At 35.2% G+C, this 72089-nt stretch overlaps 2 protein-coding genes, 2 long non-coding RNA genes and 2 other non-coding genes across 9 annotated transcripts; 4 read left to right on the plus strand and 2 right to left on the minus strand.

Annotated features, from left to right (window-relative positions):
- Positions 1-4384: 4384 nt before the first annotated feature.
- On the minus strand, positions 4385-9318 carry LOC145097637 (putative disease resistance protein At5g66900). 3 transcript variants are annotated; one of them, XM_079035250.1, is made up of 6 exons: positions 9223-9318; positions 7200-7833; positions 6724-7124; positions 6272-6633; positions 5986-6197; positions 4385-5530 (listed from the first exon to the last, which is right to left on the minus strand). In XM_079035250.1, the coding sequence occupies exons 1-6, from the start codon at positions 9244-9246 to the stop codon at positions 4698-4700; spliced, it is 2466 nt and encodes an 821-aa protein (XP_078891376.1). In that variant the 5' UTR covers positions 9247-9318; the 3' UTR covers positions 4385-4697. The 3 variants fall into 3 exon arrangements, with proteins under 3 accessions (XP_078891376.1, XP_078891378.1, XP_078891377.1); XM_079035252.1 differs by lacking the exon at positions 9223-9318 and adding an exon at positions 8057-8251; XM_079035251.1 differs by lacking the exon at positions 9223-9318 and adding an exon at positions 7960-8251.
- An 18588-nt stretch (positions 9319-27906) lies between these two features.
- Positions 27907-32967, minus strand: LOC145097639 (putative disease resistance protein At5g66900). Of its 2 annotated transcripts, none has more exons than XM_079035253.1 (6): positions 32768-32967; positions 30760-31393; positions 30291-30691; positions 29840-30201; positions 29538-29749; positions 27907-29067 (listed from the first exon to the last, which is right to left on the minus strand). In XM_079035253.1, the coding sequence occupies exons 1-6, from the start codon at positions 32789-32791 to the stop codon at positions 28235-28237; spliced, it is 2466 nt and encodes an 821-aa protein (XP_078891379.1). In that variant the 5' UTR covers positions 32792-32967; the 3' UTR covers positions 27907-28234. The 2 variants fall into 2 exon arrangements, with proteins under 2 accessions (XP_078891379.1, XP_078891380.1); XM_079035254.1 differs by lacking the exon at positions 32768-32967 and adding an exon at positions 31606-31818.
- Positions 32968-36885: 3918 nt separating this feature from the next.
- LOC145100747 (uncharacterized) lies at positions 36886-37895 on the plus strand. Its single transcript, XR_013705234.1, has 2 exons — positions 36886-37056; positions 37232-37895. It is a non-coding gene; the product is annotated as an uncharacterized LOC145100747 (long non-coding RNA).
- A 10048-nt stretch (positions 37896-47943) lies between these two features.
- Positions 47944-48980, plus strand: LOC145100748 (uncharacterized). Its single transcript, XR_013705235.1, has 2 exons — positions 47944-48680; positions 48772-48980. It is a non-coding gene; the product is annotated as an uncharacterized LOC145100748 (long non-coding RNA).
- A 4601-nt stretch (positions 48981-53581) lies between these two features.
- LOC145103450 (small nucleolar RNA R71) lies at positions 53582-53688 on the plus strand. Its single transcript, XR_013706542.1, has one exon. It is a non-coding gene; the product is annotated as a small nucleolar RNA R71 (small nucleolar RNA).
- Positions 53689-62790: 9102 nt separating this feature from the next.
- Positions 62791-62897, plus strand: LOC145103435 (small nucleolar RNA R71). Its single transcript, XR_013706528.1, has one exon. It is a non-coding gene; the product is annotated as a small nucleolar RNA R71 (small nucleolar RNA).
- The last annotated feature ends 9192 nt before the right edge of the window (positions 62898-72089 follow it).

Below are 72089 nucleotides of genomic sequence, written 5' to 3' on the forward strand. Positions count from 1 at the left end.
GTGGGTAGAATTATACAATTTAGACGATGAAGGAATGTATACCATTGAATACCTTCTTGAACTCTCTTCAAGAAACCTTTCTAATCTTGTTCTCACAAGGTAAATTTTGTTACATCAAATAGTCATAATAGTATATATAAAGATTAATTTTGCTATTTCTTGAGTTATTAACCGATTTTTGTTTGATTTTTTTCAGGAAAGATGCTAGTGAACTCGAAGGGTATTGTAATGATCATTAGGTCACAAAACATGATTTGTTAAAATCCTTTTCGAAAAAAAAACTTGATTTGTTAAGAGAATTAGCCATCCATCTAAGCAGCCAAGAACTGATAGCAGCAAGATAAACAATTGTTGATTGACATTTACAAGCATCAAATACCTATTCTCTTTTTCTTTACGTGCAAGGAATAACAACATACTTTCCTTTATTTGTGTATCACAACATCCTACATACATTTCTCTCTATTATGACAGTTTATTTCCATCTATTTTCTTTATTCCCAAAACCCACCCAATTGTAGCATTATACTTTTGGTTTTTTTTTCTTACTAGGATATCATACTTTGAAAAATGTAGTCAAAATTGCAAAGTATTTTGATGACATTGCTATAATGAGGTAGATTTTTCAAAGTACATTGTTACATTAGGAACAAATAGAAGTAAAAAAAGAGTAAATTACACGAATGGTTTGTATGGTTTGGGGTAATTTGCGCGCTTGGTCCCTAACTTATTTTTTTAACTCGGAAGGTCCATATGGTTTGTTTTTGTTACGCGCTTGGTCCCTGTCCTACCTAAAAAGTTAGGGACCAAGCGACACTAACTGTGAGCATTCCTTTAGCAACTGTGCACCTTGACAACTAGATTCCAATTCTAGTACATTATCACCCTTTCCGTCACATTACATATACAAAACTTTATGGAAGAAAAATAAAGAAATGACCCCTCCAATGTAATAAATTTTATGAAGAGTGATGAAACATTTAGACATCTTAATGTATTAAACTATAGATTTTAATGGATTTATACATCATCATTCTATTTTTTTTTTAAACTTAACAATTTTCGTTGTTGGTATTATTGACCAATGAATTTGCATACTATTTCAGATAGAAAACTATATTGCATTAATAAACAAGACGTTTGATAAAAAAAAAAAGCCCTTAAGAACATGTGTATTCCAATTGAACTTCTCAACAAATTGTAATATTTTATAACTATTTGTACGTACGAAATTTGAATCCACGTGTTAACACATTTAACGTGCAACATACATTTTATGCACATTATCACTTTAAACAAAAGCGTCGATATTCTATACGTCTTATTGTCATTGCAACGAAATTAACGACAACGAAATACCTGATGGCTGATACCATCTTAAAATAAATGTTGAAAAGATGCGAGGGCTACTCTTGTATTTGATAGTCATACATAATTATTATTTTTTTAAAAATTAGAAATCATGGAAATGTTAGGATATTAAAATATTATTTTATCGGTTTGAAATAATGAAAATGAGAATAAATTTCTATGACAATATTAGAAAAGAACTAGTCTCATAAATAAATAAAGGTATTTTCTATCATAGTATAAATCGATATAACTTAATAGCAATGTTGTAAAAATCCCGATTAATCTGCGATTAATCTATATGCGCTACTCGACCGACTGGAGGACGCTAACGATTAATTCATGTATACACGATGAGAGAAACAGTAGAAAATGATGAAATTTTAACACTTTGAAGAAAATATAACTCAATAAAAAAAACTATTTGATGAATGATTAGTTTTGTATTAATCATACTAATCTATTTTGTTATGAGATTAATAGTATTTATGAACTTTGTTATGATATTAGTTATATATTTTTTTAAATTCAACAAATTAGCAATTAATGGTCCCCGATTAATCCCTACCTAGTCGATTAATCATTTAACTTCAGTTCACCGAATATAAATGTTTTTTACAACTTTGTTTAATAGTAATTCAATCTTGTATTTCTTTTTTTTTCACTGTTGTTTCTTGTCTCTTGTATGTGGTAGCACCACAATTATGGCCTTTTAGATTTTAGCTTGTTTGAACTTATTTTAATGAAATTAATTTTATTATGATTACTTAGACGCCATGTTACTTGATCTCGCATTTAGGTATGCACAAATCCTAATTACTAATGATTTATGTAACAATTTCAACATATCACTATAAATTAGTTCAAATGTATTTATTAGAAAACAACATTCTAAACCCCTTTAAAATTTTAATTATATTCTAAAATAATTGCTTTATTACAATTTTTTTTTTTTGAGATCTTATGCAATCGGTTGACAGTTGACTTGTCCATTTGACAATGATCAAATGACAACGTCTAAACATAACACGCAATTAACAGAAAAGATTATGGAGATTTAGATTTCTCATTGATCATGTAAGTACATGCAATGTGAATAGGCATCATGAAGGTAATAAATGATTTATGTTCGGTAATTCCCACATAAAAAAGTCCACATAAATTAGTGTGGTATTACTTGCCCTTTATGCAACAAGGAGAATGAATCAACAGATCATTTGCTCATTACTTGTGATTATACTCGGGAGGTACAATATTGGATCCTTAAATGGTGGGGAGTATAAAGGAGAAGATTCTTGAATGTTAAAGGATTCATTAATTATGCAACTATTTGGGGAAACTAACCTAGAAAAAAAAAAGATTTTAAACTTGGTGTCCTATTGTCTTCTGTGGAATATTTGATTGGCCAGGAATGACAAAAATGTTAAGAAAATTGTTGCACCACCGACAAGAACTGCGGACAACATTATTTCCTCACCTATGTCTCGTATAAGTATAGAAGCAATTGTGGATGTGGAGCATGGACCGATTGGTGTATTTCACATTTCTTTCATTTTTTTCGTAGTTATGTTCCTTTGTCAGATACTTATTATCTTTACTTTTCTATTTGCATTTGTATTCATACCTCGTTTTAGCTTCTTGCTTGCGAGTGCTTGTTTTATTTTTTATTTTTTTCTTGTTTTAATATATTTGTCGTTTAAAAAAAATCATTTTTTTATAGATACATTTAACACACGTCTCAAAATCTGACAAATCAAGAGTTGGTAAGGCTGCATCTCTCACGAGCGTTAACATTCGGTCCCATGATATATTACCTAAACATTAATGTCATAACATTGACATGTTTCAAAATCTCGATTTCATTTATTAAAATTTCATTCACATCATATGAAAACAATAATTTTGAGAAATGAATATTTAAGTAAAATTTATAGAGATTTCCCTTCAAGTACCATAACCAATAATGTTTGAATTAAGCTAATAGTTACTTTACCATCACCAAATGTTACCTCGTATACATAATTGTCTAACTTTTTACAAAACTAGATTCTGAGTCATGATAGGTACATAAAAAGGATCATATGAGTTAATACAATATCCACCTTCCATAACTAATTATAACATCAACATTTAGTTTGTAATCATTTTGAACATTTAGTTTGTAATCATTTCTACAGATATCAAAGTAGGTATTCATATTTTTTTGTTATCGATATGGAGTTCTTAATGATCATGAGTGACATACGAAACTTCTCATTCAATTAATTCACAGATCATACACGTATAAATGCAAGGTGTTGAATCACATTCACACCCACATATCACAATCTTTCTCCACTAAATAAGGAGTAAAGTAAAATACAAGAGACTAGGAAAAATGAAACAAACGTTGGCTAATTCAAATTGATAAGGTTTATGAATATAAACATTATCACCCCTTCAGCCACTTTACACGTACATTATTACCTTTTCCTTCACTTTACCTATATAAGGCCTTATGGACGAAAAATAAACAAACAACTCCTAGATGTAATAACTCATACGAAGAGTGTTGAAAACATTTAGGCATCTCGATTTTAATGGATGTGCACATTATCACTCTACTTTTCATAAAACTTGACAAAAAAAAGTTTCCTACATTACACTGAACTCTACAAGATTTCAATGAAACAATACTTTTATAATAATGATTTATCTATAATAATTTTATATCAAAAAGTTTCATTTTTCTCATTGAATAATTCAATGGTCACTAAACTCCAAATTCATTTAACGCCAACGTGTCAATATAGTACACTATGATTGAGTTTAACCAATAGAATGCCAACCAAAAACTCTATACCGTTCAACTATTCCATTAAACTATGCATTATGTATACTCTTAGTGTTTGTTTGTATCAAAGTGAACTTGTTTTGGATGATCAAACATTAGACGACCATCAAAAGTTTCCATGAATATTTTATATGTTCTGTATCACTATATGTCATACACGATTTACTATTTATAACAACCCAAACTTCATTAACACCAAAATAAAAGTAAAACATGTCTTATTGGTATATAAACATAAAACATTACAACTTACATAATATACAATACATTTATTGATACAAATTTATTATTTATAAAGCATATAGTAGAATTATACTCAAAAGGGATTTTAAAACCATCATGTTTTGATTAATTGGGCTTGGGCTCGAGAGGCTTTGCGGCCTAGAGTCACCATGCTTGGTACTCTGGTTGAACACTCAACCAGAGACGAGGCTAGGCTAGCCCAGGCACAAGGTCTGCTCCAAATAAGAGCACACCAACTCCAACCAAGAGCGGGCCATCAGCCAACCACCCATTAATGTGCAACTATTTTCATGAAGTTTGCAAAACGGTCATCTTCAACTGTATTTATCTTTAAATCACAAAGATCATCTTCATAATAGCTCCATAAATATGAAGTCTCTTCGTCACAAATCACATCTTCCAACAAACTCAAATCAATCACCGAATCGGGTAACTCTTCTAATCCCCGACAACCACTCATCTTAATCACTCTAAGACCATTCAACTCCCCAAGCTCATAAGGCAACATATTTATACTCAAACAATCCGATATATCAAGGAACACCAAATTACCAAGGAACCTAATCGAATCCGGCAATCGAACTAACCTCGTACAAGAATGAATCCTTAAAATCTCCAAATTCGACAAACTCCCCAATCCCTTAGGAAGAGAGTGAAGCTCATGGCAATTTGTAATGCTTAGTTTCTTGACATTTTTAAGACTACAAAATTCTAAGGGTATTTCCGTCAAATCATAACAACGATCGATTTCAAGCTCTAAGAGATTCGGAAGCGTAACATTTGTACAACTCGCTAATGCACTACCGATCTCACACATGATAAGTGAAAGTTTCTTTAATTCGTACAACTCCAAAATGGATTGGATTGAGTGAGAAAGCGTGAGATGTTCGAGTCTTATTCGTTTTAGATTTGATAGCGAACTAACGAATTGAAGTTCATGTAACTCGCAAGGACACGTCCCATAACTTGTGATGATTAAAACTTTTAATTTATTCATTTTTTTGATGAATGAGGGGATTTCGTATTTTCGGCTTCGAATGTTTAATACCAAAACCTCAACGTTTGGCGCGTTTAGATCGTACCAAATCGACGCGAATGATTCGTCTGCAGAAAGAAAATGGACATTTTACATTTGGTTTTGTTAAAGAAATGGTTAATTACAAGAAATAGCAACATAATTTTGTTGCTTTGTTTATTATTGCATCATACTTGAATTACAGTTGGAGCCTAGTGGTTGATGTGCACAGTTCCAAAAGGAAGACCCACGGTTTTTGAACATGGTGCTCCGCAATTTACCCACATGATGGATCCATCGATAGGGCACAAATTTTTTATGCATTCCCATTATAACAATTTACTTTGAAAATTCTACCCATTTAAGAAAAATAATCAAAAGTATAATGGTATGATTGGGTTGGTTTTTTGGGATAAAGAAAATGGAAAAGAGTACAGTGTCATAATAGAAAGAAATGAAAGTAGGATGTTGTGATACAAAAATATACAAAAGTAAGTTGTGCTATTTTTTGCACATAAAAAAGTTGAATGGGAAGAAATGAAACCTGTTGTGATAGACAAGAGACGTGCAGTGATTGGTTCTTGCTTTTGTTGAATCCACCAAGTGGGTATTTGATTCTTGTAAATTTCAACCATCAATCTTGTTCTTTGAGATATTGGATCTTGGCTACTCAAATGGATGCCTAAATCTCTTAACAAATCATGTTGTGTGACATAATGCTCGTTGCAATACCCTTCAAGTTCACTACCATCTTTCCTGAAAAAACCAAACAAAAATCGATTAATCACTGGAGAAATAACAAAATTAATCTTTATGTAACAAATTTTTACCTAGTGAGAACAAGATTGAGAAGGTTTCTTGAAGAGAGTTCAAGAAGATATTCACTTGTATACATTCCTTCATCATCTAAATTGTATGATTCTACCCACATGTCCATTAAAGCAGAGGCTGTGATTTTTTCATCTTCTGGAAACAAACCCAAATCTAGAAAACAGTCTCTCAGTATTGGCAAATCTTCAAGTGCATCAACACTTGACTGAAGACTAAGCAACAATCGGCTGCTTGAATGAAAGATAGATTGACCTTCTGACCATTTCTTCAAAGTTGACCTCCATTTGACTAAATTTTGACCACTTAATGATGCACCAATCACAGTAAGTGCCAATGGAAATCCCTTGCAGTATTTAACCATCTAGATCAAAAACCAAAACAAAAAAGTTCAATTCCAGTGTAATCATATGTAAAAAAAGGTCTTATTCTAAATGATTAAGAAAAAATTTACCTTGTTCACAAGATCATCTGGAACATTTATGGAATTCATGTTATGAAATGCAGAAGAGCAAAAAAGGGTCTTTGCATCTTGATCGTTTAACAAAGTTAGTTCATATGTGGAACCGAATCTTGAAAACAAGAATCTTGATGTCACCAAGATTTTGTATCCTGATATTGGAAACTTCAGATCTTCAATAAGTGATTCAGATTCTGACCAAACGTCATCCAGCACTAACAATATGTTCTTTGATCCCATTTGTCTCATAAAGTTCTCTAATTGGTTCTTTGCCTCTTCATCAGTTTGTAACTCACAATGATTCACATGGAAATGTGCAAATAGTTTCTGGATGAGTGTCTTAATGGAGGTTGTTCTAGAAACAGTAACATAAAAGATGTTGTCCCCAAAAATGCCTGTACAAAACAAAACAGTTAAGAATGAGATGAAGAATAGATACAAAGAAGAAAAGTTTTGAATAGTTTATGTACCTTTGATTTCATTATCATGACAAAGCATCTTTACTAATGTGGTCTTCCCACATCCTCCAGGAGCTGAAACTGTTACAACTTGGGTTTCATCTTTCAGAAGCATTCGTTTCAATTCTTGAAGATGAAAATCCAACCCAATGATCACATCTGGAAGTCCTGGAACACTGCAGGAATCTGAAAATCCATCTGTCTGTTTGGTAACAGCTGCAAGGACTTGATCCAATTTGTCTCCCAAAGCATAAATCTCAAACAGACTCCTCCTGCTTGAACTCAAATTATCCTGCAATTCACTCTGAAAGAATCTCAAAAGCATGTTGTCCAATCCAATCAGCTTGTTGGCGTGAAGAAATTTCTTGTATACATTCCAGCATTTGATCTCTGAGCACTCAAGAACTACTTCTTTTCCATTTGCCACATAATATATGAACATTTTGGTCTCGTGTTCAGGTCGATACAACGCTTTTCTCAACCTCTCATATCCATAAAAAATCGGCTCAATGTTCTTTAATGTTCTCTCGATGCGCTTGAGTAGAGTTCTAAATTTGGCAGTTCTTTTGGTTTCCAAAACCACAGTATTCAGTAACTCCACCATTACTGCTCGTAGAGCTGCTTCATTTGCGTTTGGCGCAATCATCTGTAGACATGACAATTAAAGTAGATAAAAATCATCATAAGACACAGGAAAGTAAAATCAAAACCCTAGCAATACGCCTAAGACTTAAACTTCAAATTCAATAACGTGAAAGCGACAATAACTTACGATAATTCATGGGTTTGTAATTCGAATACAGGGAAATACATTTATATCTTCGATTGTAAAAGCGAGAATTTGTACTGTTGGGAATCGAAGAACATACTCAATTACAATGAAGATACTCCGACACTTCAAATTTATGAGATTACGAATCAATTTCCGAGACAAAGTAAGCATTAAAGCGTGTAAACAGCCGATGAAGGTCAGAAGGTAGATGGAAAGCAGCGGGAGCTCTCGACGAACGGCTCCGTCAACGGTTTTTTGATTTGGTTGGTAAATGGAACGAGTTAACAAATTGGATACTGTTTCGTCCATGTATATAAATAATTTAGAGTAAATTACATATTTGGTCCCTGTGTTTTTCCCCAGTTCCTACTATTAGTCCTAAGTGATGATTTTATAACATGACCGGTCTCACTGGTTTGTTTTTTCTTTACTTTTTAGTTATTTCTGTATTTAAATAATAATAAATAATTAAAAACCCTATCCACTCTCTCTCTTTTTCTTTTTATACCAAAATTGTTAAAATCTTCGTCCTAATCATAGGATCGTATGATCCAACAGTCCCACCTAAACAAATCAATACTAATATTACTTGGAGCGTTTTTATATAAAATCATAATAGAATTGTATGATTGCATTGTAAAATTATAGAATGCATAGGATCAGTAGGATCATTACTATTTTTTATAAAAAAAATATCAAATATTTTTCTTTCATTAAGTACGTAGAATATCCATTTTGAATTGTTTCTCGTTAAATGATATGTTAGAATGAAAAGGAAAACGTATTAAAAAGGTAAGATAGTATTGGAACAAATACAAACCATAGGGATCGGTAAGTAACAAAATCAATACTATAACCAATAGTATGAATTTGGGCAAACCACACGGACTAATTGTATAATTTACTACACTTTTCATGAAAGACGAATTAATATGTGAAGGAATATATTTTGACAATTTATTTATCTACTCCCACTTTATCTCTAAATATAACACTTTATAAACCATAAGATTTCTTGATATTTTATATAAGTTAAAGGACCAAATTGAAAATCAAGATAAAGTTGGTTGTAATTTTTTTTAGTCGTATCCATTTGTATTTTATGACAAATTGTTTAGACTAATGTAATATATAACCGATAAACCGATATAATTGTTTAGAATGTTGTGATTGTATGACATGTATACAACTCACTTGAACAAGATAAGATTTTATATTATAGAATCCATGTGATGAGCACACATAAACAAAGACAATTCGTACCAATTTCTCCACTCTTGAAGGCATTGTGTAGGCACAACTTCAGCTTGTAACTTTTACGCACAAATCGTGAGCAGAACTACCGTGGTTTGTCTCAAAAAGAATATGATTTAGGATTTTGGGTTATGTATTATGAGACCTCTTATATAGATGAAGAATTCTTATTTATTTTCATTGACTAGATCTTCCATATTATTATATGAAACCGTAATTGACTTAACCTTTATGACCAAATTATAATTACTCATTAGTTAAAACTAAAAATCAAAATCCAATTTAACATTTGAATATGAACTAAATTATTAGGTAATAATCTATGGTACTGAAAAAATAATTGAAATTATAATACATGAGTTGTTACGCATTCTTTCCAATGACTATAATCGATGCATTATTGATTTTGAGATTTGTTATTAAACTTTTATATTTTGTTGGTTTTAAGGGGTTTGATATTGACTGAGGGCACTTGGTTCGAGTATATGGAGCTCTTATTTCTAGTTATGACTCACGCTCATAAAACACTTTGTCTGATTTGAATATGAGTAGCAATGGATCCAAATATGAGACTTAATTGGCTAATAGTTTGAAACATTGATTACAAAAATAAAACCACAATCATAATCAAGCATCGTTAGCTAAGTTTATGGCATGTCACATGTGAGATTTTTCTTAAGATCATATATATATATATATATATATATATATATATATATATATATATATATATATATATATATATATATATATATATATATATATATATATATATATTGTGTAGTGCCCAAATATTATGCAATTTGTTACCAAAACAAGATGGATGAATTTGTATCTATATATGATATAAATACATGTGGTAATTATGTATTATAATTTGCCCCTCCCCTTATTATCATAAAAATGTATATACCAAAAAAAATTCATCTTTATCTTTCTCTTGTAACACCTAATCAAATAAAGAATCAATAGTTATGGAACAACCAAATGTTAGGCAAACTATTTTAGCATAACTTTACCTAAAAGATAAGCATAGAAACAAATAGTTTTGATTTCTCTTGATGTTTGGTTTGACAAGTAACTTCAGAGAGATTATTTTATTCCACATGCTAGAATAGTTTATGAGTAGCATACATGTTGCATTTCTTATCCAATCACATTGAAAGTATCCATGTTTACATTGAAATTTCCTATATATTACTATAGAGAAGACATAAATGCAAAATACATTTATATTTAATCTAGTCTTATTAAATTCGAAACAAAGACTTGTTATAAAGCCTTACGAATATTTAAGTATCGTAACATTGTTTTCTACACTTGCAAGAAATGAAACATAAAAGATGTTTTTATGTGAAAATGGAACTCAAAGACAATTTATTCTATATTCGAGATTTGTTTTAACTTAGGTATTGGTACGCATAATATATATATATATATATATATATATATATATATATATATATATATATATATATATAGAGAGAGAGAGAGAGAGAGAGAGAGAGAGAGAGCTAGATTCAAGTATTCTAAATAATTACTGTACATCTATCGTATGCTATGAGAATGATAAAGAAAATATGTTGTTTGATAATATAAATACGTTCAATCTTATATAACTATTGTCATTAACACACATTCTCACTAATTAAATCGTCTATAAGGTTATTATACACTTATTAGTATTATTCTTATTTCTGTCAGAATGTTTTATTAGGTTGTATTCTGTCATAATAAAAATAAGTGAAAAACGATTTGTGAGAACAAAAAAAAATAGTTAACGAGAATGCATAAAAATCACGATATTCTTGTAAGGTTAAAACAATCACATAGAAAATATACATGTTTACTGAAAGACCCCAACTTTCGTAATTCTAAAAGACTCAAACTTTCATATTTCACAATATTATTACTCCAAAACATGCTACATGCATATTCATAAAAGCTATTACATTGATAGAGAGGTTACAAACTACTAAATACAAACCGACTATTACAAAGTGTTACATAATACATAACTACCCATGATATTGTAATTTATACAAACATAAACTGAAATACAAAAGTATTATTACAAACTAATCTAATTCTTTCAAAAATATATGATTATACTAGTTACTTATCACCTGCAATTGTTAAACATTAATAAGGTAAACGGTGACGCTTAGTGAGTTCAATAATAGATACAATATAACGTTATGTCATATATATACTTCAATATGGAAGAAGCAAAGAGAAACAAGGAGCAACAAAGGCATATGTGAATTCACGTGGCAAGCTTTTCATATCAATCAATGACTTGATTTAAAGATATACAATCAATGAGACATACCAATTTTCATACTTGATAAACATCAATAAAATTTCGGCCCAAATGGCACATAATTCATAAGATTTCTGATTAATATCTTGGTAGATTACAGGCTTATAGCCCTGTCTAACCATTTGCCAATGCCATAGAATAGAAGTCATTCTTTTACAGAGACATGCTCTACATGACCAGAGGATACGTACCAATACCAATGTGAATCTAAGTCCTTTCATTGATCACATGGTCAAAGATATTACTTTTGCTATAGAAATAGCGAATAAAATATCACGGGAAAATAACTCGGAATAAGAACACTGAAAAGCACAAAGCACATATAAAACATAACATACAATTGTTCCTATATATGGAACTCACCTTGAAATAACCGGGGTTAAAATAATAATTTGGGCAGCACTTCGGCTCCAAATATGACTTTCTGGGGCGAAACCGGGATTTTTAGTTGAAAACCGGACTTTACTCGGGCAGAGTTTCGACTTGAAAATAAGATTTTCTCGGGAACTTCGGGGCGTCGGGGCTTGCTTCAGATGTCGGGGATGATAACGAGACTTCTGGGGGTTAAAAGTGGCTAAAAATGGGAGTAGAGGGTGTAAAAGAGTGAAAATGAGCAAACATTTCCGGAGACCTTCGCATCCCTTATATAGGGTGCGAAGCACCTTACTACGCGGGGCGTAGATCCTCGGTACGTTGGGCGTACACGAGGTGTCGCATGCTCGGTTCCCGGGTCTCGGACGTGGCTTCTATGTGGCGACCATGCTAAGACGGTAGATGTGGCTGATTCCGGACCGGATACGTGCGAGGTACGTTGGGCGTAGCCTCGTGTATGCGGGGCGTATGGCCTCGGATAAGATTGTGATTTTTCATTTATTTTTATTTAATAACTTCAAAAATTCATATCTTTTGCGTACGAACTCCGTTTTTGACGTTCTTTATATACACGCGTAGGTGAGAATATATTCTACAACTTTCGTTTAGACTCCATTGGCTAATTTTTACTTTAATTTTAATATTATTATTTTTAACAGACTGGGACAGGAAAATCCGTTAAAAATTCATAACTTCTTCATCCGACATCCGTTTTCGTCAGACTTTTTACCGTTGTACTATTAATGACGAGACCTTCAATTCTCGTTTAGGTTGTGTCGGGTAAAAAGCACTCGATCTAAAATTCGGGTTTTTAGCTGTCTACTGCTAAGCTGAAACTTGTAAAAATCATAACTTCCTCGTACGAAGTCAGATTTTGGCGTTCTTTTTATCGAACTTCTCGGTTTAACGAATACTATGACTTTTATTTAGATCACTAAGGCTAAAATGTAGTTTATCAAAAACTCACTTTTTACGTCATTCGGTGTCGTGTCGGTTTTGTCGTGAATCTTCGATTGGTCATAACTTCTTCGTTATAGCTCGGATTTCGACGAGGTTTTCGCCTACAAGTTTCTAACAAGATTATTTACAACTTTCAGTAATAAAATTTTACTTATTTCAAATTTTATATTTTCGCTAAATTTCACTATTTGGTTTTTAATTGGAATCTCATAAGACTTCCAATATTTTATGAGTGATTCTAAACATAGTTTTACTTCATTTCTAGTAAAAACCATCTGTTAGAACTCAACACTCAATTTCACATAATATTTCACATTTTTATTCATTACAAAACATGATTTCAAAACATGTATGTTACAAATACCTCCTCCTTTTGAGGATTTCGTCCCCAAAATTACATCGATTTAAAATAATTGGGGATATTTTGCTCTTATCTCATTCTTATTTTCCCAAGTATAATTTGGGCCTCGATGGTGTTTCCACTCGAAAAGCACCAATTCTACTTCTTTATTACGTAGCTTAGCTGTTCTTTCATTCACGATCTCTTCAGGCTCTTCAACATATCTTAACTTATTATCCAATTTCACCTCGGATAATGGTACTGTCTCATCGTAGATGCTCAAGCATTTGCACAGATAACTCACATAAAACACATCATGAATACTTGCTAAATCTTCAGGAAATTCTAAGCGGTATGCTTGCTTTCCAATTCTCTGGATGATTTTGAAAGGACCAACAAATCTAGGACTCAACTTTCCTTTCTTCCCAAACCGCATAAGGCCTTTCCATGGGGATACCTTCAGCATCACGAAATCACCCACTTGGAATTCTATTGGTCGTCTTCTCTTTTCTGTATAGGATTTCTGTCGATCCTGGGCCGCTTTCATTCTTTCTCGTACAATTTGAATCTTGTCGGTGGTGTCTTTAATCATTTATCCCAGTTACCACCGAACTCCAAGACACATGCACGAAGCATATCTTCTACTGTTTGGATTGTTCTCTCTGTCTAACCGTCTGTCTGGGGATGATAAGTTGTGCTGAGGGCAACTCGAGATCCCAATTCACGTTGCATACTTGCCCAAAAATGAGAAGTGAAACGAGTATCGAGATCGGAAATGATCTTTAGTGGCACACCATGTCTTGCAACAATTTCATCTAAGTATACTTGTGTGTATTTCTCCATTGGAGCCGTTTCACGCATGGCGAGAAAATGTGCACTCTTAGTCAGGCGGTCGAAGATTACCCAAATGCTATCATGCTGTCTAGCAGTCTTTGGCAATTTGGTAATAAAATCCATGGACAGCTCTTCCCATTTCCATACAGGAACACTAAGACTTTCTGGGTTCCGTATGGTTTTTGGTGCTCTGTTTTAACTTGTAAGCATACTAAGCATTCCTGCACATATCGTCCAATGTCTCTCTTTAATCCAGGCCACCAATAATCAGCTCTTACATCATAGTACATTTTACTTGTTCCAGGATGTATTAACAGCTTAGACTTATGAGCTTCATCTAAAATCTTCTGTCTTAATCCACCAATCTTTGGAATCCATAGCCGATTCTTAAATACTTTTAATCCTCGTGGATCATCAACTAAAACATCAGCATGATGTACCATCCCTTCCTTCTTCACATTTTCTGGCTTTAAGGCCTTAACTTGTCACTTCTCTAGTTCATCAAGAATAGTGAACTTCACCGTAGTGTGAGTAATAGTATAACACATACTATTACGATAAACCTTCCTGCTAAGTGCATCTGCAACCACATTAGCCTTTCCAGGATGGTAAAGGATTTCACAGTCATAGTCTTTGATCAGCTCCATGGCTCGTTGCTGTCTCATATTCAGAATTTGCTAACTGAATATATACTTGAGACTCTTGTGGTTGGTAAACAATTGGCATTTCGTACCAAAAGATAATGTCTCCAAAGTTTTAGGGCAAATACTACTGCAGAGAGTTCGAGATCATGGGTGGGATAATTCTTTTCATAATCTTTCAGTTGTCTTGAGGCATATGCTATCACTATACCACGTTGCATCAACACACAACCGAGTCCCAATCTTGAAGCATCGCTATATACGGAGAAATCATCATCACCTTCTGGAAGTGATAAGATGGGAGCATGAGTCAAAAGATCTTTTAAAGTCGAGAAAGCTTTTTCTTGGGCTTCACCCCATTCGAACTTTGCTTCCTTTCGAGTAAGACTAGTGAGAGGTACAGCTATACGAGAAAAGTCTTTAATGAATCTTCGGTAATAACCCGCAAGACCCATGAAACTACGAATTTCGGAAGCATTACGGGGCACTTCCCAATTTTGAATGGCTTCGATTTTGGTAGGATCTACGGATACACCGTCACCAGAAATAACATGGCCGAGAAATTGAACTTGGCGAAGCCAAAATTCACATTTCGAGAATTTAGCATAAAGTTTCTCTTTTCTAAGAAGTTCTAAGATTTCATGAATATGAATGGCATGATCAACTTCAGACTTGGAATAGATTAGAATATCGTCAATGAATACGATGACAGACTTATCGAGCATTAGACGGCATACTCGATTCATCATATCCATGAATACAGCAGGAGCATTTGTCAAACCGAATGGCATGAAAAGGAATTTGAAATGCCAATAACGAGTACGGAAAGCAGTCTTTGGTACATCTTGCTCTTGTACTTTCAACTGATGATAGCCAGATCTCAAATCAATCTTTGAGAAATAGCTAACACCCTGAAGTTGATCGAACAAATCGTCGATGCGAGGTAGTGGGTACTTGTTCTTGATAGTCACCTTATTCAACTCACGATAATCAATGCACATTCGCATCGATCCATCTTTCTTTTTGAAAAATAGTACTGGAGCACCCCAGGGAGAGGTACTCGGTCGAATAAAGCCTTTGTCAAGTAATTCCTGCAGTTGGATCATCATTTCTTTCATCTCGGCTGGCGCAAGAAGATAAGGAGTCTTTGCAATCGGAGCAGCACCAGGCACAAGGACAATTCAGAATTCTACTTGCCTGTTCGGAGGAAGTCCAGGCAGATCATCAGGGAAAACATCAGGATATTCGTTAACAATGGGAGCATCATTTACAGTTTTATTCTCCTTTCTTGAGATGTTAATTGTATAGGCTAGATAGATAGGGCAACCCTTCGATATAAATTTACGAGTTTTGAGGAAAGAAATTATTTTTAAGATCTTTTGTTCACCGTATACATGAATAGGATCTTCCCCTTCAATAGGAATGCGTACTATTTTTTCGTAACACAAGAGCTCTGCGTGGTTCTTTGACAACCAGTCCATGCCGAGAATAATATAGAAGTTGGGCAAGGAGATAGGGATTAGGTTAGCAAGAAAATTATAGCCTTTAATTTCTATGACACAATCTCTATAGATTTTATCAGCAAGTAATGATATACTTCCCGCAGTATCTACGTGAAATGGTTGCGCGAGTGCATAGCAAGTAGTTTGAAAAGAATGCGCAAATTCATAAGATACAAAAGAATCTGAGGAACCAGAATCAAATAAGATGTGAGCAGGTCTAGAGTTGACAAGAAATGTACCCGTCACAACATTCGGGTCCTCGCGTGCTTCCTCAGTGGTAATCTGGAATGCACGACCCTTAGCTTTTGGCACCTCCTCCTTTTTAGCTGGAGTATTCTTTGGTTGTTGGACAGGGACTTGACTTCTCACCGGTTGTTGAACAGAAGCTTGACTTTCCGTCACTTGGTTGGTAAGATTAGGGCAAAAACGCTTCTTGTGGCCAGTAATACCACATGCATAGCAAGTCACATCCTTCCTTAGGCAAGCTGGCTTTATATGACTAGTTTCAACACACCCATAACAAACAATGGATTCCTTGTCTATTTTGCATTGACCCGGATGATTCCTTCCACAAACACGACATGAAGGCGATTGATTAGAAAAAGATTGTGACCTGTCGCGGCCACGAAAAGCACTCTGAGATTGTACTTGCTTGCTAGGATCAGTTCGAACAGATTGAGCTGGGGGAATAGTGGAAACAGGAGTAGTTCTTTCAGTACGTGGATGCTTTGGAACAGTAAGAGTGGCACCACGTATCTCTAAGTCATGCTCATGTCTTCGAGCATACTCAACGGCTTTATTGAATGACAGAACTTCTCGATTGGCAACGAAATCATGGATTTCTTGTCGTAGTCCCTCCATGAATAATTGAATTTTCTCGTCTTCAGTTGGAATATACTTTGTAGCAAACCTTGCTCTTTGATTAAACTGAGTTTCATACTCATTCACAGTCATTCCTCCCTGTTTAAGCTCGAGGAATTCCTTCTCCAATCTCCTCCTCATGTCTAGAGGACAATACTTCTCTAGCAAACGAGTTTTAAACATTTCCCAGGCTAAATTCTTCTGGTCAAACCCGTTGAGAGCTTCATATGTTGCTTCCCACCAGACCAAGGCTTCTCCGATGAGCATTGCGGAACCATAATTAGCCTTGTCTTCATTATCCACATGAGAAATACGAAACACTTTCTCTGTGTTCTGGATCCAAGTAAGAACAATAATGGGATTGAGAACACCGGAAAACTCTGTAGCACCACTACTCTTGAAATCTTTGAACGAGGGACGCTTCACCTCTCCTTTTGAAGATTCTCCAGTGGCTTTCTCTTTTCCCTTATCCCCATTCCTTTTGTGTTCTTCAAGAGTCTGTCGAATAACACCGGTAAGTTTACCCAAGAGTCGCTCCTCACGAGGAGATACTGGAGTATTCACTTCCTCGGGTTGAGGACCTCCACCGACCTCAGGTGTATAGCTACTTGCTTGTTCAACCATCGTTCTGAAATTTAGGAGTAATATAGAATTTTAGAATATTAGGATTTATTAAAGCCTAATACTTCACTCAAGTCTTTCCTATGGTTTATATCTGTATACTTATAATGATTCAGTTCATATATTGAACTTCCAATAGTTTAAGTCTAAATTCCAATCTGTGGCATTTAGTTCGCTTAAACTACTGCTCTGATACCATGATTGAAAGACCCCAACTTTCGTAATTCTGAAAGACTCAAACTTTCATACTTCACAATGTTATTACTCCAAAACATGCTACATGCATATTCATAAAAGCAATATATTACATTGATAGAGAGGTTACAAACTACTGGTTACAAACCGACTATTACAAAGTGTTATATAATACATAACTACCCATGATATTGTAATTTATACAAACATAAACTGAAGTACAAAAGTATTATTACAAACTAATCTAATTCTTTCAAAAATATATGATTATACTGGTTACTTATCACCTGCAATTGTTAAACATTAATAGGGTAAACGGTGACGCTTAGTGAGTTCAATAATAGATACAATATAACGTTATGTCATATATATATATATATATATATATATATATATATATATATATATATATATATATACACTTCAATATGGAAGAAGCAAAGAGAAACAAGGAACAACAAAGGCATATGTGAATTCATGTGACAAGCTTTTCATATCAATCAATGACTTGATTTAAAGATATACAATCAATAAGACATAACAATTTTCATACTTGATAAACATCAATAAAACTTCGGCCCAAATGGCACAGAAGACATAAGATTTCTGATTAATATCTTGGTAGATTTCAGGCTTATAACCCTGTCTAACCATTTGTCAATGCCATAGAATAGAAGTCATTCTCTTACGGAGACATGCTCTACATGACCAGAGGCTACGTACCAGTACCAATGTGAATCTAAGTCCTTTCAATGATCACATGGTCAAAGATATTACTTTTGCTATAGAAATAGCGAATAAAATATCATGGGAAAATAACTCGGAATAAGAACACTGAAAAGCACATAGCACATATAAAACATAACATACAATTGTTCATATATATGGAACTCACCTTGAAATAAACGGGGTTAAAATAATAATTTGGGCAGCACTTCGGCTCCAAATATGACTTTCTGGGGTGAAACCGGGGTTTTTAGTTGAAAACTGGACTTTACTCGGGCAGAGTTTCGACTTGAAAATAAGATTTTCTCGGGAACTTTGGGGCGTCGGGGCTTGCTACAGATTTCGGGGATGATAACGGGACTTCTGGGGGTTAAAAGTGGCTAAAAATGGGAGTAGAGGGTGTAAAAGAGTGAAAATGAGCAAACATTTCCGGAGACCTTCGCATCCCTTATATAGGGTGCGAAGCACCTTACTATGCAGGGCGTAGATCCTCGGTAGGCTGGGCGTACGCGAGGTGTCGCATGCTCGGTTCCCGGGTCTCGGACGTGGCTTCTATGTGGCGACCATGCGAAGACGGTAGACGTGGCTGATTCCGGACCGGATACGTGCGAGGTACGCTGGGCGTAGCCTCCTGTACGCGGGGCGTACGGCCTCGGATAAGATTGTGATTTTTCATTTATTTTTATTTAATAACTTCAAAAATTCATATCTTTTGCGTACGAACTCCGTTTTTGACGTTCTTTATATGCACGCGTAGGTGAGAATATACTCTACAACTTTCGTTTATACTCCATCGGCTAATTTTGAATTTAATTGTAATATTATTATTTTTAACAGACCGGGACAGGAAAATCCGTTAAAAATTCATAACTTCTTCATCCGACATCCGTTTTCGTCAGACTTTTTACCGTTGTACTACTAATGACAAGACCTTCAATTCTCGTTTAGGTTGTGTCGGGTAAAAACCACTCGATCTAAAGTTCGAGTTTTTAGTTGTCTACTGCTAAGCTGAAACTTGTAAAAATCATAACTTCCTCATACAAAGTCAGATTTTGGCGTTCTTTTTATCGAACTTCTCGGTTTAACGACTACTATGACTTTTATTTAGATCAATAAGGCTAAAAAGTAGTTTATCAAAAACTCACTTTTTACGTCATTCGGCGCCGTGTCGGTTTTGTCGTAAATCTTCGATTGGTCATAACTTCTTCGTTATAACTCGGATTTCGACGAGGTTTTCGCCTACAAGTTTCTAACGAGATTATTTACAAATTTCAATAATAAAATTTTACTTATTTCAAATTTTATATTTTCAATAAATTTCACTATTTGGCTTTTAATTGGAATCTCATAAGACTTCCAATATTTTATGAGTGATTCTAAACATAGTTTACTTCATTTCTAGTAAAAACCATCTGTTAGAACTCAACACTCAATTTCACATAATATTTCACAATTATATTCATTACAAAACATGATTTCAAAACATATATGTTACATTTACATTGAAATTTCCGATGTAGTAACAATATATTACTATAGAGTAGACTTAAAACCAAAACACACTTCTATTTAATCTAGTCTTATTAATTTCGAAACAAAGACTTGTTATGAAATCGTTTGAAAAGTGTCAATATTTGATATGTCAATACATTACATAAGAAAAGGTTGAAAACATGTCAGTGTTACTCTTTTATTTGAGTGTCATAAATATATTTATTTTTTAAATTAGAAATCATGGAAATGTTAAAATATTATTTTTTTGATCTGAAATTAATGAAAATTAGAATAAATTTACGTGATAATATTAGAAAAGAACTAGTCTCCTAACAAAATAAAGATACTTTCTAATTTCTATCATAGTATAAACCGATATACGGTGTAACTTAATAGTAATTCTATTCATATTTTTTTTTCTTTGTTTCTTGTAAGTGGTAGAACCAGAATTATGGCCTTGTAGATTTTTAGCTTGTTAGAACTTATTTTAATGAAATTAATTATATTATGATGATTACTTAGAAGCCATGTTACTTGATCTCGCATTTAGGAATGCACAACTAATCAATAATGATTAATGTAGCAATTTCAACATATATCACTATATATTAGTCCAAAGTGTTCATATTAGAAAACAACATTATAAACCCCTTTAAAATTTTAATTAACTTTTAGTATAATTTTTATATTTGACAATGATCAAATGTCAACGATGTCTAAACATTACATACAATTGACAGAAAAGGTTCTATCTGCATTGGTTTTAATCGATTTGCTTCATAATTTCTGAATAATAATAATCATACGAAAAGGTTCTATCTGCATTGGTTTTAATCGATTTGCTTCATAGTTTCTGAATAATAATAATCATACGTATCATCCCTACAAGTTAATTAAATTCAGGCATCTTCTAAGGGTAACAGGTTAGGGATTTGCTTTGGGTTTCTGCATTTTACTCTTAAGCATGTAAATTTTAGATAAATAAATTCGTGCAATTAATTCAAAGTATGAAATCTTTTACAGAATAACCCCTAATGAGCACGGACATACATGGTATCTGGATATTAAGAATCATGGCGCCCTCTTTAAGTTTTACAATTCCAAATAGATCCAACTGATAAAGAATTATTCTCTGTAATCATATATAACAACTTATTCTAAAAGATTAAGAAAATGATTTTGAAAAACTTTACCTCATGATCATTTAACAAGGTTTGTTCGTATGTGGAACCGAATCTTGATAACAGAAATCTTGATGTGAACAAAGGCATTTGATCTCTGAGCACTCCAGAAATACGTGTTTTCCATTTGCCACTTAAATGAATCACAGGGTAGTAAACTTCCTCATCACATTCACCTTTCCTTCTCATACAGCGTCCTCTTGAGATTGCTTCTTAAGTCTTCATTCTACTAATTGCCTTCATTAGCACTAATGCTACACAAAGCAAAGGTTATAATTGATGTTGTAAACTCCTTTGTTTTCTCTAACAATGTGGCCTCCTCCTGAAACGTGGACTCCAACACTCTGATTAACTCAAGAGTTAAAAAGCTGGAATCCGTCTTCAACAACTTGCATGCTTTGTGTAGCATTAATGCTAATGAAGGAAATTAGCAGAGAATGAAGACTTAAGAAACAATCTCAAGAAGGCATTGCAAGAGTATTCATCTTATGAAAAAACAGATCTTTTATCCAACCTAGGTAATATGTTGTGTTCTTGGTTTTAAAAAGCTCGATGTGCTAAGGATCTAGGAGACTAATGTGCAATGCGCGATACGGATGTGAGGGCATCACGCACGCAAGGCACACAAGATAAAATAATAATTAATAAAACACCATATATAGAATTAGAAATAAGAATGTAGGATATGAATATCAAATACTAATCATCCAACATAAGTGTAAAATCTGAAAACGAAATTAATAGTCGGATAAGAAGAAGAAAAACAGGAAAATTACAAGAAGAAAAACAGAAAAGCAATGGTTTTGAAGAAGAAAATCAAAGATAGAAGAAGAATAAGAAGAAGCCTCCTTTTCTTTTGAAGAAAACATGTGTACGAAAGATAGAAGAAGAATAAGAAGAAGCCTCCTTTTCATTTGAAGAAAACACGTGTACTAAAGATAGAAGAAGAATAAGAAGAAGCCTCCTTTTCTTTTGAAGAAAACATGTGTACGAAAGATAGAAGAAGAATAAGAAGAAGCGTCCTTTTCTTTTGGAAGAAAACGTATCAGAATTATTGGTGCAAACGAGCCGAGCCGAGCACGAGCTTGGCTAGGATCGGCTCGGGCTCGTTTAAGTTATACTCGGCTCGATTCAAGCTTTCTTGTACTGAGCTCGAGCTCGTAAAGAATTATACAAGCTCAGCATGGGGTCAAGCTCGGCTTGGTTTTTGTCTAGCATGCAGAAATAAGCTTAAGCTCAGTTTGAGCTCGTTAAGAAGCTCGTTTACTAATACCTTAAATCCCTAATTCCCTAAATATTTTTTTATTTTAATATATAAAAGTAATAATAAATTATATAATAGATAGGCTCGGTTAGGCTCGTGAGCCTAATCAAGCTTAATGACATAGGCTCAAGCTCGTTTAATAAACGAGCTTAATTGTAAGCTCGAGCTCGACTTGGACTCGTTTATAATCTGTTTCGATTTGAGCTTTTATCGAGCCGATCCTGAATAACTCACGAATAGTTTGGCTCGTTTGCACCCATATTCAAAATTATATAAGTACAAGGAAAGATTGAGATAGGCTTTTTTATTAATTATTATTATGTACAAATTAAGGACAATAAGGGGATGAACTATTAAATTAATTATTGCAAATCTTTTTTAACTGACCCAACAACTTTAAGATATGGATTTTCCTCGTCTAAACCCAAATATGTGTTCGATGTACATAAATGCTCATAAGACACACCCACCCATACATATACACTTCATTCATACAATTCTCTTGATTCTACATCTCGGTTTTAAGGTTCAAATAAATCTAACATTTTTGATCAACGTAGGGCATGGAATTACCCTGGTTCTTATTTCAGAAGAGGATGGGCTTTTTTCGTTGTTTGTAACACCAAAATGCGACGACAAATGGCTTCATTTATTGTGGATCTAGATGACTACCTAAGGTTTAAGGAAGTACTTGATGACAATCTAATTGCGGACGAATTTTTAAAGAATCGTCATCGGCCATCAATCATCTAAGTTGTTCCGATCAAGGTTGTCAAAATTAAGATCCAACATATGATCGTTTTGGGTTTGCAAGATTAGGATCATAAGATCAGGATTGGGATCCTAATATTCTACAAAATTAAACATAACTGTAACTTATAATTTTAAAACATTAAAAATATCTCAAACATTCACTTTTCTATTCAAAAGCTATAAAACCTTCAAAACATTAGTCACAACTTGCAACATAGATGATAAACGATAAACCAGTAAAGGGAAAAAGATATAAAGTGGTAAACACATTTTTTGTTCATTTTCAAAAATATATCAAGGGAAGGTATGATCGGATCCCGATTCTACGAACCGAACCTACGATCTTACAATCTCACATGCGATCCTATCCAAATTGGATCTGTATACAACCCGAATCATCAGTGGCAGATCCTAATAGGGGCCGGAAGGGGCCATGGCCTCCCCGGTTTTAAGCCTCATACCTTACATATATACCTTTTATTTTTAAATTAAATCCAATGGTCATTATAATTGCTAATTTGGCCCCCCTCTTTAGAATTACATATTTAGTTATGAACCAACAAAATCATCCGAAAATCATTGATGAAATTAAAAATAAAATCATTGATAAAATAAAATAATAGAATCAAAAGAATCGGTATTACGTTAGGAAACTCATAAAACTAAGACATTGTCTTTTAAAATCTATAAAACAAAATCAAATCTACAAAATTATTAACTAAAATATTTGAGTTTAAGAAAACAAGATCCATAAATTTCGAAGTCGAAACATCCAAAAGTTCACCGGAATAACACCGTTGACCGCCGACCAGCTGCATCTCTCCCATAGGTCTTTGTCGCCAGCCGGACCACCAGTTCTCCATCGTCGGCTTGTCGCTTCTCCGAATTTCTCTCTTTTCTCTTTCGTTCTCTATTCCTGCTGCCGCCAACGACCAATCTTCCTTTTCGATCTTCTCTCCAGAATCCACAAGAGGACCATACCGGTATTTTTTCTTTCTCTCTCTAAGTCTGATGAGTGTTTCCCTTTCTCTTGTTTTATGTCTATGAGTATCACTTCGTGCTGTATTAAGATGATAGTACAGGGCATATAGGCATATAGCAAAGCTGCAAAAGTACTTTATCTGAAAAGCCTTTACCATTAATTTTTAATTTATTGATATTATGGATTGGTTTTTTATTAATAAAACCTTTATAAACACTAAAAAAGAATATGTATAGTGTAAATTGATTAAAATCACAACATATTATTTAGTTATACTTTGACGTCATCAATAAACAAACATTTAATAACTTATATTTTATTACAAAAGATGGATGTTTGATATAATATATTTGTTGGTTGTTATTTTATTTTTCATTATATTTTGTTATTTAGCGATTGATAGTTAATTGTTTTATGTAGTATATATATATCAATATGAAAAAACAATCCACCGTTAATGTCTTATTTAAAATAAACATGTCATTTCTACTTCAAAACCCTACAAACCATGAGATATTTTTTTGAATGAAAATACCCGATGACTAGTATGTCATTTGAAAGAGAAGTTGAAAAGATTAATCTACAAACAATTGTGCAATACTTAATAATGCAAATTTGAATAGCGATATAAAAATATTTATTTCGAATTTTGATATGTTATAATTTTGAAACATTTTTTTTTGTCTATATGGTTTTGTTTTGAAATTTTAATTTTGCCCCTACTTATTGTACTTGTGTTCTGCCCCTGCACATCATTTTTCATAGCTAAGATCGTAGGATTGTACGATCTTACGATCAAGATCATGATTTTGACAACCTTGGTTCCAATCAATAGGTGAATACATTTCTTTATAATTCAAATGCATCATACCATCAACTTTATTCATTGAACTTAGAGGGCTTCATTGGATCACTTCCAGGTTAAACTCTAGCACAAAACTAGACCTTGTTGAGATTGGACAACTCCAAAAGAAATCAATCATGGGAAAGACTGTGACAATTTGGTCATTGTATTCAATAATGTTTAGAGTTGCACCATCATTGTCTCATATAAACCTAGCCTAAGGATCGCTAAAATAGGGAAAAACACGCTTTTACTTAACCATTCTTCCCTAGTTCATGGTCCAACTGGTTCGATTAGACAGGTCAACATGAGTTTTAAAACATTGTGCAAAACAAGGCAAGACATCTTCCATATCTTCACCAAATGATTTGGGCCACCTTTGGCAGAGCCTGTTCAATAACTATAGTCTCATTTGCCCCCGATAACCTTCAACATCATGCATAATTCAACTAGATGGACATATCCACTACTAACATTCAACATTTATAACTACTCCCATTGTGATATAATACTTATGTCAATTTCAATTCTCGATGCTTCTGTGTGTCTTAGAACCCAAAGGTATTTACATGTCGATATGCTATTTTGACTACCATCGATTATGTAGCAATATCCAAATTCCTAACTTGCATTTAATCTTTATGCTAACAACATTATATTACAAAATCCATAGCTTCAACCAACATTCATAACGATAATAGTCCATATCACAACTTTAAAATTCACTTTACCCCGCTTAAGGTTTCATGCCACATATTCGAATACCATGGATTTAACTCATCCCATAGAGTTTAAGGAATCATTTACACTTCATTACATTGTAAAACATGTATTGAGACCATTTGTAAACAAGGGTTGGTCATACTTGATTAGGCCCTTCATATATGTCAAACCCTAACTTTCAATTTTACCAACTTTTGATGTATGTTGTTAATTTACTCAATATCATGATTGTTAAGTTTAAGACCTATAACAAGTAAGCTCATCTTCCACCAAAAGTTAGTGTTTTATCTACAAAAGAGTTACAAACTCTAATCCCAAAAAAGCCTTATACATACATACATATATATATATATATATATATATATATATATATATATATATATATATATTGGCACCACAAGTGAATAATTACATAAGAAATCAAGGAATTAGCTTTAGGAATTGAATTATTCATACAACACTCTAATCCCTCTTAAATTGAGCATAATAATCCTTTTTCCCCTTCAAAATTCGATTTCAAGTCTTCCCTTCTGAAATAGGATGATACATATTTAGAATGAAAAAGGCCTAAAAAAACCATGTCATGTGTAAGACACGTGAGGTTGCCAGCCCCAATCATAATGCTTCGCTTCCTTAAGGAGTGCTCCGATAGGCATGGTGAGCCTTTCACACAATATAAGAGTGTTTAGCCGCCCTATAAAAGCTTAGATCTTCAACCTAGGTCATAAAAGGGACCAAAATGAGCTCATTGTCTTGCATGGTTTCAGATGCAAGACAATTCTCCATATTTTCAAACCAAAAAGGTTCACAAACCACCATAAACAACCTCTTTAGGTCTCAAGTTTTTCAAACTCTACCCAAACCACAAGAAGAGACCAAAAACTAAGCCATAAACCTTGATCTAACACGCCATAAACATAAAGCAATGAATTAATTTGGATACTCAAAGAGGTCCAAAGAACAAAAAATAAGGTTGCTAGCCGTTGGAAATGACTAGAACAACACCTTCTTGCAATCAAATGACTCCTTCAAGCTAAAAAAGGGAGAAAACTCTTTGAATCAAAATATGGGGCTAGGGTTTTGCATTAGAGAGGCTCTTAAAGATGGATGAGATGAAATGACAAAATCCTAGGAGTTAGAGCCATTAAATAGGCTCAAATATCGAGGCATTCAGGGTTTAGCCAAGCAGACCCTTCATGCCGCACACTTCATTAGAAGTGGCATCGTGAGTTGGTAGCTGAGACTCTTAACGAGTCACGCCGCCCCATCCCCCCCTCCCACCCACACACACAAAATAAATAAATAAACAACTTTCAAATATCAAATAATTAAAATTACTAACCGGAAAAATGGGTGTTACAATCTATCTCCACTAAATAAGGAGTAAAGTAAAATACAAGAGACTAGGAAAAAATGAAACAAACTTTGACTAATTTAAGCCAATAACATTTATCAATATAAACATTGTTACCCCTTCAGTCACTTTACATATACATTATTACCTTTTCGTTCACTTTACCAATATAAGACCTTATGGAAGAAAAATAAAGAAATAACCCTTAGATGTAATAACTCGTATGAAGAGTGATGAAACATTTAGGCATCCTAATGTATTAAACTTTATAGATTATAATGTATGTGTACATTATCATTCTACTTCTTATAAAACGTGACAATAAAAAATATCCTACAATACACTGATCTCTACAAGATTGTGAAACATATTTTTATTATAATGATTTATCTGTATTCATTTTATATCAAAAAGTTTCATTTTTTCCCATTGAATTTTTCAATGGTTATTGAACTTCATATCCATTTAATGCCAACATGACATCACACTATGATTGAGTTTAACCAATAAAATTCCAACTAAAAACTCTATATCGTTCAACTATTCCATTAAACTATGCATTATGTATACTCTTAGTGTTTGTCTACATCAAAGTGAACTTGTTTTGGATGATCAAACATTAGACGACCATCAAAAGCTTCCATTTATATTTTATATGTTCTTTATCGCTATGTCATACACAATTTACTATTTATGACAACCCAAACTTCAAAAACACCAAAATAAAAGTAAAACGAGTCTTATTGGTATATAGACATAAAACATTACAACTTACACAATATGCAATACATTTATTGATACAAATTTACTATTTATACATCATGGAGTAGAATTATATTTTAAAAAGGATTTTGAAACCATCATAATCGTCCCTATCAATTGGGCTTGGGCTAGAAAGGCTTTGAGGCCTGGAGTTACAACACTTGGTACTCTGGTTGATCATTCAACCAGGGAAAGAGAGAAAGAGGCTGGGCTAGCCCAAGCAGAAAGGCCCGCTCCAAATAAGAGCAGACCAACTCCAACCAAGAGCGGGCCATCAGCCTGGTACCCACTAACGTGCAACTATTTTCATGAAGTTTGCAAATCGGTCATCTTCAACTGTATTTATCTTTAAATCACAAAGATCATCTTCATAATAGCTCCATAAATATGAAGTCTCTTCGTCACAAATCACGTCCTCCAACAAACACAAATCAATCACTGAATCCGGTAACTCTTCTAATCCCCTACAACCACTCATCTTAATCACTCTAAGACCATTCAACTTCCCAAGCTCATAAGGCAACATATTTATACTCAAACAATCCGATATATCAAGGAACACCAAATTACCAAGGAACCTAATCGAATCCGGCAATCGAACTAACCTCGTACAAGAATGAATCCTTAAAATCTCCAAATTCGACAAACTCCCCAATCCCTTAGGAAGAGAGTGAAGCTCATGGCAATTAGTAATGCTTAGTTTCTTGAGATGATCAAGACTACAAAATTCCGAGGGTATTTCCGTCAAATCATAACAACGGTCGATTTCAAGCTCTAAGAGATTCGGAAGCGTAACATTTGTACAACTTGCTAATGCACTACCGATCTCACACATGATAACTGAAAGCTTCTTTAATTCGTACAATTCCAAAATGGATTGGATTGAGTGAGAAAGCGTGAGATGTTCGAGTCTTATTCTTTTTAGATTTGATAGAGAACTAACAAATTGAAGTTCATGTAACTCGCAAGGACACATCCCATAACTTGTGATGATTAAAACTTTTAATTTGTTCATTTTTTTGATGAATGGGGGGAGTTTGTATTTTCGGCTTCGTATGTTTAGTACCAAAACTTCAACGTTTGGTGTGTTTAGATCGTACCAAATCGACGAGAATGATTCGTCTGCAGAAAGAAAATGGTCATTTCACATGCATTTTGTTACAAAAAAAATGATTAATTGCAAGAAATAGCAACATATGTTTGTTGCTTTGTTTATTATAGCATCATACTTGAATTACAGTTGGAGCCTAGTGGTTGATGTGCACAGTTCCCAAAGGAAGACCCACGGTTTTTGAACATGGTGCTCCGCAGTTTACCCACATGATGGATCCATCGATAGGGCATGATTTTTTTTTTAATCTTTTATGTATTCCCATTAAAACAATGTACTTTGAAAAATCTACCCAATTAAGAAAATAATCAAACGGATAATGCTACGATTGGGTGGATTTTTTGGAATAAAGAAAATGGATGAGAGTACACTGTCATAATAGAAAGAAATGAAAGTAGGATGCTGTGATACACAAATATACAAAAGTAAGGTTGTGCTATTTTTTGCACATAAAGAAACAGAAAATGGGAAGAAGTGAAACCTGTTGCGATAGACAAGAGACGTGCAGCCATAGGTTCTTGCTTTTGTTGAATCCACCATGTGGGTATTTGATTCTTGTAAATTTCAACCAACAATCGTGTTCTTTGAGCTATTGGATCTTGGCTACTCAAATGGATGGCTAAATCTCTTAATAAATCATGTTGTGTGACATAATGCTCATTGCAATACCCTTCAAGTTCACTACCATCTTTCCTGAAAAAATCAAACAAAAATCAATTAATCACCATAGAAATAACAAAACTTTATATATTATTATGAGCATTTGATATAACAAACTTTTACCTGGTGAGAACAAGATTGAGAAGGTTTCTTGAAGAGAGTTCAAGAAGGTATTCACTTGTATACATTCCTTCATCATCTAAATTGTATGATTCTACCCACATGTCCATTAAAGCAGAGGCTGTGATTTTTTCATCTTCTGGAAACAAACCCAAATCTAGAAAACAGTCTCTCAGTATTGGCAAATCTTCAAGTGCATCAACACTTGACTGAAGACTAAGCAACAATCGGCTGCTTGAATGAAAGATTGATTGACCTTCTGACCATTTCTTCAAAGTTGACCTCCATTTGACCACATTTTGACCACATAATGATGCACCAATCACAGTAAGTGCCAATGGAAACCCCTTGCAGTATTTAACCATCTAAATCGAAAACCAAAACCAAAAAGTTGAATTCCAATGTAATCATATGTAAAAAAGGTCTTACTCTAAAAGATTAAGAAAAATTTTACCTTGTTCACAAGATCATCTGGAACATTTATGGAATTCATGTTATGAAATGCAGAAGAGCAAAAAAGGGTCTTTGCATCTTGATCGTTTAACAAAGTTAGTTCATATGTGGAACCGAATCTTGAAAACAAGAATCTTGATGTCACCAAGATTTTGTATCCTGATATTGGAAACTTAAGATCTTCAATAAGTGATTCGGATTCTGACCACACGTCATCCAACACCAGCAATATGTTCTTTGATCCCATTTGTCTCATAAAGTTCTCTAATTGGTTCTTTGCCTCTTCATCAGTTTGTAACTCACAATGATTCACATGGAAATGTGCAAATAGTTTCTGGATGAGTGTCTTAAGGGAGGTTGTTCTAGAAACTGTAACATAAAAGATATTGTCCCCAAAAATGCCTGTACAAAACAGTTAAGAATGAGATCAAGAATAAATGGATAGAAGAAAAGCTCAATAGTTTATGTACCTTTGATTTCATTATCATGACAGAGCATCTTTACTAATGTGGTCTTCCCACATCCTCCAGGAGCTGAAACTGTTACAACTTGGGTGTCATCTTTGAGCACCATTCTTTTCAGTTCTTGAAGATGAAAATCCAACCCAATGATGACATCTGGAAGCCCTGGAACACTGCAGGACTCTGAAAATCCATCTGTCTGTTTGGTAACAGCTGCAAGTACTTGATCCAATTTGTCTCCCAAAGCATAAATCTCAAACAGACTCCTCCTGCTTGAACTCAAATTATCCTGCAATTCACTCTGAAAGAATCTCAAAAGCATGTTGTCCAATCCAATTAGCTTGTTGGCGTGAAGAAATTTCTTGTAAACATTCCAACACTTGATCTCCGAGCACTCAAGAACTACTTCTTTTCCATTTGCCACATAATATATGAACATTTTGGTCTCACTTTCAGGTCGATACAACACTTTTCTCAACCTCTCATATCCATAAAAAATCGGCTCAATGTTCTTTAATGTTCTCTGGATGCGCTTGAGCAGAGTTCTAAATTTGGCAGTTCTTTTGGTTTCGAATACCACAGTATTCAGTAACTCCACCATTACTGTTCGCAGAGCTGCTTCATTAGCGTTTGGCGCAATCATCTGTAAAAACCACAATTACAAATTTACAATTTACACAACGAAGTAAAATAAAAACCCTAGCAATCAGATTTCGACTTAAATTCAAATTCAATAATGTAAAGGCGGCAAAAACTCATGATCCTCTGCGGGTTTGTAATTCCAAGGAGAAGAATATTTATTGATTAGAACATCGAGTACACAGTACAGGAACAAATTCACAAAAATGAAAATACCTCGACACTTCGGAATTGATAAAATTTAAGAATCAATTAGCGCGTAAGCGTGTGGATTCACCACTAGCTTGTAATCGATGTAAGAACATGACGTCTTCCTCTGTAACATCGATAGAGGTGGAGGGAACGTTGCTGAGCCGGGGAGGATGATGGGAGGACGGTTCCGTTCAACCGCTTTTTAATTTGTTGCGAAGTGAAAAGGAATCGTTAACAATTTGAAGAATAACTCTTCTATATATATAATCTTTTTTTAAATGACAAAAAATATCTTTTATTTCGATTTTTTTTATTATGTAAAGCACATTTTAAAGTTAGTGGTCTGAGTCATAATTCATAAAATTGTAATTATAAAAAATAGCTATCAGAAAAGTAAAATGGCTACGGATCCTTATATTGATATAAACATGTACTCAAATTCATTAAACATCTATTTTAAAATATCTATAAACCTAAACAAAACCCGATTGAAAGAAAAACTTTAGTTCAAATATGTTGTATGGCTTTGAGTGTTCTAATAAAATAAAAGTATGAATGAATAATGAAAGTTGGGATAACAAGAATGCTTCGGTAAACATACGATAGAACAATGTTGGACATGATATTGCATGTAGTATAAAGAAAGAAGTTAGGAGTTGCATGGATCACCACAAATTTGAAGGAAAAGGGATTAATTGCAATGGTTAGGATATACCTAAAAGAGACAAGTAACATCGAACAATAATGAAGGTGTAATCTGATATGATTAACAAAGCAAATTGTGAGAGGTCGATCTGTCCAAGGTGGAAGTGGGAGCGAGGGCAGATGCAGACGCAATAATAAATACTAGGTGTTGCCGATGTTGAAGTAGGTGTTGCTGGTGTAAGAAAAATAAGTAAAAAAAAATTGAAAAATTTTCCACTGTGAACTAACAGAGTAGGTGTTGTCGATGCCACTATAGACACCAATAAAAAACCTCCATTGAGTGTTGTAGAGAGGGCGCAACATAGAATTAGGGTCATTGATATGTTCATTTTGCCTTTTATTGTGTAGGAATTTATACATAATAAATATATTCCAATATGATTAATGTTGGGATCAAATAGCATATATACATCACATTGGAACAATATATGATTCATATTCAAAATCTATGTGATGAACATATTATAAATACAATCCATACCATTTGCTGGACTCCTGCAGGCATTGTATAGATACAACTTCAATCGATAACCTTTAGATTTAACTTGAGGTAGAAAACCAATGTGGTTTGCCTCTGTTGTTAATCACCCAAACAAGAACCAGTCAAAATACCAAAAGGTTTCCCTTCTCACGATACAAATGCTTGTTCACACTTGGAATGTTATGGAGAATTCGCTATTATATGCATTATGAATATGAAGCCATGTCACATTCTATTTATAGACGCGGAGCATTTCATTACCTGGACAACCTAGCAATCATTATTATAATAAAATAAAATTACACAAATGGTCCCTATAGGATGCGGAGATGGTACTTTTCAAACACGATGTCAAAAAATTTCAGTTAATTTTCTGTAAATTGCATTTTTACCTTTTTTTCTCCATATTTTCCATACTATATTATTATTTCCCTAAGGTACAATGATCATTTATGTAACTTACCTTAAGAATTTGTGGAAAAAAAAAGTTCAACCTTATTTGAAGATTTGTTGGTGGATCCGAGGAAACGGAAATCAATCCATAAAGAATTAGCAAAAAATAAAATCACCCAATTTAAGAAAAAATTCAACATCTTCTTCACTGGTGGCTCTTCATTACTGAAAAACCATAGTAACCCACGTACCATCTGACAAACATTTTCAACCCTAATTAAAGATTTGTTGTCGGTTTATACCCAAATGCCTTTCGAAAAAATTGATATTCGCGTGGGAGAATTGAACATCATCGATACTGCTCCAAAATGCTCACAAGATCGGATACTGGAATCGACGATGTATTCCTGAGGTTAAAACCCCATAGTTATGTAGGCTACCGCTTTTTACCTCTGCTTTTGGTGCACTTTTCTCCAATATCCAGCACACCTAGATAAAACCCTTTACGATATCATCCATGTAGGTTGAATCATGAGCTACGATACCATGATTTGTAGCTTTGAATCAAGCACATGAAGATGGAGAAGTCTGACGACGGTTCAACGACGGAAGAGATGAAGAAGGTCAGTAATGTCTGTGCTTAATTTTTTCGATGAAAGCGTAGCCGGTGATTATGTATTTTGTATGTTGCCATAAAGACACAAAAACATGCAATGGTGATTTGGTATTTTGTATGTTAACATAAATGGTCACTAAAGTAATAATAAAATATAAAAATATAAAAATAAAGAAAAAAATAGTAAAAATGTCATTTTATAGAAATAAGGTTCAAATACCAACAATGTCTAAAGATAAGGGACCAAAAAAAAACTGTAATTGGGAGGTGGACCACCGCATTCTGCGTTGGTATTTGATCCATTTGCTTCGTAATTTCTGAATTTCGAAACCCAATGCGACGCACATGATGAAATGCATCTTCATCGATAATGATCATGAGATTAATCATCAGTATCATCCCTGCAAGCTGAATTCAGAAATCTTATAAGGCAATGTTGTCTTGCATGCATGCTACTCATAAGCATGCAAATTTTAAATGATTGAGCTTGTGATCATCATTCATCAAAATATATTTCGTAGTATATGAATTTTCGTAAATCTTTTAAAGAATGTATAACCACTAATGTAGAACATATGCTAAGAAAATAACCCACGCTAAAAAAAATGAGCAGGGATATGAACGCTAATTAAGTTGTTCGGTGATATTTAAGCAAAAAAAATACTCGGTCTTGTAGCATTATGATATCTGGGCGTTAAAAATCATGGCGATTCTATTGAGGCGACAACCTGTTCGATGAAATGCCACAATGAAACAATGTTCTCGAAGGTGATAATTTCGATGACTTTTAGCTGTGTAACTGTGTTTCAATGTTTGAAATATTACATTAAAATTTTTAAAACTGAAAATTATTTACGGTTTTCTCTATGTGGCGATTGGGAACCCAAATTTTATTGCATTTTGGGTGGACCTTAATCACTTTATGTTTAAAAAATCATGTAATTTGGTTGACATAGGTGTTTTAAGAATTTGAGTTATTTGGTAAAACTATTTACAGTTTACTTTATAGCGTACACATTATGTCCCTTGTAGTCTTTACACTCTATATGTGTACTTGATATTACTATTATGAATAATCCAAGAAGTGTATCATGTGGTTTAAGTTGTCATTTAACTGTAATTTCAGTGTTTATATTTCACACAAGATCCGTTGTAATTTAACTGTAATTTCAGTTGCATCTGTCTCTCGACTCTATCCATTGCTTGTATTATAATCATTCTATATTGAGAGATAAGTATATGTACTAAAAGACTAACTTAACATATATGACACGTCGACACCAAATCAAAAGAAGTGAATGTTAGACCAACTACTTTAAGATAACTTTACAAGTAAGATAAAGATAAAACAAAGTGTTAATGTTATAAATGAATAATGAACTATATGTTTTTTTTAAGAAGTATCACCACAAGGAAAACAAGGAGAACATTTTGTTCACAATATACCATAAAAACCACTAAAATAAAGGTAAACAAAAAGTTGAAGTTGATTTCCTTATGATAATACTTTGATAAAATGGTATTTTGTGAACATAAAAATACAGATTTTGATTTGACGAGTAAGTCATAAAAGATTATTTGATTCCACACGTTAAAATAGTTCACGTCTACTTGCTTCACTCCTTACTGAAGTCATTGGAATATATCCATGTTTAGATTGAAATTTACGATACATTACTTCAAAGGAATAACTTAAAACCGAAAGACACTTCAATTTCATCTAGTCTTTTTAAATTTCTTAAAAGTACTTGTCATAATTTAGTACAAATATTTAAATATCAGTTCCCATTATTTTCTTAAATTTGCAAGCACTTAATTAAATATAGAAGAAAATTCATGTGAAAATGTCAAGAAATTGTAATTAATTATGGAATGGTTGGATTTAGGCAAAAGGTTGACATAAAGGAAATATATGAAATGATAATAAGTATGAGGGTCTTTTTAAACATAAAACATGAGTCAATGCCAACCTCGATAAAAACACCATAACCAAACTCGTTTAAGATATTGGAAAATCACATTCGGGATGAAAAAGAACGAGTCATTTGAGATTTCTTGGTTATAAACTACTAATAATTCCATTGATATATCAAAGATACATTTGATGAGTGCTCTAATTTATTTATTGTATAATAAGTTCACGAATTTATATAAGTATTATAAATGGAAGATTATATAACATTTATATATATAAACAAGAACAATTCTTCAAGATGATGTGTAGTTCGGTTGAACTTCTCACCATATCGCCTTATCGGAGATATTTCTGATACTTTAAATTATCTTTATGCATATTTGAATTCACGTGTTAACCCGATTTAATTGTAACATACATTTATGGCACCTTATCACTTCACGCGATAAGTGTCGCTATTTTATATGTATGCTTGTTATTACTAAGAAATATACGAGACATTACTCGAAAGGAAAAGACAAAGTTGTGATGGTTACTCTTCTATTTGATATATCATACAAAATTCAAATAAAGACTAATAAAAGTCTTGAAAATATTAAATACGAAATATTATTTTTAAACTGCGACCAATGGAAAATTAAATTAAAACTCCATAGTCAAAATAGAAAAGAACGATCTATGAAGAACATTGAAAATGTACTATCAATATGTGTGTTAATATTGGACTTTCGTTATTTCCATTCATATGTTCTTTTGGATTGTTTCTTGCTTGTGTTTTGCATTGCAAGTATGATGTATTACCTTGTTTTAGCTTAATTATTCAAATGAAAGAAACTTATTTATGATTGCTTTGAAGCAAAGTTATTAGATCCCACCTTTAGGTAAACAAAGTTAATTACAAGAAATATGACATGATAATTAAATTTATCGAGTTATGTTTTATTATTAACAAATAAGATATAATACATGCAACATCCTAGATCTTTTAATTAGAAATTCTATAGTATTATTTTAATAATTTAGTCTTTTATTATATTAAACACAATTATTAATAAAAATATATATATAATAGACAAGAAAATATTCAAGTACATTTTGTCGTTAAAAAGTTGTTACAAGGGTCAAATGGCAATAATGTCAAAACATAAATGGCCAAAATGGACAAATAGAAAATTGCAAATAAGACCTACTCGTTAACGCGGACTCACATCTGTAGGTTGTATCTGTCTATCTGCATTGGAGTTTCTGTCGATTTGCTTCGTAATTTCTGAAACCGAATCCCACTCACATGCATCTTCGCGAATAATATCACGAGCTTTTCATCATTCCCAACAACTTAAATCCAGGCATCTTCTGAGTTCTGAGGTAAGAATCATGACGTTTGCTTGGTTAGGGATTTAAATTAACATTGGGAATTTGCATTGGGTTTCTGCATACTACTCAAAAATATGTAGCGAATTCTGAGTAAAAATGTGATTTTTTCAATTAATTATGTAGTATGAATTTCCGCGAATCTTTAAAAGAATATCCCATAATGTAGGACATATTTGAACTAAAACACTCATTCATAGATGAAAAAGTGAGCACGTGCATGTCTGCATAAGTTCCTTGGTGAGATTCAAGCCAAAAAGACTCGATCTTGCGATATAATGATATCTGGGTGTGAAAATCATGGCTGCTTCTGTTGAGTAGACAACCTGTTCGATGAAATGCCTCAATGACATAAAACGTTTCTCGGTGATTGTTTAATTCTTTTTTAGCAATTTTAATATTAAATTAAACTTTCAAAACTTGAATTGGTTTTCTTTATGTGGCGACTGGCGACAGTTTGTTATTTACACGCCTCTGTTTCTCCAGTTAACCAAATATTAGTGCATTTTGGGTGAACTTTGGATTTTCTAGAAACGTTGAAGTTGAAGATAACTAAGCTAGAATATTCATTGCCACATCATGCATTGAAATATTCTATTCAGCTGCATTGACTACTTCAATTTGTATACCATTTCATATATACTATTATTTCGTATAAAATCATATAGTGTGTTTGACATATGTTACTTTTAGGATTTGAGTTATAAGATAACATAGTTTACTTGTAGCGTACAAATATGGTTGAGACTTTCTTATGTTTACTCGTAAACATGTTTACACAAGCAATGTAGTGGTTTTAATAAGTCTTTAGAGGCTTCTTTGGTTCGTCATTATGTACCACTATTTTGTTTTAAATGTCAATCCTTTTCACTATACGATAGTTTGAATTAATGCAAGAAACAAATAAGGGGGATGATTTGGAGAGCTTTGCATGGTGCACGGGTCAGATGACAACATTTGCTAAACATAAAGGATCAAAAATGAACAAAAAAATAGATAAAAGTAGAAAGACAAAATTGCACGAATGGTCCCTGTGGTTAGCCGAAAATTGTCACTTTGGTCCAAAAAGGTTGGGACTAGCATTAGAGATCCAAACTTTTCATATTGTTGCGAGTTTGATCCAATTTTCTTTGAACTTTTTTATAACGGCGGTTTTGCCCTTAAGTTTTTTGGTTTTTTTTATTTATTTAAATACTTTTTTAATTAAAAGAAAAATAAAATACATCTCTCTCCACCTGCAAATTCACACACATATACCTACACTTATGTTTCCCCATTTCCTCATCTATTCTCTTCTCTCCTTTTATTCGATCGAAGTTAGCATTTGTGGTAACAAGCAATAATGACAGGAAAGTGAATTCGAAGAAGCATACGACCAACAAAGACGACGATTCTTCTTTGAATTTATATGTGGACTTTTCTTTCTTCCAACTGGGTTTTCGATAAAGAACAAACCTAGATTCTTAATGATCGTCATGATTTTCAGACTCTTGATGGGTTTTCGATTTCTAGTTTTGAAGTGAAATGATTTACAAGTTCTGCGATTTATCTTTTTCATCAGATTCTTCATCAAATCACATTTTCCGCCCACCATCATCGGTGATACCTTTAGATTGTCGGAAACCACCAAGGTTATGTCGCACATGTTCGCCATCCTCCTTCTTCGGCGACCCTACACATCTTCAATTCCCACAATAGCCAAATCTTCGCCTCTCATCTCTTTCACCCCTCTCTATTGTCTTTCTCCCTCTGAAACGTTGAGGTTCCAACGAAAACCATATCAAGGATAGTGGAAATAGAGGTAGCGATGATGAGGGTGGTTTATGGACAAATTTGAGCAAGTTTAGCTTTAGGTTTCAAATTTCTACGTGTTTGTGATTGGTACCCCGTAAACTTCCGAAAGGAATTTTCATATCATAAATTATTTCTAATCAAGTTTAGTTTAGGTTTTAAATCGGAAATCAATTCAGATTAGGGTTAGGTTTCAAAAATCAGTTTTCAATCGGTTGTTGTGAAGGAGGATGAAGGGACGATCAAAATGAAATTTGATTCAAGTAATGTCAGTGGCAAAAAAACAATCGATCAAAATGAGGTTTAATTCAAAATGAGGTTTGATTCAGGTTTAGGTTTCTGATCCGAAATCACACCTCAGAAGTAATGGTGGCGTTGATAATTGTGTGTGCATTTAATTTCTAGAATAGTAGCTCTATCAAGAAGACAATATGTGTATGTATGTCCAACACATACAGTGAGGTATTTTCTTTTTATTTTTTTTAATAATTTCTATAATAAAAAACAACTGAGAAAATAAATTATCAAGGACAAAATCGTCATTATAAAAAGACTAAACTGCACAAATGGTCCCTGTGGTTTGTCGAAAATTGTCACTTTGGTCCAAAAAGGTTTGGACTAGCACCAGTTGTCCAAAAGTTTGATTTTGTTGCGACTTTGGTTCAATTTGCTTTGAATTTTTTTTAAGATGATAGATTTACCCTTACTTTTTTCATTTTCTATTTTTTTTTATTAATTTTACAATTATCATTATTAAAAGTAAAACAAAAAAGAAAATATAAAACCTAAACTATACCCCCTCATCCCTTCAATCTTCAATCTCGCTCTCTGTTATTCACTATAACCACCGGTGCTATGGCCAGAAACCGGTGTCACCGACGAAAACCACTGTCATCCAACATCATTGTCGACGCCACCACCGTCTTCGTCGTCGGCGCCACTGCCCTTAGCCCCACCTTCAACCCCCATCGTCTCTGCCACCACCAACCTCCGACAAATCTGAAAGTCGCCATCACGTATAATAAATCCTAATCGGTTCCCACCACTAGAGACCCTTTTGTCACTTTCTTGGTTTGTTTTCTACATCGGAAACCATATCCGTAACCTAGATTTTTGATAAAAACCATCACCAACTTCAGAAACCCTAGCGTCGCCACCTTATCTCATATGGATTAGGGTTTTCAGTGAAGAAGAAGGACGTCAGCGATCTGAAACCTTAACTTGTCGGATCTTAAAACCCTAACTAGTCATCGGATCTAAGAGAGACGAGACTCGCCGGAGGAGCGAGAGACGGAGGTGATGTTTGTTGCTCAAGTTTCCAGACGAAGCTATCATCAAGTTGTGAAGACAACGACGTTTACAGATCTTGAACGTCGACGATCTTGAGGGTTTCCAGACGAAGCCACCTCCGAGAATCTGAAATGCATCCTTACAAAGCCTGAATCGACATATCTGGTGATTCAAATCCTCTTCCGCCTAGATCCTCCTCTGTCCAGATCTGGAAGTTGGTTTGTGGGATACCACCGTCAGAAGCAAACCTATCGCCTCTCGCCGCCCTTCATCTTCTCCTTCCTCAGCAAAACCTAGCTCGAAGCAAACCCTCATTTGCAAATCTGTTTCCATCGCTGGAGAAGAAACAAAAGGCATGCTTGTGAGGGTTCAGATCGCAGGTGTTCCAACGCGCGCGAGAGAGAGGAGATGGTGATCGGTGGTGGTGGTGGTGGTGGTGGTGTTGTTTACCGAAGGGAGGACTAAAAACATATTTCTTTTTCTTTTTTTCTTTTTTGTTTAATTTAAATCAGAAATATAACAAAATAAAAAAAAATAAAAAATGAAATTAATAAATGGCAAATCTATCATTTTAAAAAAAAATTAAAGTAAATTGGACAAAACTCGCATCAAAATCAAACTTTTGGACTACTGGTGCTAGTCCAAACCTTTTTGGACCAAAGTGGCAATTTTTGACAAACCACAGGGACCATTTGTGAAATTTAGTCTTATAAAAAAGTTAAAACCAAATTGGACCAAACTCACAAGAAAATGAAAATTTTGGACCTTTGGTGCTAGTCCAAACTTTTTTAGACCAAAGTGGATATTTTCAGCTAACCACATGGACCATTCATGCAATTTTGTCTATTATAAATAAAGGTTAGGTTTAAAAGAATCCGTTCATTTTCCAATTGTCAATTAGGGTGGTAGGTATCCATCCCTTCCATGTTGTTACATAAGTTTTTTCACTCTTCTCATTCGTTCTCTAACTTCGGTAAACATATGGAAATACTTTTCCTTAACATCCTTCATATTTTGGTACAAATAATGAGACACGAGGTACAAGATGAAAGAAGAAAAATGAGCGAGAAGCTCGGGGAGTTTTAGCTGAAAATCTTTATCTCTTTCTTTCCCTAAACACATAGGGTTATGTTCCCTCCCTTCCCGTGCTACTTTTCTAGAGCTTCAATGCTCCATATCGTCTACCTTTATATAGTTCACATGTGTTCCCTACTTAAAAAAATGTTTATTGTTCATGTGTACTAATATTTATCTTTTTGTAAACACATGCTTATGATATAATAATATGATATCAAATAATATTACATTTACATAAACATAACATATTATAATTTATGACATAATCTTAAAATAAATCCTAATGAAAGCATATCAATCTACCACAATGGCAATGACAACGGTACCTATAATCCTATAAGGTAAGGCATAGATATACGTCAAGTATGGTAGTCGATGGTAGAGTAACTATGTCACATAAATGACCTCTTTCATATAAATGCGAACCTCTAAACTTGGTGAACATGTATAAAGGGGACATACAAAGAGGTGAGTAAGCATATGCAAACATAAGAACAGATACAAGAAAAAGCACATACACGCTCAACAAAGAATAGAAAATGCCAACAATCAAGCTTGGAAAACTAATAAAATCAAGGAGATAAAAAAAAAGAACTAATATGATACGAAAAAATGGACATGTTAGGGAAAAAAGGGTATATGCTACTATGATACCCTAATACTCAAAGTCCATACCATATCCTCAAAGAGAGCCAATTCGCTCATATATAATCTTAGGTTATCTTTTTGTGTGGCATCCTAGAATCAAGCATATGTGTGTGTGTGTTTGATAAAATCACAGTACGGATAATAAAAAGAGATTCCATCCATAACACCATCAATCATAATGCATTAAAAGTCATCATCAAAAGTGGAAGCTAATACTTGTTTTGAAAACAAAGTCAACAAAAGACAAACATAAAATGGATGTTATGCCCTCGGTGAATGTCCAGATCACCCAATCACGTCAGCTCTTTACTCTTCGAACCTGAAGGACCTACAACTAAAGAAATAAAGTATTAACTGTAAGCCTAAGACTTAGTGAGTAATCACAACACTTGCTCATTAGACATATCATATACAATAACACATCAACATATAACATCAAGTAATAAATGACATATTATTTATATTCTACCACATAACATATGCTAGCATACTCCTAACCACCGTGTCTAGAACTTCCCTCCGAGAGGCTATTCTCTAGAATATAGATCATACGATCACACTTCCCTCTGAGAGGTTGTTTGTGATCAACATATTGTCATGGTACAACCAAAACTTCCCTCCGAGAGGTTATTCTCTAGTTGTCCGATCGTCCCGCCACACTTCCCTCCGAGTGCTTGTTTGTGGTCGTACATAACATAATTGCACGGTCCATATAATGAGGAAATTCATGAGAACTCACTTAAATGACTAATAAGCTAAATCCACATAGTAAGCTAAGTACCTTTTACCACGACACAATAATTAATCCTAATTTTGCAATTTGGCATAATACTTCACTTTCCTCTCTAGACAAGTCTTTCTCTTTCTAATCATCATCTTGGGGAAAAAGACCATTTTGCCCTTAATCGATAGTCTGAAACACACTTTTACTAACATTTGACCAAAACTCAAACTGTTCAAAAAGTCAACGGTCAACGGTCCATTGCATCGTGGTCTAATCTCGACAAAATAGACCCGACATTCACGACCACCGCTCTGTGGTCAATCCTTGAACGCATCGCGATTCGTCTGACAGAACAACCCCTACATTAAGCTCTTAATCTGTCAAGTCCAAGCCTCAAACTTTCCAAGAGGCCTCCATACTCACAAATGACTCATAAAAATCGTAACTTTATGGATATGCATGTCTGACACCATCTTAGGTCAAAAATAGTGAAAATTAGGTCAAAACCCCATGCATGACACTAAAAGGAGATATAAGTCCAGATCCACTACACCAAAAACACTTATGGGACCTTGGAGAGCAATAAAGTTGCAAACTTATTCTAGCTTTTCTTTCAAAACTCTCCAAATGGACAAATCTAGCTAAACATTCAAGATCTAAAAAGTTCTAGCCATAAAGGTTGAGCCTTGAAGACTTACAAAAGTCCAAAAGTGTACATGGTTGATGCTTCCTTGCTCCACAAACGCACCCCTTCTTCCTTTAAAGGGCAAAATAACCCAAGAATGGATCAAAAAGCATAAGATGGGGGATTAGGGTTTCGATAGGGCTTTCTAGGGTGATGGAGGCTGGGGTGGATGAAACCCTAGCCCTTACATCCTTAAATAGGGCTCAAGGTCTGAAACCTAGGGTTTTGTGTGAATTTGGTGTTATATCTTGCCTCCTTCTAGGATGCATTCTAGTCTTCGTACTATCCATAGTTACCGAGTCCACCCTTTTAAGTGTTGTCATTTGTAGTCTTCCTTGTCTAAACCACGACAATTTCCTTTCACCTCAATCTTTGGGAGATTTACCACTCCTAACGTTTTCCTAAAATTCATATTTATAATGATATCCAACAAGTTCAACACATGACTACCATAACATCCTAATTTCTGCTACTTTTATATTCCTTTCATGCTCATTTTTACTCGACCAACATTTAGATCCATTAATATAGTTTGCCCCACATTATAAAAAATTCCGTTCAGTTTCAATTAGACCTCCCTTTCATATAAGACACATGAGGCCATCCTTCACTTTATCCAACTGGCTTTACATGATAAGGAACATCTATGTTCACACCCGATCCATATAGATCATAGATTCCAGGTACTTGAAACTCTCCTCCATGATGTAGAACTTTCTCATATATCCTTACATTTACTCCTTTGTTATTTCGCTCCCTATTGAAATTACACCAAATATACCATCCTAGCAATATTGAGTTCAAATCCATTCTCTCCCAATATCGTCCTCCATATGTCCAAACTATAATTCAAGTTTGACTTGGTCTCAGTCATTAACTCTTTGTCATCGAAAAATAATCATATACCAAGGAATACACTTCCCCTTGAATCTCGTGAGACATATTGTCTAATATCTATGTAAATATATATGATCTGAGACCCCAAGCCATGATGAATCCTAATTTTTATCAGGAACAATTATGTATCTCTGATACGTCAATATGATATGGACCGACAATACATTTGATGAATAGTTGTGTCATATCTATTTGGGACCCACCTAATATCCGAGGTCCTTTATATTGTATCTCGAGGTATACAATTATATGCCTTTTCTAGGGAGATGAACACGATACAGAGATCCATGTTTCTTTCTCTATATTTCTCTATAATGAATTTATGGAGGTGGAATGCCTTAGTCGCCGACCTCCCTTACATGAAACTAAAGTAGTTTTTTGAATCATATGTGACACGATGCAACTTCGACTCATGAACTCTGTCCTAAAGTTTAATGTTATGACTAAGTAACTTAATAACTCCATAATTTCCACATATTTGGTAATCACTGTTCTTATATATCATAATCATAGTAGTAAATCTTCACTTACATACTTTTTGTCTGTCTCTAAGATAATGTTAAAGAAGATCGCCAACCACCTTACTTCCCGTTCCTTGAGGCTTTGTTAAGGCACTAACATGTACTAATATGAATATGATATGGTCTTACAACTTTGTGTATCCTCATCCTCTTCAAAAATATCTTCACTTCCTCACTATAATCATACAGCTTGAACACTCATAAGGTTGGAGACTCCATGCACATACCTCTCCATTCATACCCCTCACAAGCATGGAATCATCATTAAACAAATAAAGAAAATAACCTTCATCATGTCTTAATATCATCATCATTTACTTAAACATGACTATTTTCATTCGTTATATATTTAACATCTCCTATGACCCTTTGTCGTCACTGGATTTTTCTAGCTTGTAGATTTTAATATCACATTCTTTGGTAGCCAATCTGCTATACATCAATTTCAAAAAAGTTTGTATGGATTAAAGCAAGTTTCAAGATAAATGTACCTTTTTTTTGGAACAATGGAGATTTTATCTATTCTAGCAAGAAGTTAGACAAAACAAAAATACACAGAGGAAATAGCCAAAACTGGATCCTACAGCCAGGCAACCCAATTCATATTTGTTTTCTGACACCTATATTAGCCCAAATACAACTTTGAGAAACCACCTTATCAAACAACAAGCACTTTTTAGGCTTAACTCTACCAAATAAAGAGGAATTGCGATAGCACCAAATAGACCACCATAAGATATAAAACACCGCCTCCAAAAACTACTTACGCACGTTAGCCATGTGCATCGAAGCAAACCAATCAATCAGTCCCGAAGAGTAGGTAGGGGTGTGATAAAAAACCAAAACCGAAAAACCAAACCGAACCAAATGATATTTGGTTTTTGGTTGATTCTGTTTGGTTCAAATGTTTCTCGCTTTTGTGAAAGAACAAATATAATATGTTATATTATATCTTATACTTGACCTTATTTCTCACATCTATTGTGTGTTACAATGCATCGTGAAAGACCAAATATACGATGTTATATATCAGTGTATTTTATTTATTTGTTAAAATGTTTAGTGAGTTTTTTTTCCCTTTTGGTTTGATATTTATATTTATATGCGGAATTTTATTCAGTTTAACTGGTAAACCTAACCGAATGAACTGTAACCAATTAAACCGAAACTGATTAAACCAAACCTTATTTGCTTTGGTTATTGTTAGATTTAAAAAATATATTTAAAAAAATCTGATAAAACTGAACCGGTTAACCGAAAACCTAAAAACTGAACCAAATAACTTCTCTAAAAGTCAGGATGGAAAACTTCCACCATCTACCCATTAAACACGATGAAGAAGCAGCTTTTCAAAGAGTTCAGAATGAAGAAGTTCGGAGTTGCTAAGATGATTCTTGACATGAGCCTAGTTTAAGTGAAGGTTGTGGGGACTTTTAAACTTTCCTAACAAAATCACATGCAAAAAATATTTAAAGAAGTTTAGAATGATAGATGTTAAGGCTAGAAACACACCTCCGGTGAATCACTTTAGACTCTCAAAGATACAACCCCCAAAGATTGAAGAAAATATAGAAATAGAATTCCCTACCCCACGACAATTGGTATACGAATGTATGTGATGATACGCACTCGACCATACATTGTTATTCATATAGTGGTAGTTAGCAGATTTATGTCAAAATTTATGTCAAATCTAGGGAATGAGGATTGGGAAGGAGTCAATTAGTTGTTAATTACTCTTTTTGAAAGGAACTTCGGACGTAGCATTGTGTTTCACAAAAGAAGAAGGTTGCCTAGAAGGTTTCATCGATGTAGACTTGGGGGTTGTGTGTATTCGAGTAAGAGCACAACAAGTTATGTATTCGCAACAAATAAAATTTTCTTGATCAGACATTTGGTTAACACTTAACACAAAGATAAAGGAAAACATGTCCATGACAGACCACGTGAATGAATTTAATTCGATGCTATAGAGGCTAGTATTCAATTCGCTGACATTAAATTCGATGATGAAGTCCACGCAATACTGTCACGTCTAATACCACCATGCACATGAGGTAAAATACGACTTCCAAGTCGCTCCCAAATTCACTTTTTTTTGTGACACTTTTCCTAAGTGTTGCAGCAGTATCATCACCAAGCTCACTTTACAATCCAATATTGCACTAATCAACCCGAACTTATATTGAAGATTTTAATTGGAAACTAAAGCATCGTTGTGACGTGTACATCACTACTTAATTTATAGGTGCATTACTTAGTTATATATACATTAATTTCATCATAGAACTTTTATATTTTAGAAGTTTTGCCATCCCAATGTACATGCAACTCCACAAAGCCAAAGTACATTTTAAAATCTTGTACAACATATCGTTTATATTCCTTACTTCACCATCAAAATATACAAGTTCAAGTCACTAATCTGGTTTGACCTAATCTTATATTAAAAAGGCTGTGGCAAGTCTCTCGCAACATGATCATTAAATGATGGAATAGAATTTTCATAAGATTCCACCTGCATGCATGCAAAGCCTACATCTTCTTGGACACGAAGGTTGGCTTTTGTTTTTCCTGTTTGCATAAAACATTCAAACAATAACACATGTTATTCATCAACTTGACACTAATAATATTAGTACACAACATTTTTTAACTACATAATAATAATAGTAAATACTAAAGTTTAAATAAACATTATCATTTTGCTTCCCACACCAAGACCAAATCCACTAAATATTAAAATGTTAACGAATACGACTTTAGGTTGTAACAAAATATTTCATCTAACACTCCCTGTTAATCAAATATTAAATATAATCGTTATAAAAGCAATAGAGAGATGCCTTCACGTAGTTAAGTTGTTTGATGAAATTTGAGAGAAAAAACTCTATAATTAATAACAAATGGATGTGATCTCATCAGAATGACAGAATATATCTATCTCCAAAGCAATGTAATATCGTTTTCTTTTCATAAAAGAAAGTAATAAATAATAATAAAAGACTGATATGATCTTATGTGATTTGGTGGAACTAGTCATCAATTTTAGACTATTTATCTTATCTCCAAAGCAATGTAAGATCGTTTTCTTTTCATAAAAGAAAGTAATATATAATAATAAAAGACTGATATGATCTTATGTGATTTGGTGGAACTGGTCATCAACTTTAGACTATTTAGGGCGTGTTCGGCACGGAGTGTTTGTGAGCGTTTGAGAGTTTTTAGCTTCTAGCGTTTGACAAAACTTTTCGTTTTAAACAAAAAACTTTGTTTGGCACTACACGCTTCTAGCTTTAAGTTTAAACAAAACACTCTAAATCCAAATGCTACTTCATGTAACGTTTAACAAAACGCTACAAGCTACCCGCTATTAACTAATTTTTCCGAACACGTACTTAATTAGACTATTTGTGAGAATTAGAATTATGTAAGTTTTAAATACCGTGTCATATGGTTTTTAAAAGGAGCTGATTCGTACACATCAGGTTTTTGCCATACACAACGATTTTTTACAAATAGACAAATTTATCTTTTTTTATTTACATTTTACCCCCTCCAACTAATAGTGTAAAACCCTTCCCTCAAAGTCAAACAATGCAGTGTCTCTTCGATTCCCACGCCTATTCGTTTCTTCCATATCTGAATTGATCCACCGCCATCTTCATTTGCTTCACCGTCGTCTCATTCATCTACCGACATCACCGTGTGATCCAACACCATCCTTGGCATGCTCTATCGACTACCATCGCTGCTATTGAGAAAGTATTTCCACCACCATCGTCGGCTTGCTTAATCTTGTTTACAATTGAAAATTTCCCTCAAGTTGTTTGCGATTGTAATTGTTGATTGTTGTCTGATTTATGTAACTTTTGATTGTAAATATAACAAAGCAAGTAACAAATCAAGTTTTAATGATTGTATCGGCTACTATCGCTGCTATTGAGAAAGTATTTCCTCCACAATCATCGACTTGCTTCATCAGGTTTGCAATTGAAAATTTCCCTTAATTTGTTTGCGATTGTAATTGTTGATTGTTGTTTGATTTATGTAACTTTTGATTGAAAATATAACAGAGAGCAAGTAACAAAGCATGTTTTATTGGTTGTATCGACTACCATTGCTGCTATCGCTGCTATTGAGAAAGTATTTCATCCACCATCGTCGACTTGCTTCGTCTGGTTTGCAATTGAAAATTTCCCTTAAGTTCGTGATTATAATTGTTAATTGTGTCTGATTTATGTAACTTTTGCATGTGAATATAATAGAGCAAGTAACAAAGCAAGTTTTAATGGTTGTATAATTCCTAGTTCCAAACTTTGGCACAATATTTTCTAATTTATTACAACTGAGTGTGTTGGGATGATAACAAAACAAGTTAAACACTTTCAGACAAGTGTCAAGCAAACTTCGGTGAAACTTGCAGAATAAAATTTCTGAAAAACTTAAATCAAAAGTGAACACAATATTTAACGTGGTTCGGTTAAGGTGACCTACATCGACGGGCGAACGAGAGAGAGAGAAGATTTTATTAAACTTCCAAGAACAATTACAATCACACACAAAGGTTGCACCTCACTTGAGTTCTCAAAACAAAAGAAACTCTCTTGCTTATTAGCTTCTTCAAAGGATGTGCAATTAACCTCACAATGATTGCTCTCTTGAAATTACTGTGTACACGCACTCGCAAGGATTAATGAATGGGGATAAGAGCCTATTTATAGGCAAGCATGGGAAAACCTAATTCTGATGGGTCAGGTCATTCATAATTAGCCCATAAAAGGGATGCCCTAATTTCCAATCAATCATGGAATGTCATGCAGATGCTTCTAGAACCTTCATCCTTTAGAGACATTGTATTGGCACCATCAATACACCACTGGCACATCAGGTATCATTGAGTGGCACCCCTTGTCACTTAGTGGCCCCTCCTGCGTCACTTGGTGGCCCCTCCTGCGTCACTTGGTGGCATCTCTTGTGCATGACACTTCGTCGAGGTGCCAAATGGCACATTAAGTGATATCGTGGCACATCAGGAACACATGTAGCATATCAGGAACATATGTGGCACATCAAGCCACCTAATGACACATCCTCCATCACTATGGCACATACTCCTTCTAAATGGCACATCTGCTTTCTAGATGGAGCATCTAACATTCTAAGATGCTCTATTCCTTTCCTAGGTGCTCCATACCCCCTTTAAGATGACCTGTTCCTTTGTCACATGAACCATTCCCTTCTCAGATGATTCGTTCCTTTGTCACATACTCCATTGAACTCCAATTGCTCCATTGAGTTCCAAGTGCTCCAAATGTTGGACAAGACTTCATACCCTAATAGAGTGTTGATCCCCAAAAAAAAACTATCGAGTGTGAGTGGCTTTTGTGGGGATGTTTTCAATATTGCGTTTAATGCCTTGAGATTATTCCCCTCCCTTATAAGGATGGAAATGACTTACAAGGATCTAATAGACAAAATCTCTTTTAAGGTTTGTGCTTTGTTGATTAAAATTGTAGTAATAAGGACACATTGTCACATTATCTGTAAAACAGTTAAATTGTATTTTTGTTAATGTGACGTTGGTTTGTATCAGGAATATGATGTTGATGTTAGAGATATAGCCATAATATAAAATAGATCTCTCTATGTCGATTTCACATTGCCCTTCACTGATCTAGGAATTGGCACAATAGCCCAAAACCTGTAGAAAAACGTGTGGATCTTTTTAGATCTTCTCAGTGTAGATCTTAGGATCACAAGTTCTTGTTTCTTTCTCTTTTTGTGGTTTGCATTTTGTTTAACGAACATCATAGAAACCAAGAGTTCCAAGGTTTCATAGGTTAGCAAATCGGAACAACTCAGACCCTTGTTTATTCTCACAGTAAGTTCTCAAACACTTTTCTCTTAGCTCAATTTACTAAAAGATTTTATCTTTTTAGCATTAATATCATTCTTCAGCTTTCTAACAAACACCTATAGAAACTTGGTAATTTGAAACTGCAGGGGAGAAGTTGCAAAGTAATCTTTCCAGTTTCAAGATTTATAATCACAGTTTGGTTGTTTGTGGTGCTTGTGCTCATGTCAATTTACACTGCAACATTGAGATCACTTTTAATTGTACAACTGATTGGAATGGAGGAGAGTGGCCTCTATTGGATTCTTGGGTCTTTCTTTAGGAGGAGGAGTTGTCTTTAACAAAGGCCATGGATTAAGTTAAACAAAAGAAATTTCGGTAGAATTTTTTTTAGAGGGAGGGGTAAAATGTAAAGTTTGATAAAATAGAGGTTTAAATGGTAAAATTGAAATTTTGCAAAAAAAGTTTTATGAGACAAAAATATTTTTTTAGTTGTAAAGCTTATTAAAATAGAAAATATGGTAAAATTGTCTATTTAGAAAAAAAATCTTTGTATATGATAAAAAGTTGTTGTGCACGAATCAACTCCCGTTTTTAAATACAACGAAAATATGAAAGGGAAATGAATTATAAGCTCAACAAAGTTTCCAAACCGTTCAAAAAGCCTCAATTATGTTTTGTCTGTTCAAGAAAACCCAACGAACTTAACCTTTTGTTTAAAAAACCCCAACTAACTTAGACTTCTCATTTTGGGTCAACCGACTAATGAAAGTCAACGAATGACATGTCTTATGACGTGTAATTAAATATTAGAAAATGGCTTGTAAGACCAACGAAGTTTCAAAATTGTTCAAAAAACCCCAATCACGTTTTGTTTGTTGAAAAAAAACCCAACGAACTTACGCTTTTGTTCAATTCTCATTAGAGGCAACCAGGTTCATTAGGTATACAACTAGTTGGCAAATGACATGGCATTATATTTAATGACATGGAATAAACAGATTAAAATTGCCCTTTTATATCGATTCAGGGCTTGGAGAAGAGAAAAACAAATGGCGTCTATGTTCAATCTCTTGTAATAACTATTTCTTCTTCTTCCTCTCAATCGTTGATGTCCAACTCAAGATCTACAAAGAAGATATTTGATGATGCCAACTCTTGTGATGTAGACGCCCTTCTCGAATTTGGACATTTAGAATGGAGGATCATCCAAAGATAATGTTTAGAGCTTGTTCGAACAGATGGGTAAGTGTAATTGAAAGCTTTATCATGTCCATTTTAACAAGTTTTTGTTTTGGAAAGAAACCAAACAAATAGATAGAATATGGACATGATAAAGCTTTCAATTACACTTACCCATCTGTTCGAACAAGGCCTGAACTTTTTTTCTAGATGATCCTCCATTCTAGATGTCCAAATCCAAGAAGGGCGTCCACATCCACAAGGGTTTTCATCATCAAATATCTTCTTTGTAGATCTTGAGTTGGACATCAACGGTTGAGAGGAAGAATAAGAAGTAGCTATTACAAGAGATCGAACACAAACGTCGTTCATTTTTCTCTTCTCCAAGCCCTATATCGATATATAAACGACAATTTTAATCTGTTTATTTCATGTCATTAAATATAATGTCATGTCATTTGTCAACTAGTTGTATACCTAATGAACCTGGTTGCCTCTAATGAGAATTGAACAAAAACGTAAGTTCGTTGGGTTTTTTTTCAAAAAAACAAAACATGATTGGGGTTTTTTGAACGAGTTTGAAACTTCGTTGGTCTTACAAGTCATTTCCCGATATTTAATTATACGTCATAAGCAATTTCAGTCGTTGCTTTCATTAGTCGGTTGACCCTAAATGAGAAGTGAATGAAAGTGTAAGTTAGTTGGCCTTTTTTGGACAAAAGGTTAAGTTCATTGGGTTTTCTTGAATAGATAAAACATAATTGGGTTTTTTGAACGGTTTAAAAATTTAATTGGGGTTATAAGTCATTTTCCAAATATGAAATGTCAATCAAGAAAAAAGTGGAAAGCTGGAGAATGTTTTACACATTCAATTGATAATATCATTTATAATATGAAATAGATCAAGTCAAAAACCATACAAAATTACAAATGTTTAAAATCTTAATACATGTTTTTAGATTTGTCAAAATTGAAAATTAGAAGAAATTTCTGTTAAATGTTAAACAAATATAAAGGATAGACATAATCATAAACCTCTTAATCGCACGATATAGATATCGTAAGACTTGGTTTTCATTCTATGATGATTAATTATGACGTGTTCTTAAAGAGATCATTATCTCTTGTAACAACTTTTTTGACCCAACGGAACATAAATGTAATTTGATCTTTGTTCGATATTGTGGATGAAACCGTATTTTTGTGATTTTTTCTTAAAATATTATAAAAATATTTAACATTTTACAAATATTTGTCGTGCATTCGTGTTGTTTATATTTATAATTTTGAAGATGTTTTATTTGTTTACTCCATGGGTGGACCTACTATGTAGTATGAGCAACTCCTTAAATTTTCCCGTCAAGTATAAATTTAGTGTAAATCCATCGGAAACTGCCACAAATCCGTTGGAATCCATCACAAATCCATCAGAATCTTTCACGAATCCGTCAGAAATCCGATAAGTGTAAATTTAGTATAAATCCATTGGTAAAACACTTTAGTGTAGTTGGAATGAGTTTTTCCCCTCTCTGGTAGGTAATGCAACATCTATAAAATTTATGCAACCCCTAATTTTTCTTTCTATGTCTGCCACTAGTTAGTATAATACAAAAAGGACTTATAAAGAGTTCAATATTTCAATTTATTGTCGAGCACTTCGCTTGGGTTTAGCCCCCCCCCCCCCCCCCCTCCTCTCTATTTGAGTTGTTTTCAAAACATGGTACTCACCACATCTGACATCTTGAAGTAGTATTTAAGACGGTCTTGTTGTTGACACAAATGACTTTTGATGGTGAAGAGCTTGTGGTGTTGTGGATAAGAAAATGGAGACTTCTTGTTAGCTATTAAGATCATGATGTGGGCAATTCCTTAGTAGACCCTTGTATCTCTCCCATGCCTCATAAAGGGACTCTCCGGCTTGTTGTTCAAAATTGGCAATGGCTTTCTTCAATTTGACTATCTTTGAGGGAGGACAAAATTAATCAATGAATTCTTCCTTCATTTTAGCCCATGTAGTGATGGATCCGGGAGGGAGTGACTTGAGCAAATCCTTTGCAGCACCTTTGAATGTAACTGGAAGCATACAAAGCAGTTGGGTTTCGCGAGGCACATTTGGAACATTAAAATAATCAGTTACATCGTTGACCTCATCCAAGTGTTTATAGGCATCTTCGTGATCTTTACCGTAGAAGGGGGTCTCCTTTAGTTGAGCTAGTATGTGGCCCTTTAGTTCGAAAGTGGCGGTAGCGGGAAATACGGGTTGCACAAGTCCCGGACTGGTATCCTCACATATTCTCTTCTTCCATTCTCCCATGGGAACTTCATCGATGTTAGCCATGGGATTAGCTAGTTCACCTTCAAAGTCACTTTCTTCTTCGTATTCAGATTCGTAGTCGTATTCGAACTCGACTTCTTTTGGATTATCTTCAATATTCTCTAACTTGCTTTCTTTGCTCTTTTGACTGTTGGTCTCTCCTGGCTTCTTGTTCTTTTTCTTCCCAAAAACCGTTTTCAAGATCGTCAAAGGTGACTTCTTAGGTGTATTAGAGCTTTCAACCTCCCTGCCTTTGTTTTTCCTTAAAGCGGGATTTTGAGTCTTCAAGTGGAGGAACCAGGGGTGTGTTGGATCCTCTGTTCATGTATTGCCTGCACACAAAACAAGCAAAACGCGTAAAACGAACAAAAATAAAATAAAATACGAAATTGTGTAACAGCGACAAACTCGCCGAGTCGCTTCGATTGCACTCGGCGAGTTCAGCGCAGAAACAGAAAAATTACTTACTAACTTCTAAAAACAGAAAATTATTTAAGCTTATCGTAATTACTAAATTACCTAAGAAATAACTTTGTGCAAGATAAATCTTACACAAAGGATCGATAAAACTAGAAATTAGAATTAATTTTTGAACCGTTCGCCGGCAACGGCGCCAAAAACTTGATGTGTGTGAACTCAACTAGTTTTAATCCTACTTTTAATTATAAAATTAAGACACAAAGACAGTAAACCTGTCAATTTTGTGTAGCTAGATAAGTAGGGTATCGAACTCGGGGAACGAAAAATTTAAACTAATAACTAATTTTATCTAAAACAAGTAATAAAAGGAAAGGTTTTCTCTCGTTTTGGAAGACTAGAAAACTTAACTAAACTAACTAACACGCCATTTAACTAATTTAACAGCTAAAACAAGTTATTACCACTAAATTCAATAATTAAGAGGACTTCTATTTAGGTTCGACTCAATTGATCCTATGGTTGATTTAATGGTAATAGTGCAATGGATTAACCTTTCATTGGCTACCGATTCATGTGATTAGGTTCACATTCACTAACTCTAATCCTTAGAAAATAAACTAATTCAAGCAGTGGCCAGTTGTCTAAATTAATTAATTCTCTAGGTTATTTATTCGGGTTAAATAAGACTTGTAATGGTTAATCAAATTAATAATTCAATTTGCCTCTTGTTGTTGGTTTATCAAACAAGCTACTCATTAACTTACCCATTCTCTAATTAATCCTAGTTTCACATTCACTAATCCTAGGCACATAATAAAGTGTTCACATAAATCACATGAGGTAAACAATTAAGAGATGTTCATGCAACCTAATTGCCTTCCTATTAACAGACAATAGTTATGGTTAATGCATAAGGATCTCTAACAATCTTAATTTGACAAAACCACCAATTTAAAGTTAATCATACCATTAATCAAACCATATTCTCAAATCTGTCTTACCCAAACAGAAGAATAAGGGTTTAGTTCATAATTGCAGTAAACTTAAGCTCAAAAACGAATTCAAAGAGTTTAAACATGATTCAAATCAAAAGATTACTAAGAATAAACTAAAGTTGCCTTAATTCTCTTCAAGATTGAATGTAGGGTTGATTCCTCTGCTTCTCACGACCTAAAAGCACCTTCAATCGCAATTTTTGCCTCATAGTGTTCCATAGAGGTCTCCCGTCTCGATCTCCAAGTCCCTATTTATATTATTCTGGAAACAGAGGTGACTCGTCGAGTCCAGTGACTGACTCGACGAGTCCGTCACTTAAAATCCGTGTACGACAAGGACTTCTAGAGGGTCTCGAATCTTCGACACGACTCGTCGAGTAGTCGTCCCTACTCGCCGAGTCCATCTTGTTTTTGGCATTTTTCTTCTTTGTTTCGTTCCCGAGCTTCCAATCGTATCTCCTGCTTCCTTTTGCTTCTGAGCTTCTCTTTTGGACTAAAAATATAAATTTGAACAATATTAAGTATCTTTTGTCCATAAAATGTAAATAATTAGCCGAATAATGATAAGAATCTATACTAAATATAGGGCTAAACATGCACATATTAAAATACCCCACACTTGACTTTTGCTTGCCCCCAAGCAAAACTGAATTTTAAACATACTAGCATCACATAAGACAATCCCAATTGAACCCAGCCATTATGCCAAGACCGCAACGCATGCATTTGTATCTAAAATTTTTCCTAAGGACCCCCCCTAATTCTAAATAATCACAATCCTCATAAACACTCACCCACTTTTTCCGAACAATGTTCATTTTATGCATCCCTCCGAATCCATCCGCAGAAAACCTTCAAAGCTGAAGGTATTTTTGGTTGAGCAACCCAAGCACACATAATCTAGAAAATTACAATTTTTTTTTCCGATACCACTATGGAGCTCTTTGGAATTCTTCACTTCTTTGATAATTTGTCTTTCATTTCTTTGAATTCACCAACTTTTTGATTTTTGGTATCTTCAACGTTTATCTTCTTTAGAATTTTGATCTTTTGATCTTTACTTTAACTGCTCCAAAATTCTTATAACTTTTCTTGTAATTTTCTCTCTCTTTTTTTTTACATGTACTCACTTTTTTTTTTCACTTAAAGCCCTACATGCTTAAGCAGGGGCGCTCAACTTCAACCTTTATTGGCTAAACATAATAATTTTCCTAGATACATTTCAAGTACACAATGCTAAACTTATTGCATCCTTCAAACTAAGCGATGTTGTGTTTTTGTCCCATGATTTCACTAGAATAAAGGGGGCCACAAATGCATTATAACGTGTATAGGCTCAACTAAACATTTGGGTTTTCATAAAATCATCAAACATAATACTAGCATGAACCCTAGTTGCTTTTACCATGATTTTCTAATTTAGCCCTAGCAATTTTAATGCAAAAATTTCAAAATTTTCAAAATTTAACTAAAATTTTAACTATTCTAACCAACCCCCTACCCCACACTTAATTTATGCAATGTCCCCTTTTCATATTATGCATGATAAAGAACAATAAAATAAAAAGGGAATTGGAACAAACTCCCCTGGGATAGTAGTTGCGATGTTGATCTTCTTCATTTAAAACTCCATCTTCAGCTGACTTTAGACATGGGAACAACTCATCCATGTCTTGGGTGTCATTCGTCTCGTGTGGCAACAGCTCCAAAAATGCAAGAAAAACTCTCGAAAATCTCCATAACTAATCTTCTTAATAAAAACCAATTGTCGTGGGAATATAATCGTCAAGCCTGAAGCTAAGAGGTGAAATTCGTAGAGACTCGACGAGTAAGTGATCAGACTCGCCGAGTTGTGTCGTGAATGTGCAGAATTCGTGTTTTCACTCTTGGACTCGTCGAGTCAGTATATGCACTCGGCGAGTCAGTCACTGGGTGAAAATTTTCTGTTTTCTGCTCTAAGTCATTTTGATAAATCCTAACCACTTCATAATTATATTAGATCTAATATTTTTCTTCAGTAATTAAACTCAATTGAATGCTCCTCATGATCGGACACAATACTTTAACTTCATTCTCTCTTCCGCTTAGACTCGAAACTCCTATTACTCTCGAGACTCTTTGTAGGCAACCCTTTTCCAAATTTTGAAAAGACACTAAACAACCCATGAGAAAATAAACTACTAAAATCCTAATTACTAGAAGTTCCATCAAACAAAATAAAAATAAAAACAAACTGTTCAACACAAAACACAAATAAAAACAAATCAATCTTCATCTTCTTCTTCATCATCATCATGCATTGCTTCGCTCCGACCCGCTCCACTTTGCCTTGCGTTCATCCTCTCCTCCCAAGTTGGTATATAAGGAAATTAGCCTCCGTCCAAATGTTGGATCTTGAAGTGGTTAAACATTTGGATGAAGGACCAGTTGCCAAAATCCACACCTCTTACCAAATCGTCTTGATATTGTCTTCCTTCAACATTAAACCATTCCGGGGGTATTTCATCTTCCACCGGAATAACCGGTGAATCGGGAGGTGCTTGCCCGCGTCTTTGCCTTACTCTCCTACTCGGCTCCTCGGGTCCAATTAGGGCATCATCACGTGGAATATCATAGTGTCCTCCTCCATAATCCTCAATAATTCTAGCCCCTTCGAAAAAGAATAGGATTAAAGGGAGGGGTCGGGACCATTGTCCTTAAGTTCCAAGCACTACGAGCCATCAACCCATAAGAGTGGGTTAAACGCGTCACAAACATGCCACCATTAATTTTAGAAGTTTTGCAGTCCTTGACCGCCCCTTCAGCTAAATATGAAGCTACGCACCATGGAAGATTGCAAAAGGTGTTGGGTATAATAATGCTCCAAAGATAAAAAAACATCAAGGTTAGAAACCTTGTCATCCTCTTTTCTTTGGTTGATGGTGTTTGAAATAAGGCGGTGGATAAGGCGGTGCGTAGGTGATCGTATGATCCCCTCTTGAGCCTATTTGGGAATGTAAACCTTGTTGGTAATGGTGTTCCACCAACTTGTGCTTATGAAACCATCCAGGAATACTTTATGGCAATGCTCCAAAAAGGTACCAAATTCAGTTGTGTGAATCAATTGTTGGTCATAAATTCCCAACCTCCTAGCTAATTCCACCATAGAACAATTGTGAACCTCGCCCCCAAGAAAAAAAAGTAATATTCCCGGGGTTATAGTAATCGTCCCCACCCTGTAAATGTATTGTGGAGAAACAATCCAAGCACAACTCTCGATAGACCAGCTCCTGGATACGAAAGATGCGACTCCATCCATCACACGTGACGGACACCCCATTATGCACAAACGTCTTGACTATATAAGGAACCAACTCCTCTTCGTAACGAACTCTCCCCAGCCATTCCCAATCAATCGCATTGGAGACACAAACCTCCTTTTTCCATATTTTTTCAAGCTTCTTCTTCCACCTAGTCATCGTAGAATTGGACTCGATTTGTGGAAAATTCAACGAAGGGAAAACCGCTTGGCTTCATCTTGAGCTCTGACCCAGTGAAGACATGTTCCTGCAAAAATACGTACAACAAACAACCAGAAACGAACAGAGAAATTAGAAAATAAAATCTAAACTGATTCAGACATGACTCGCCGAGTATGTAGACTGACTCGACGAGTCAGACAAACTGCGCGAGTCTGCTGCCGAGTCTATCAAATGTCATCCATAAAAATCAAAATTGATTGCAAGGGTTTGTCGAGGGATGTATTTCAAGCATAATAGTATAAGGATATTCATCCATATCATTTTAATTAGGTCAAAGTCTAAACCCTAGAAATTCTAAAACTCCAAAAACGGGTTTTCTTCCAAATTAACACTTCCAACCTTCTAAAAATCAAAGCTTTAACAAAATAGAGAAGAAATTGAGGGCGCACGTCGAGTGTCAGTTGGTTGAATGAGAAATGGTTACCAATTAGGGTAAAAAACCCTAATTTAATTGATATGTAAAAATTATTATTTATTAGTTTTTCAGTAAAATAAACGGACTTGTCGAGTAAAGGTCTGACTCGGCGAGTCTGGTCGCGATTTTGAGATTCCAAATTACGAGTTAACTCGTCGAGTATGTCATCCAATTCGCCGAGTCACTCGTTGGGTTTGAAAATTATATATATATATATATATATATATATATATATATATATATATATATATATATATATATATATATATATATATATATATATATATATATATATATATATAGTGAGGTTCAATAGAGAACCATAACTAACCAAGGAACCAGTCTTTTTTTCAACTTTTAGAACTTATTTTTTATCAAAAAAAATACAGAAATTCATAAATTTTTATCCTTTTTCTAATGATATAAAATTTGATTTTTTTTTACGTCAAATTTACAATGTGAATCTTCGTAAAATCACAACGTGAATCCGGATTCACACGGTGAATCCGAAAAATACTTTTCACATTCACAATGTTAATATATGAATTTAGATATGTTTAGATTTTTTTTTTCGATAAAGAATAACCTATAGAAATTGAAAAAAATATTTGGTTCCTTGAAGAACCCATAATTATGGTTCTCTATTGAACTTTTCCCTATATATATATATATATATATATATATATATATATATATATATATATATATATATATATATATATATATATATAAAATATAAATTTGATATAATAAATTTTTCTTATTCCTTTATATATCCAACCCACCCCACACTCAGACCATGCTTACCCTCAAGGAGTCATTTTGGACAATTAAGAAGATGAAAATAAATAAATCCTAAAAATGAAAAAATAAAATTAAAGAAAAGGTAAAATAAAGTAAACTTTAGTAACGGGTTGCCTTTCGTTAAGCGCTTCTTTTTGAGGAGTCATTAGTTGGACTCCTTCCCGCTCTAAGTTTCTTCGTTTTCCTTCATGAAGCTCTCATTCTTCAACCTTTGTACTTTGTATTTCGTCTTGTAAAAATGGATTTTCCTTTTATAAGCTTTCCTCAAGTATTCCATTCTCTTTTTTTCAGCACTCTCTTCAGCTTTATGCTTCACCCCCTTACCATGCTTGTTCCTCTCCATTCCTTCCTTGCTTGTCTTTTTGTTCATTAAAGGATCCGGTGTTATGAAAGTTAACACTTCGAACATAGTAGAGACAATGGCATGAGACTTGGTCCTTTTTCTTTTTGTCAAAACTTCTTCTTGATCTAGCATTTGTGATTCAGTTGGATGGTGGTTTTCATCTTCTGAACTTCCCTCATTCTTCTCTTGGACAATCTCATCACCTCCCATGATTGCTTCAAGAAATGCCAAATATGCATTCCCAACATCTTCAATATCCTTATTTTCCTCAAGAAGGTTCTCAAAGGGATCAAGCATCAGTTGCGCATCTGATTCAGCAAGGGCACTAATTGGCTGTAGAGTCAAAAGTTTGCCAGATTTAGAATTTTCGACTGGACTCGTCAAGTCAGCAGACACAACTCGGCGAGTCGGGGAACCTTGAAAACTTCTTATGCTTTCTTGATAATCAACTTCCCTGATCAGCCTTTCTATTTCTTCTACATCTCCCTTAGCATCAGAAGTATCCTCCAAAGATAAAAAGAATTTATTTGGATTACTTTCTTCCAAATATGCAAGCTCATTTTCTAACAATCCATCATCCAAATCTAGTGATGAAACCTTTTCTTCTCCCGACCCATCTTACGTATCTTTTTGCTCAGCTTTAAAAATTACCGATTCATCACCTACTCTTAATGTTAGCGTAGATTCACTCATATCTATCAAAGCACAAGCGGTATTCAAAAATGGTTGTCTAAGAATGATTGGTACTTTAAGATCCTCCTCCATATCCAATATTATGAAGTCAACCGGAAACATTAGCTTATCCACCTTAATAAGAAGGTATTCACACACTCCCATTGGATGTATTATTCTCTTGTCGGCCAAGTGGATCTTCAAATGAACAGGTTTCAGAATCGGGAGGTTCAACTTTTGGAAGAAAGAATATGGCATGATGTTAATACTTGCCCCCGAATCAGTTAATGCTCGTGTAGTCATGATGTTCCAAAATTGGCAAGGCATGGTTATGCTTCCCACATCACCTCTCTTTTCTGGCAGCTCATTCAGTAATACTTCAACAACTTCTTCCATATTTTGTCTAAGTGAAAAGGCTCTTAAGAAAAGTTGCATACTTGGGTGTATGAAGTATCATTTCAACAAATGGAAGGTTCACTTGGAGGGTCCTCACTTGCTCCATAAATCTTCTATACCATCGGATCTGCTCATCTGGTATGGCTAGGATCGGAAATGGCAAAGGGGGTCTGTAAGGTTTCAAAAGAAAACAAGTTTTCTCATAAGCTCTCGGACTCGTCGAGTCCACGGTTCGGACTCGTCGAGTCCACGGTGCCGACTCGGCGAGTCGAGTCGGGTTTGCTCGAATTCCTTTCAATTTCCTCTTCTATTTGCACCTTACTGAGTTTCTTCTAAATAGAGGTCAAAGGAGTGAAATTTTTGTCAGAATTAGTGGTTATCACATTTAGATGCACCATTTTTGGATTTTGTTCGGTATTGCTAGGAAGTTCACCAAGTGTTCTTTGATTGATTTGTTGTGCAAGTTGTCCTATCTGCTTTTCAATGTTATGAATGGAGGCTTGCTGATTCCTAAGCAAATTTTGTTGATGTTTCATCATAGCTTGATGATCTTTAAGCATTATCCGTTGCTCCTTCAATTCATTGTTGGTATCATTGTGCCTCTTCTCGGACGCAACTACAAACCTTGTGAAAATTTCCTCCCAATCAGCTTTCTTTCCCATAACCGGCTCATCCTTTTGATAGAAACCCCTTTCTTTTTGCTTACATTTATCCTCCTTTGCCTTTTTGTACTCATCATAAGGGAGCCATTCCTTCTTGGATTTTCTCTAATTATCATCAAATCTATCACCACTTGAATAGCAAACTTGTGCCTTCCAGTTCCCATTTTCGTCCAAATCACAATCTTTAGTGAGGTGAGGTCCTCTACAATTCTTACACCCTACCCGGATAGCGTGGATGGATTGGTCCATCTTAGTCATTCTCCGATCTAAACTTTCTAGTTTAGCCATCATTTCCGCCATGCTATCGTTAACAGTGTTTACCTCCCCCCCTCCCCCCCACCCACTTACTTCATGCCTTGGATTATCATATTCTCTAGAGTGTTTAGAGAATTCTTCAATTAGTTCTTTCATCACTGGGGGTGCCTTCTTTGTGAGGGGTCCTTGCGAGTCAAGGAGCTACCTAGTTGTTACATCGACTCCATCATAGAAAATGGAGACTTCTTGTTAGCTATTAAGATCATGATGTGGGCAATTCCTTAGTAGACCCTTGTATCTCTCCCATACCTCATAAAAGGACTCTCCAGCTTGTTGTTCAAAATTGGCAATGGTTTTCTTCAATTTGGCTATCTTTGAGGGAGGAAAAAATTGATCAATGAATTCTTCCTTCATTTTAGCCCATGTAGTGATGGATCCGGGAGGGAGTGACTTGAGCCAATCCTTTGCAGCACCTTTGAATGTAACTGGAAGCATAAGAAGCAGTTGGGTTTCGTGAGGCACATTTGGAACATTAAAATAATCAGTTACATCGTTGACCTCATCCAAGTGTTTATAGGCATCTTTATGATCTTTACCGTAGAAGGGGGTCTCCTTTAGTTGAGCTAGTATGTGGCCCTTTAGTTCGAAAGTGGCAGTAGTGGGAATTGCGGGTTGCACAAGTCCTAGGTTGGTATTGTCACGTATTCTCTTCTTCCATTCTCCCATGGGAACTTCATCGACGTTAGCCATGGGATTAGCTAGTTCGCCTTCAAAGTCGCTTTCTTCTTCGTATTCGGATTCGTAGTCATATTCGAACTCGGCTTCTTTTGGATTATCTTCAATATTCTCTAACTTTCTTTCTTTGCTCTTTTGACTGTTGGTCTCTCTTGGCTTCTTGTTCTTTTTCTTCCCAAAAACCGTTTTCAAGATCGTCAAAGGTGACTTCTTAGGTGTATTAGAGCTTTCAACCTCCCTGCCTTTGTTTTTCCTTAAAGCGGGATTTTGGGTCTTCAAGTGGAGGAACCAGGGGTGTGTTGGATCCTCTGTTCATGTATTGCCTGCACACAAAACAAGCAAAACGCGTAAAACGAACAAAAATAAAATAAAATACGAAATTGTGTAACAGCGACAAACTCGCCGAGTCGCTTCGATTGCACTCGGCGAGTTCAGCGCAGAAACAGAAAAATTACTTACTAACTTCTAAAAACAGAAAATTATTTAAGCTTATCGTAATTACTAAATTACCTAAGAAATAACTTTGTGCAAGACTCATTTCAAAATAACTTGTATTTTCAGGTCATCGTTAGATAGGTACAGTCGACTAGGTTTTGAGAAGATGGAGCTCATTCAAGACTCATCTCTTATTTTGATTTACATTTTTGAGTGTATATAAACCTCGCAGAAAACACTTGTACAAAAATTATATTATTAATGCAATGGATGGTGTTGTTGCTTGTTTACTATTATTCTGTGTTGTGATATTGTACATGACGTCCTCCACCCCAGAACGTTTCCGCCGTTCCGGTTTTGGGGTGTGATAGTGACTCACTCGACGAGTCCGTCACTTAAAATCCGTGTACGACAAGGACTTCTAGAGGGTTTCGAATCTTCGACACGACTCGTCGAGTAGTCGTCCCTACTCGCCGAGTCCATCTTGTTTTTGGCATTTTTCTTCTTTGTTTTGTTCCCGAGCTTCCAATCGTATCTCCTGCTTCCTTTTGCTTCTGAGCTTCTCTTTTGGACTGAAAATATAAATTTGAACAATATTAAGTATCTTTTGTCTATAAAATGTAAATAATTAGCCGAATAATGATAAGAATCTATACTAAATATAGCGCTAAACATGCACATATCACCTAGCATTTGCCACACTATAAATAAACCCCCTAGAGCCAAAATAGGTTGCGACTTATAGTCTTGAAGAGTGATATTGATTTTGTGCAAGTAACTTATTCTCTCAAGCCTCCTCTTGCATATTGGTGTTTGTGAATCATTAGAGGAATCACAATTGAGGTGCTCAAGCTTTCAAAGGTCAAGAACTACAAGTCTTCTAAAAGGTAAGTCATCTAACTAGTTGTATTGTTCATTTGACAATTTGTATGCTTGTTAGGACAACGCTTTGGAAATTGTAAATATGCATGTATACTTAGAGAAAACATAGATCCAAAGCATTTAGGGTTGCATGTGCACCATAGGAGTGTTATAGAGCTCAAAACCCAACATGTAGACCTTCCATGCATGATTTGGTAGTTATTTGATGAAGTTTGGGGACTTAGGGTTTTAATTTGGGTCCCATTGAGTTATCCTAAGTAATAAAGTTGGAAACTTTATGACTTGAGAAATCCCTTTGAATCAGATCTGGAAGTTTGGACTAAGTTCTTAAGGAAAAATCTTGCATCTTAGCCTCTTTATGGAGTTAGAAGGCTTGAAATCATGATTGCGTCCTTTTGGACCATGCAAAGGTTCCAAGTTGACAACTTTATGGATTAAGTCATTGATATGAAACTATTTTGAGGATTTAAACGTTGGACTTAAGGTATTAAGACGTTTGAGGTAATTTTGGACAAAGGACGGGAACACCGTGCGTTCATCTCGAGAACGCGACGTGTTTAGGAAAAGGGTCCCAATTGGTGGTCTGGCAACGATCCCCCTGTGCTCCACCAGGGAACGCAACGCGTTCCGTTCATCAGTGGGCTTTTTGGGCTTTTGGTTATGGATTTGTCTTGGGGTTTCGGGTTTGTTTCTTTGGACTATGAATTATATAATTTTGGGCTCTGGTTGGGCCTCAGGACTTTGTGCGGACCTTAGGTTTGGTTTTAGCCTCGAGTTGTGTTGTTAGGCCATTAGTGGGCCATGGGCCAAGTTTAGGTTGGACCCATTAAGGAAAGGGTAAAGTGGTCTTTTACCCTAGGATTCGGGACTTATGAGTTAAGGCCGCGGTTAATGGGTTATGGCATTTATTTGTTGTTAGTGTGGAATTTCCGATTTGACATCCGAGTGTTGTCAGATTGCAGCGGATCGAGGTGAGCTACCTTCCTGTATAAGTGGGTAGAAGGCACCAATGTTGGCCCACTAGTAGTTGTTTGTAGTAAAGCTGATTGTATTTGTGATAATTGTCTAGTATGCCACTATATGTTATGTTTTATATGCTTATTTTCTACGATATTATGTGGTAGTGGTAGGGGTGAAATAGACCTAGTATCCGGTTGAAATAGACCGAATGGGAGGCCAGCACCCAGATATGCTCGGCAATATCCGGTTGAAATAGACCGAAGGGGAGGCCATCACCCAGATATGCTCGACAATATCTGGTTGAAATAGACCGAAGGGGGGGGGGGGGGGGCAACACCCATATATGCTCGGTAGTATCCGGTTGAAATAGAACGAAGGGGAGGAAGGCACCCAAATATGCTTGGCAATGTATTTGTTGTATGGTATGTGGTATGATGGGGGAACTCACTAAGATTCATGCTTATGGTTTTCAGTTTTGGTTTCAGGTACTTCTTCTTCTAAAGGAAAGGAGTCATCATGATCGCAATGCATCATATTATGGCTTTCCGCATTATGGGATCTTTGGGTGTTGTATTTTGATATTTTTTTCCTTATGACATGTTGCGGTTATTGACGTATTGGTCTTGATTATGATATGGGATGACACTATCGATGTTTTCAGACTACTGGTTGTTATAAATACTTATTTCAAAACGAAATTTTTGGTTCTAAATTTTAGGATGTTACATGGAGACTGAATATAATAGGGTTTTAACATAAGCTAAGGCCTTTAAATATCGTCCAAGACCCTAAATTAGGGTTTTCACCTAACTGGAGAACACCCTACATACTCCTGGTACGCCCAACATATGCCATGCTTCACCCGTGGTCACCCAACCTAGTACGCCTGACGTACTCCCTGTACGCCCAACGTACTAGACTTAGCCTTAAATCCTCCAAACTTCCGAAGGCCATAACTTCTTCGTTCTGAGTCCGATTTTGATGACCTTATATCCACGTAAAGATAATGAGAAGCTCTACAATCCTACCAACTCTGATTTTCCTTAAAATCGTAACATCTGATTACCAAGTATTATCATTTCTGGCTCTTAATGTTATCAAAGTTGCATAATTGGTCCCTTGTGGTAATAGCTTCGCATTTTAGCCGTATATTGGGCGTACTTGAGGGTATGCATAGCATACTCGTGTGATGCAGGATCGTATATGTCATGCTAGTATGTTGGGTGTACATGTGGTAAGCCGAGCGTATTAGCCCAGTCACTAAACCCTAATTTTAAGGGTTGATCCATGTTTAAGAAACCTTATACCTCCCTTAGACTATCCTTATCAACCACCATTCCCTCCTCAAGCCCTAATCTCGAGTCTAAGCTTGTTAGTGAGACTTTGGGAGCTTATTAAGTGATTTTGGTGCATGATTGGTGAAGAAGAAGGCTAGAGAAGAAGGAGATGTTGCTTGAAAGCTTGAAGATCCAAAAACCACTCCTCATTGTTCATTTTTTTCAGGTATAAAGTTTAGACCTTGATGAGTTTCCTATTTGATCTCCATGGATGAGTTTTATGAGCTTTTTGTCGCCAAGTTTGGAACTTTATGTGTTTGGAGCACTCCAGAGAATATTAGTTGTCCTTTCATGAATTTTAGGACTTGTAGATCTAGAAAAATGGTTGCTTGAGCATTTCCTATGGCCCATGCAGACTTAGAGTGTGATGGAAGTTAGAGTTTGTTGCATTGGGACCTTTCTAGCCTGAAAAGGCTTAAAGTTGATGACTTTAAGGATTAAGACACCCTAGGGTGGTCAGATCTAAAGTTGGGTTAGATGTATTATTGAATTAAGACACAAAAGTTGGTGAAAGTTAATTAGACTGAGTACGTCGGGCGTACTCTTAGATACGCCCTACGTAGCCGGTTTCGTCTTCGATTGGTTTATATTCGAGTAGTAGACCTCGCGTAATAAAGAGTACACCCAACGTACGCGCCAGGTAGTTGACTTTCGTTGACTTTTGAATTTTGGTCAAGATTTAGGGTTTTGGACCATGGGAAGGGAAAAATGGTCTTTTTTCCCTTAAAGGACTTAGTTCTAGGTTTTGGACTCACGAGTTTAGTTATAGACCTCTATTATTAATTAGGGTTAACTATTTAGTTGATTAGGCGGAGTCTAGTTCCGGCAGTTCGGGTGTGAGATTTAGTATTAGGATATTATGTGTGACTGAGACTGCGGATAGTCTCCGGGATTGATGATAACCCATAGGGCGTGTTGTTGCGCAATGGGACTGCTGATAGTCTATGGGGTTGCTGATAACCCATAACTATTTATTTATGTTGTGCTATATATGGTATCTTAGGGAAATCACTAAGCTTCGTGTTTACAGTTGTTGATTTATGTGTTTCAGGTACTTCTGAGGACCGTGGGAAGGCAAAGGTCTTATTGTACACACTCGTTGGGAGATTTGTTGTTGGGATGGTTTGAGATACTCTAATATTTTGTGATGATGTTTGTTTTAGACACTTATGTTTTTGGATGAATTAGTTTGTGAAACTTTATTTTTGGAAATTGAAGGTATCATAACTGCTCGAAACTCGAGATGCTACCCGCTCGTAGTACCTTGAACCATTTTCCGGCGTTTCCTAATAATGTAACAGGGAAATACGTGCAAATGAATCGCTTGTCCATCCTCAACGATGTCATCGTCCACTCATAGGTGTCGATATGCTCGACAGGTTCGGTTGTACCATCATACTTAGGGATGCTTGGTATCATCGTCGAGTGTGGGATCTCATACTACAAGAGCTCATCGCAAAAAGAAGAGTTGGTGCTTCTCACCGGGGTTTCCATGCATGGATATGGAAAACCACCATAAATCATAAATTGTTGAGTATATTACAGGTTCTCATACACTTGGTTATACATCATTGCTTACGAGATGTATGGTTGCTACTGGGAGCTCGATTACGTGCTTTGCTGCAGTTGTGAGCCTGGTTTCGGTTGCTGGAGCATGTTCGGATTCGACCCCTGAGGCTGTTGAGCATAGGTATTGAGTTGTTGCGCCAATGAAAAGTGGGAGTTGGATTCTTGTGATGGCAGTGTTCAGGGTATGGATCTCTACAACTGCTGGAAATAGGGGTTGAACATCGGAGGTTTTTGAGAGAAAAGTGGTATGTGCAACATTCCTAATACTGGAGAGAAATGATAGATTAAAATTGGGTATTGTGTGGAGGACAATATGGTACTTGGGGACCAAGTGTTCATCCCCGCTTGCTGCAGTAGTGATTGTGGGATGAGAAACCACTGGCTGCGACTGTTGGGTTGGTGGTTGCGATTGTTGCGTTGCTGTCGAATGAGGCACTTGCTGCCACTGCGGTTCCCGTTATCGGACCTGATTTTTGTGTAGTTGGCGTGTGGGTGGAGGCTTGTCCATCTGACGCAGATGGCTATGTGCCATCGAGCGACGACATTGATCCTATTAGACTTGTTTCTCCTCCTTCAGATGTCGTAGGTTCCTTTCCCGTCATCGTCGGCGTCTAGGGTCGTATCAAGGTTGTGTAACTCTTAGTACACGCCTAGATAGCACCAAATGTTGTGATATGTGCTCCAAGATTAACGTTGTCATGAAATGGTTTCGCCTGGGTTAAGCCTGAGAAGCACAACAAAGAAAGAACCAATGTCAGTCGTCATCCGGGAGGTGGTCCCGGAGCGAAACTTCGACGGTCTAGTTAGTTTTGGTATGAGAGAGTTAGGTTTAGGTATGGAATATAGAGTGAGGCAATCCTTTCTCCTGCAGGAGAAGGGTTCCTTTTATAGCTGTCATTTTCAGCGCGTGATCCCGACAAGATCTTCTATCCCGTCTATCCTGAAACGATGTGGAGGAATTCCTATTAGTGGATCGTGCACCACTAGTGGTTATCTGCTATTGGTTTCGAACTAGAATAGGACATCGCCTTGGGGAGCTACACTTGTTACCATGGGGAGTGGCCAATATTATTTTGGCTTATTCTAGAACGAAGTTTCTTGTCCTGAATTGGACCTTAGCACTGGAGCGCCAGGGTCTGAATGTGAGGCCGCAAGGGCCAGGGCCCGGGCCTAATCAATCATGTTGAGTGGAGACCATTAGCCAAGTCGTCCTTTAGATAATCATTCCGTTATGTTTGACGTATTCCTAGGAGGATACGTTAATATGTAGTGACTTAGACTTTGAGGCAACTCTTAGGACGCATACTGATAAGTGTGGGAGGTAATATGAGCCCATACTAATGGAAACACAGGATCCGTATGGGGATCAGGAAGGGTCAAAAGGATTCTAAGGAGCTAGTATAGGGTAGATAATGTAGTATTGCATTGGCGTTAATTGCAGTCGTCCCCATCATCGTCGTCCTATCGGCTATGATTGTGCAAAATGAGACCGATAATCATTTAGGCCTTAGTATATGTGGCATCTTGGGCCTGGTTGGTGCATACCTATGAAGGTTAGCTGATTTAGAGGCCTTGATGACCTTTCTCGAAGTAGTGTCAGTCTGAGTCACGGGACTCAAGAAGGAAGTCCTTGTGATGATTGACTTGAGGATTACAACCTAAGGCTGAGTGGTCAACCAATGGAAAGGGAAGTTACTTTCTGTATCGAGTTTGTGTTTTCCTGACTCCTAAGCTCGAGAGAGGAGAGACTGGATGTCAGTCAGTTGATGGTTAAGATAGGAGGTGGTGATCTTCTCATTAGTTCTGCTGTAAGAACATGTAGTTTGGTTGGGAATAAATCGTCCATGTGTTGCAGCGAATGGATGTTTAAGTCTCGATTGTTCTTGTGGTTCGATGGCCAACGTAAAGGACGTGTCGTAAGTGGAATATGTATAGCAGATTCTAGAAGATTAGGCATATTCGAGGGGGGCACCGATTGGTTCCTGTTTGAGGACATGAGAAGGTTCTATAGATATTTTGAGCTTGTTGGGGCTATGTTTAGAGTATCTGTAAGGGATTATTGAAGTTTAAATAGGAGGATGAGGTGGTCGATCAACTCTCCAAGTGTAAGGTTCTTTGTGTGGAAGATGCTTAGTTTATCCAATGGTGTCCTAATCATTTTCACTAAGTTTATTTGACAATGTTTAGGGAAAGGTCTCCGAAGTCTCCATCTGAGATTCAGATTTTTCTTTTCCAAAGGATCATCTTGTGTTGTTTCATGCATTCGAAGAGTCAAGCCGGGTATGTTCATGGTTAAGCCGGCATGAGGCTTTAGTATTGCAGACGTCAGTCGATAATGATTTGAACCCTAAGTGGAGGAGAACTTAGTATTCTACTTAGCGAATCATCAGTTAGTCTGATTTTATGTTTCTTCGCGATGGGACAAAGAAATCTACAGTTCAAGGATGTTGGATTTTATTTCATGGTTTATAGTTGCATGGGGGAAAGAAGTAGGACATTGTCAAAGTGTTTGTGATTTGGAAGTTTCTCATTGCGGTCCTTAGGGATCCGTCGAAGTCCTCCATGAATGTGGAGAATTCATTGTTTGGTTAGATCGTGGGTGCAGAGCAAGTTGTCGCTAGGTGTGTGTGTGTGTGTGTTGTCCTCGCTGCGAGAATCTGATAAGTGAGCAATTTGTTGTAGAGGCGCCAAGGATCTTGAAATGGGAGTGTTGAACCGCTCGATTTGTGCATTAGATTTAGAGATCATGGTTAACTCGCAGTATAGGTCGGTTATTTATGGTCAAGAAGGGCAGTCATTGATGTGTCGAGCAACTTCAAAGTTTGATAAGAGTATTTTTACAGAGGTTTTTTTCGATATGTGTGGGTTCATTGGGTGTAGTTCTCAATCTATTCTTGATTTTTGGTTGCTTCATTATCGGTAGTAGTTGAGGTTATTCGAAGAATTCAAGTTATGCCACTTAACGGTGCGACTGCTGAGTCAACCCTTAGTCAATTTCAGTAAATTTTGTATCTTGGTCTCTATGTAGTTTTCCTCTCGATTTATTAGTCATCGAATTGTTATTCCTAGTAGGTTTAAGATGGCAGTTGGCCTTAGATATTAGAAGATCGAATATCGGAGCAACATTGTTCAATTTTTCAGGTATTATCGTGGGTACGTAAGGTTCGGTTTTGGTATGTTGCATCAGCTGGGTTGGTATTTGGATTGATTCGACCAGGATTTTGGAAACATGTCTGGATAATTTTGGAATCCTTTCCGAAATTGATGGTTTTATTGATCTTTTTCTTATTGGTGAGATATATTTAGCTTCTTCAAGGTGTGGTATCTTGTTGTGGTTTTTATAAGAATGTGTTTAATAGCAGTTGAGGTTCGTCATTTTGATTGATTGTTGGTACGTCACCTTTTGGGTAAGGCCGCGATTAAGAAGAAACAACATTGTTCAGTTTTTCAGGTATTATCGTAGGTACGCAAGGTTCAGTTTTGGCATGTCGCGTCAGCTGGGTTGGTATTTGGATTTATTCGACCAAGATTTTGGCAACATGTCTGGATAATTTTGGAATTCTTTTCAAAATTGATGGTTTTATTGATCTTTTTCGCATTGGTGAGATTTGTTTAGCTTCTTCAAGGTGTGAGATCTTGT

Source organism: Lactuca serriola, chromosome 4 (genome assembly GCF_051521515.1).
Source record: "Lactuca serriola cultivar US96UC23 chromosome 4, Lser_US96UC23_V15, whole genome shotgun sequence".
Taxonomy (NCBI): domain Eukaryota; kingdom Viridiplantae; phylum Streptophyta; class Magnoliopsida; order Asterales; family Asteraceae; genus Lactuca; species Lactuca serriola.

What these genes read in the sequence shown, in the direction of transcription:
- LOC145097637 (XM_079035250.1), bottom strand. Translation starts at nt 9,246, where the DNA reads ATGCCTTCAAGAGTGGAGAAATTG. An exon ending in TCATGATAATGAAATCAAAG is followed by an intron (nt 7,125 to 7,199) that starts GTACATAAACTA and finishes TGTTTTGTACAG; the next exon opens with GCATTTTTGGGGACAACATC. An exon ending in CTCAATCTTGTTCTCACTAG is followed by an intron (nt 6,198 to 6,271) that starts GTAAAAATTTGT and finishes TGGTTTTTTCAG; the next exon opens with GAAAGATGGTAGTGAACTTG.
- LOC145097639 (XM_079035253.1), bottom strand. Translation starts at nt 32,791, where the DNA reads ATGCCTGCAGGAGTCCAGCAAATG. An exon ending in CTGCAGGAGTCCAGCAAATG is followed by an intron (nt 31,394 to 32,767) that starts GTATGGATTGTA and finishes TGGTTTTTACAG; the next exon opens with ATGATTGCGCCAAACGCTAA. An exon ending in CTCAATCTTGTTCTCACCAG is followed by an intron (nt 29,750 to 29,839) that starts GTAAAAGTTTGT and finishes TGATTTTTTCAG; the next exon opens with GAAAGATGGTAGTGAACTTG.